Source organism: Haemorhous mexicanus, chromosome 32 (genome assembly GCF_027477595.1).
Source record: "Haemorhous mexicanus isolate bHaeMex1 chromosome 32, bHaeMex1.pri, whole genome shotgun sequence".
Classification (NCBI taxonomy): domain Eukaryota; kingdom Metazoa; phylum Chordata; class Aves; order Passeriformes; family Fringillidae; genus Haemorhous; species Haemorhous mexicanus.
The window spans coordinates 492,377-561,922 of NC_082372.1; the positions used below are offsets into that span (position 1 = coordinate 492,377).

Sequence of the window (69,546 nt, forward strand, 5' to 3'; positions counted from 1 at the left end):
CTTGAAGCAGCAGCAGAGAAGAGCAGGGCTGAGTGGGAAATTGCTGCCTTGGGTTGCTCATCTGAGATGGCCAGTCCCTGGGTCAGGCTGCGCAAAGGGGGCGGGCCCTAGCAGAGGACTGGGGGGCTCCTGGTCCCAGGTGCTGGTGTGGTACACACTGGCTTTGTGCTCCCAAGCAGCAGAGAACCAGAGAAGGAAGCCAGTAAGAGCAGCCACAGTGCCAAAGCAAAAGAAACAAAAAGAAACAGGCAAAATCCACAAGGCAACAGTATCTCTGTCAGAGGCATGACGCAACAGGGCCATTGCACAGATTGGCCACTCTCACAGGAAATCCTGGGCTGGCTCTCACCCATCCCGATACTCCCAGAGCCGGGGGAGGTGAGTGGGGGACCAACAACCACTACAGAAACAAAAAACTCCAAAAATGGTATGGGATAAAAAAACATCCCCAAGACAAAGCCAGAGAGAATTAAAATTGTGGAAGCATTTAGGTTAGAAAAAATGTCAAACACAAATCAGTATTCCCTGATACCACCTGAAGAAATAATTGAAAACCAAAGGTGAGATTTTGTGGGGCTGAAAGTCAAACAGTCTGCTCTTCCCAATGAGTTGCTGAAGTCAATCAGCATCCCGATGGATGTTCCTCTCCATGTTCATCCAGGTACCTGTGAGGAGCCAAGAAGATGTGGAACCCACCAGCCAGGTGTCTCTCCAACATTGCTTACCAGGACCATAAATCACCAAGGCTCTGCCCATCAGGATCACTGAGGATTATCCAACGTGGATCCTCCCATGGGGGATAGAGCTGGAGCAGCGCACGAAGCTCTTCCCACACTCAGGGCACTCACAGGGCTTCCCCCACTGGTGGCTCTGTTGGTGTTGGGTCAAGTGAGAGCTCCTGGAGAAGCTCTTCCCACACTCGGGACACTTGTAGGGCCTCTCCCCAGTGTGGATGCGCCGGTGGGTGACAAGATGGGAGTTTTGCTTGAAGCCCTTCCTGCAGTCAGGGCAGCAGAAGGGCCTTTCCCCTGTGTGTATTGGCTGATGTAGAAGGAGATGGGAGCTGGTATAAAACCTCTTCCCACACTCCCCACACTTGTAGGGCCTCTCCTCGGTGTGGATGCGCCGGTGGATGATGAGGTATGAGTTTTGCTTGAAGCGCTTCCCACAGTTGGGGCAGCAGAAATGCCGCTCCCCTGTGTGTACTGGCTGATGTAGGAAGAGCTGCAAGCTGGTCCAAAACCTCTTCCCACACTCGTGACACTCATAGGGCCTCTACCCAGTGTGGATGCGCTGGTGGATGATGAGCTGAGAGCTCCAGGAGAAGTTCTTCCCACATTCCAAGCACTCATAAGGCTGTTCCCGTTCCCTGGTGTGAATCTTACAGTGCTTGATGAGGGTGGAGCTCCAGATGAAACTCTTCCCACATTCCAAGCACTTGTAGTGCGATTCCCCAGTGTAGAACTTTTGGTGCTTGATGAGATCAGAGTTCCGGATAAAGCTTTTCCCACATTCCAAGCACTTGGAGGGCAATTCGGCAGTGTGGATCTTCTGGTGCTTGATGAGGTTGGAGTTCCGGATGAAGCTCTTCCCACATTCAAAGCACGTGTAGGGCGATTTCCTAGTGTGGATCTGGTGGTGCTTAGTGAGATTGGAGCTCCGGCTGAAGCTCTTCCCACATTCCAAGCATTTGTAGGGCCGTTCTCCAGAGTGGATCTTCTGGCGGCTGTGCAGGTGGGAGCTCCGGCTAAAGCTTTTCCTACATTGCCCACACTCATAGGGCCGTTCCCCAGTGTGGATCCTCTGGTGCTGGGACAGGTCAGAGCTCCGGCTGAAGCTCTTCTAACATTCCCCATATTTATATGGATGTTCCCCAGTGTGGATCATCTGGTGATAGATTAGGTAGGAGCTCCGGCTTAAGCTCTTCCCACATTCCCCACACTCATATGGAAGTTCCCCGGTGTGGAACATCTGGTGCTGGATCAGGGTTGAGCTCCGGCTGAAGCCCTTCCCACATTCCAAGCATTTGTGGAGCTTCTCCCAAGCTTCAGGCTTCTCCACCAGCTCCGAACTGTGTCTGGATTTCTGGCCTTCCCAGTACAGGGGAGTCTTTCTTCCTTGCAGCTCTCTGGGCTGGATTTGCAGCCTCTCCCTGTGGGGAATCTCTGGCGCTTTTCCTCTTCCTCCATCTGGCCAAAGGTTGAGAATGACAAATCCTGGTTTGGGACAAAAAACAAGGGGGTGAGCACCTTGGGATGGGGTTCCTCCTGAACAAGTCCATCTCAGGAAGTCACCAGATGTTTTGTGCCCATAAAAATCTCCAAAGCACCAAGACTCAGCCCCCAAAACCCCTCACAGGACATCTGCCTCTCTCGTCTCTCCATTTTCTGTAGGTTCTGTGGTTTCCCTTCACTGGGCTAATGGGGGGCCCGTGACTTCTGGCATGGCTCATTCTAGAGTCTTGCTTATAGATGATCCAGGGAGTTTTGATGGTCCAGTGATCCCTTTTCCCCTGACTCTCTGCTCCAGGGTTCCACAGATCCCAGGTGTCCCCCCACTCCAGGCCGCCAGGGGTCCTCTGGCTCTGGGTGAGCTATCCTCTCTTCCCACTCCAAGAGTCTTAGGCTTCCCCTCCACTGCTCTCCTGGGGCATCACAAAGACCCATGTCCTCTCCCCACCAGTACCTGGTGATTGTCACATGGACCCCAAATATCCCCCAAAGGGGGAACTGCAACTCAGCATTGGGATCCTTCAAGATACAAACTTTCCCCCAAAAAACCAAGCCCTTGCAGTGACACACAAAGTTATTTGGGTCTCAACTCTTCAATCTGTAAACTCCAAACAGTCCCCACAAAAAAAACTCTCTTGAGATCTCTCTGATATATCTAGGGCAACCTACTCCTCCCTGGCCACCTGCTGGATGGAACCTCATACTTTTCCTGTCTCCCTTCTCTTGCTCCCACGCCTCCTCCTTTCCAGCCCTGGACCTCTCTTTCGTACTCCCCTCTGCCCCACATCTGCTGCAGCACTGGCTGCTGGATGGGGAGAATGACCCCCAAAAATCCCCCAGGAATGGACAAGAGGGTTGGGGATCCCCCAGAGCAGCTCCATCCCCTCCCAGAGCCCTGGAGAATCACTCCAGGGATGATGTGATGGGGACACAAAGAGATCCCCTACATTATCTCCTTTCCTGCTGTGCCCCCTCCCCTAATCTCCCTCTCCCACCACTTTGCATCACCTGCCCTAATCCCAGCTCTGCCCAGCTCAGTTTGGGGGTGACCCACCCCCTTCTTTCATTCAGTCTAGGTGTCCTAAATGTCCTTTTATGACTTCTCTCCCTCTTTCCCATTGTGTTGAAGGGAATAAATGAATGTGTCATTACAAACAGATGGTGTGAATCTGCTTGGAGATAGGGTCAGGAACTTGTAGATGAGGAACTGACAGGAGAAAATCATCAGTTTCAGAAAAAGGTTTTCATTCACACAGACTGCTCTCAGCCAAACTCCTGCTAAATTCCTGAACTGCAACAAGAATAAAAATTTAATAGAGCCATGAAAATCATGTGTAATACAAAAGGAGAGAATGTTCAGGAAGTTTGCACATTCTCCCACAGCTAATTAAGGATGTGGATACCCTGGGGGAGACACATTGCCAGAACAGGGACCTGCTCTGGGATACGGGCTGGGGAGGGGACCCTGAGCACAGGGAGGAGGAGCAAGGAACATCTGGGAAAGGCAGATTATAAGGGAAAAGTGTCAGAATTTTCTTTTATGGATTTTATTTTGGTGACTGCAAAACTAACTGGTTTTGCAGAAAGCTCAGTAGCTGTCAGAGGATGAGCACCCACAGGCACTGAGGGGAGCTGCAGGAGTGGCACAAGAAGGCCTTGCAGCACTTGGGCACAAAGGCACAGCAGGGGAATGCAAGAAGGGAGCAGAAAAAGGCCAAGCTTAGGGCAATGGCCAGGGCAGAGTTCCTACAGCCCCTGAGGGATCAACCCCAGGGCCCAAGAGGGCCCCAGCACCCAGGGGACGAACTCGGCCACAAGCACCTGGCAGAGGCATTGCCCTCCTCAGCAGGGGAGAGCCCACCCAAACTGCCCCTGGCAAGGAATCAGGGCTCCAGCTTCAGGGCACAAGGACACTGCAAGCAGAGACAGCAGCACCCTCAGGATGAGCAAGTCCACCCCTTGATGGACATGGACTGGCAGGGGTGTCACAGCTCCCATCACACCAGGGACCCACCACACTGGAGCCCTTGAGCACATTCAGGGTGGGTCTGCATTGAGAGGAGGCCTTTCCTGATGGACACAGGGGCCTCACAACCCACTCTGAATCTCAGATGTAAGGGGGGGAAATTGAAAGGAAGTTATTTGATCATTCAGGGGGTAAGTGGGAAAAAGGAGCAGGTGTGTTTTCTTCAACCACTATCCGTAGATGTGGCAGACAGATTTGAAATGCATGGGTTTCTACTTCCTCCTAATTGTGATGATCATTTACTGGGAAGGGATTCAATGGCTAATGTGGAAATGCAGATTTGTATTCTAAAAGGCTAATGCTGTACCTTTGTGTCAGATGAGAGGCAAAACCTGTGCTAAAGTGAACCCAGAAGCATGGGCAACCCCAGGAAAATACAGACAATTCAATATGGAGCCTCTCCAAAGTACTTTAAAGCCACCAGGACAAGTGGTGTCTAAAAGCAACACCCTGTTCCAAGAGAGGGAAGGAAGGGCTCACAGCCTGGTATTGAGTCCTTGTTAAAGGCAGGGCTTTTGGAGCCAGGGATCTCTCCCTACAACACTCCTATCCTGCCAGTCAACAAACTGGATGGATGGACACAAGGAGGAAACACAGAATTTTCAAGTGTTAAAAAGCAGATTTAACTGAGGCTGCTGGCCTGGGCCTTCCAGACAGGGAAAAAGAATTTGAATTGTGTGTGGATATTAAACAGGGCCATGCCAAAGGAATTGTTGTGCTAAAATGTTGAACCCAGTGGCTAGAGTGACCTCAATGTCTGCAGAACTGGGCAGCCACAGCCCCAGTGAGAACTAAGGCCTGAAAACCAATGACAGCAGGAGCATCTCCTATAGTTCAAGTCTGGCATCAAGTTAAAGCTCTGACAACCAAAAAAGCCTCTAAATGGATGAGTTATTACAGTATGGAACTTGTTCAATGGCACAGGAGGATTTAGAACTGAGGACAGGGCAAGGGTCTAACCCAACCTCCTGTTTGAACAGCCTGGACAGTGGCTGGGAAGAAACCCAGGACAGCATTCAAGGGACAGAGCTCCAGACCCAGGCTGGGAGAGATTGAGGAGACACACCCACCTTGGGACTTTGCTGTTCCCAACACCCACCCAGGACATCGGCTCCTGCCTAAGGAGTGCAAAGCAGCACCACTGGTGGCCAAGTGCTGTGGCCCATGCCAAGTGGCCCTGAGGCCAGAAACAGCCACCAGCACAGCTGAACACGGGGGACCCCTCAGCCTCGGCTCCAGGGCTCTGAAGCCCCGGAGATTTGCACTTCCCACCTGCAGCAGGAGGATGGGAGGCCCCACTGTGCCTGCCCTGAAGGCAACGCAGCAGCAGCCAGGGCTCCACAGCGGGCCCAGCCCCTGGGCCTGCCCACAGATCCTCTGCTGAAATCCTCTGCCTGCCCACCCTCCTCTGGCATCTCCAGCCACGGGGGCCAAGCTTTGCTGGCACTGCTGCAACTTCAGTGCTCTCTGGGCCTGCACTCGCCACAGCTGCTGGGGAACACAAGGGCACAATTCCATTCTGGGGCTCAGGTACACTCACACACTGGGCTGCCTGGAATAAGATTTCACCAAGAGAATGTTTGTTCTTAATGAAATGAACAGGGCAGGAGATTTTCCTCCTTTTAATGCCTTCATTAAAGTGATCAGCTCAAAGTGGGGTTTTGGCAGTTCTGGGGATTTCTGCTGCCACCCCCAGCAGCAACTCAAAGGAGAAGGATTTACAACTCTGTCCCTTAGGAGCCAGAGCCCGGAGTTCCGTGCTTGCAAGGGCAGTGGGGGTATACCCAGGTTTCTCAGTTTGGTTATCAGTCCAGGGGATCCTGGGTCCGACTGGCATCGTTTATAGTTGGGGCGAGGAGTGACTGAGGTTTTCAAGCATCTCTGCCGGCTCCGGACCACGGCCTTGATGTCCAGACACCACCCTGACTTCTCGATTCTGCTTTGGCTCGTCTTTTTTGGGGTATTTTCCAGGATTTGGTGAAGGTCCCGTCCCAGTACAGTTTGGGTTTCAGATAAATTTGCATGTCTCCTGAAATGCAAATTTCTCCCTCTCCCCACCGTCCGAGGGGAGGTTGTCATCCTCCTGGCAACAGGCTAGGGTGGTTCTGAAAAACAAGAATTCTCCACAATAGAGTTAAACGGCGGTACTTAAGGATACTCAAGGGGTGATTCCAGCATTTCACTAACAAAACTCTTGGCCAGCGATCAATTCCTAGCTCAACTGAAAACTCCTCTGCAGCCCCTTCTCTTAAAAAAAACCGGTAACTTTTTTGTTCATAACACTTAATAATGCTGCTTTTATATTGTCATTTCTGTTTGGGCCATGTAGTATATGATAGAGATAAATCATGCCTTGTAACTGTATAAAAATTATAAAGATTCAGCCATATCTCTGACCCCCATGGCCAGAAGCAGGGCCTTCCTTTCTTTTCAAAAGATTTCCTGGACTCGCCCAGATAAAATCATGACTATTAACAAATGAATGAATCCTTCCTGGGCAATCATCGGCCATCTCCCAGGAATGTCCAGAACATTCGCAGAACCACAGAACGCACCTGGAAGAGATTACATCTTACATCAAGGAACCGACCTCTTGGCTACAACTAAAAAGACTATCTCGAGGAGCCCAGACAGCCATCCAAACCTATGGACTGACTTTTTTATGGGACTGAATCTGTATCGTTCCCGTTATACATACGTAGGAACTTACAGAAATCTTAGGTCATTTCTGCTCCAGGCAGAATAAACTGTATATAAGCTGGCTACCTGGAGCAGTTGGTGTGACACTGGGGAGAGGCTGACACTACCTCAGTTTGACCCAAGTTCACACAGCGTTAAAGACCGGGGTAGATGCTGTCTTGGCTGTGGCAGTTTTTTAATATTCTCTTTTTTTTTGGTTGCCGATCTAAAATTATTTTTTTTTTTTAATTTGGCTGCTAATTTGATCATTTACAACAGGCCAGCAGTGTGAGAATCAATTTTTGTTCTTAGCTGAAGAAGTAGAAAAAAATCCTTATGGCTTTGGATTCTTTTTATGCGTGTGTTTGTGTGGCTGTTAGTGATGGAAAAATTTTGTTGTGGGTTTTGCTGTGTTTAGCTATAGGTTGCAATTGCAAAACTAGAAGGGATTTAAGGGGGTCCTTTAGTGCATAAAAAGTTAATAGAATACTAATAAAATAAAAATCTAGTCTTTTCTGCGGGCCCCGTGTGAGTCATGGAATGGCTTCCCTGGAAGAGAAGCTTCCTTCCAGGCAGCCTGGAGAGGAGCTTTAGAAATGCAAATTAACACTGCAGGGCAAGTGTGGACAATGTACCTGGGTCTTCTTGCCTGGGGCAGGAATTGGGCTGATTCCCTCTGCCCCTCACCCCAAGCTCTGCCTGCTTGCACAGATGGGATGGAATTTCCACAGCTCAAGTCAGAGCCCGTGGTGAGGATATCTGACTCTGAAACAGAAATGGGTTCAGCTGCAAAGGGAAACAGCAAATCGAGAATGTTGTGAAAACTTCACTAAAATGAGCGGGCAGGAATCATCCTTCTGTCCACTCCAACATGAGCTGTCACTCTCTATTCTATATAGGGTGTATTAGGGCACTGGGATGTTTGTGCTACTACAACTTCAGAGAAATCAGTTGGGAATCCAAGTATGTGATGACTTAATTAGAGAAAAGCAGTCAATTGATGCAGCCCTGTCCAGAAGGAGCACCCAAAACCAGGGAAAAGATGAATGCCCAGCAGAACAAATCCTACAACACCACAGACCAGCCCCTGGGAACCCGAACCAATTCATATCAGGAGCCACAGAACCCGTTTATCGTTTCAATGGCATCCTTAGATTACAAGCTGTCCTCAAAATAATAACCAACCAGACAGCTCGAGCTCCTGACCAATCCACCAAAATGAGGAACACAACATTTCACCAGGGGATGGGATCACATCATCTGTTAGCAGAAAGAGGAGGAGTTTCTGGAAAATTAAATGACTCAAACTGCTGTTGGCAGATACATGACAACCGAAAAGTGATGAAACAGATAACAAAGGAAATAAGAAAGCAGCTCTTGTACCGATCCAAACGTGGAACGGATGAAAATGGGACAGGGTTTGGTGGCTCACTGGCAGACCATGGGTTAAACGTATGCTATTTCTCCTCTCACCTACTACAGCAATTCTCATCTTTTTACCATGCTCAACACCTTGAGAGTGCAGCTCATTCAGCAGGTGAGTGAGGGGATGCAGGTGGCAGCCAGGCCTCCTGATCCAGAAACGGCTACAAAAGGACAGGGAATGAGGGCACTGAGAATGATCTTTAAAGCAAAGAAGAATCGGTAAGAAAAAACAGAGTCAATGAGTGAATCTTCTTGGAGACAGGGTCAGGGACTTGTACATAAGGAAGTAACTGGAGAAATCATCAGCTTCAGAAAATGTTACTAATTAACACAGACTAATGCTCACACTAAGTCCCGCTAAATTCCTGAGCCTCGAGAAGAAAAAAGACTTTACAGAGCCATGAATATCGGATATTATACAGGGGGGCGGAGGGCTTTAATCTTTAAGGAGACCTGCAGCAGGCAGATCAGGAAGTCTGAACCTTCCAAGTACCTCAGCCAGTGGGCAAAGGGAGAGGGAGGTACTGCTGGAAAAATATAAAGGAGGCTGCATTTAAGAGACCGCACAGCAAATGCCCCACGGCATCTCCCTCTGCTCAGCAATAAAGTCACTTTTACAGGACTCTTCTGCCTCCTCCGGGCACAGAAACCTCCGCCGACGTGAATTTTCCCGCACAGCCCCGGCGACGGGGCAGCCCCCTCTGTCCTAGCCACAGGAACGGGCCCAGGCCCGAGGGGGATGGAGCTGAAAACACAAACTTCTCCGCAGTTCCCACCACGGCTTTCCCGGCACTGCGGCGTCGGTGGCTCCGGCTCAGCAGAGAGCCCTGGAGCCTCACTTCTCCTACCCCTAATTAGGCGTATCAGGGCATCTGATCAGCATCTTCATCGGTGCAGAACCAACCAACAGAACTGATGTGGGGCCCCCAGCAGCGCCTCTCTGCCATCCCAGATGAAGCCCTCGCTGGCTGCTCCAGGCTCAAGGGCAGACCAGCAGTTCTGGGAAGGGGCCCTGGCTCGGGGCACAGCCCCCAGGGCAGCCCCACGGCCCCCACGGCAGCTCCAAGGCTCCTCCAGCCGGGATGGAACGTGGCAGTGGCAGGGGAGCAGAGGAAGGGACGGGGCTGCCGGCGCCAGGGGAACACGAGGGACACAGGGGGCGCTTCACAAGCATTTAATGCAAAAGATAAAATCATAAGAAAGGCAAAAACAACAGCAGCAGTGTCACCATAGCACAGGGCCACGAGGACATGTCCCATTGGAGTGCTGTGATGCTGTCCCAATGCCAGGCACCCACCAAAGCCGCTCTCTCACTGCCCTCCACAGCCGGACAGAGGAGACAAAATTTAACCAGGGGTTCAGGAGTTAAGGATCGGGAGAGTTCTCTCATCAAACACCATCATGAGCAAAACAGGAGATATTAATTGAATTTATTGCTAACAAGCTCAGAGAAGTAGAATAAGAAGACCCTTAAAAGCACCTTCCTCCCACCCTTCCATCCTTCCAGCTGCACCTCCTACCCCAGCAGTGCCAGAGACAGGGAATGGAGCCATGCTCAGTTTATCCCCCCGGGGCTTCTCCCTCTGCTCAGGGACAGGAGTTGTTCTCCTGCTTCACTCTGAGGTGCCTCCCATAGGAATGCTCCCCAGGAACTTCTCCAACCTGAGTCCACTCCATGGGGCACAGCCCCCCTCCAACTGCTGCAGCGTTAGTCACTCTGCCCCAGGGTCAGTCCTTCCAGGACAGGCTGCTCCAGCAGGGCCCCTCTGGCCATGGGTCTCCCACAGGGTTACAGCCTCCTCTCAGACATCCCCGTGCTCAGGCACAGGCTCCTGCAGGGGATGCAGGTGGATCTCAGCATCCCTCTGAATCTCCAAGGGCCATCAGTCTACAATTCCCATTGTTGGTCTGTGTCCCTATGGATGTTCCTGCCCCTACATTCATCAAGGTGTTCACAGGGAGCCAGGAAGATGTGGAGCCCCCAAGCCAGCTGTCTTCCCAACACGGATCTCCAGGGATCTGCCCAACGGGGGTCACTGGGGATCATCCAATGCAGATCCTCCCATGTGGGATGGAGCTGGAGCAGGGCACGAAGTTATTCCCACACTTGGGGCACTCACAGGGCTTCCTTCTACAGGTACCTCCGCGGGTGTCAAGTCAAGGTTGAGCTCATGGAGATGCTCTTCCCACACACAGGACACTCGTAGGGCCTCTCCCTGGTATGCATGCCCTGGTGTGCCCTCAGGTGGGAGCTCTGGCCACAGCCCTTTGCACACTCCCCACAATGATAGGGGGCATCCTATGTGGATGTTCTGGTGCTGGATCAGGTGGGAGTTGCAACTGAAGCTTTTCCCACATTCCAAGCACTCACAGGGCTTTGACCCTGTGTGGATCCCTGGTGGTCAATCAGGACAGAGAGCTTCCTGAACCTCTTCCCACACTCGCCACACTCATAGGGCTTCCACCCAGAGTGGCTCTTGCAGCGATTGATGAGGTCTGGGCTCCATCCAAAACTCTTTCCACATTCCCCACACTCGTCAGGCTTCTCCTCGATGTGAATCCTCTGGTGTTCCCTCAGGTGGAAGCTCCAGCTGAAACGCTTCTCACATTCCAAGCACTTGTGTGGCTTCTCCCCACCACGAGGCTTCTCCACCAGCTCTGAGCTCTGGCTGGATCTCCAGCTGCCTTACAAGCACAGGAGGGCTCTTTTCTCCCCTCAGCTCCCTGGGCTGGGTTTGCAGCCCCTCCTTGTGCAGGATCTCGTGTTCTTTCCCTCCTCGCTATTGGATTCCTGCACCCTGGAGATGCTCAAAAAGGCCTCTTCTACAAGGTTCTTCCTCTTCCTGGAAGCCTCCTCCTCCATCTAGCCAAGGCTTGGGATTGACAAATCCTGGTTTGTGGAGAAAACAAGGGGTGAGCATGTTGGGCTGGGAGTTCCTTCTGCCCAACTCCATCTCCAGAAGTCATCAGGTATCTTGTGTCCATGCAAACCTCCAAGATGTTAAGATCCAGGCAAAAAATACCCCTCAAATACCAAGACACAGCCCTAAAAGACCCAAAATTTCGATACTCAGGCAAAGACTCCACCAAAATATTAAGATTTGGCTCCCTGCAAAAACCAACCACAAACATTGAGTTCAATAAACTTCAGAAAAAACAAAATTCACTTCTTCCCCTGCAAAAAAAATAAAGATTCAGCCCAAGAGATCCACATTCAAGACAAAAGCTTCAAGATTCAGAAAAAAAAACACCCTTCCAGGAGTTCCTCCTCTCTGTTTTATCCACTTTGAGCTCCATGTCGTTCCTTGTCTCTGGGCTTCTTGGAGTCCTGCGTGTTTTGGGGTCCCCCTATCAAGGGTTCCCACATTCTCTGGGCTGTTGGGTGTCCAGGAAATCCCGGGGGTCCTCCCTTTCTGGGCTCCCCATTTCAGTGTCCGAGGGGTCCATGGTTCCCCCACTCTCCATCTCCCACTCTCTTCAGGCTGCTGGGGGTTCCCCAGCTCCGGGATCACTCCTTTCCCCTCTTCTCACTCCGTGGCTCCCACACTTCCCCCATACCTGGCTCTCCCAGGGGTTCCACAAAACCGGTGTCCCCCTCAGACCCTGCTGGCTCCGGGCGATCGCCGCATGGATCCCAAGCCTGACCCAGGGAGACCAACCCACAGGCCGGGGCATCCCCCTGCCCACAGCCAGCGCTCTGCCACAAGCTGCCAGCGGGACCCCCAAAAAACCCTCACAGGGACCACCCAGGATATTTGGGGCGAGCTCCCCTTCCCCAGTCACCTGCAGCATGTGAGGTGGGGGCAGTGCTCCCGGGGTGGGGGCTGCAGATACAAAGAGCAATGGATGCATGTGGTGCCTCCTCTTCTTCCTCCTCGCCCTGCTCCGGCTGCTCCTCTATCCCTGCTCTTCCTCCCGCACCTCCACTTCCTCGTACTCCTACTTCCATCCGCTCTTCCTTTATCCTTCTTCCTCCATCCCAGGTCCCCCCTCCACACAAACCCATCTCATCCCGTGGGGGAAACAGGGATAGGGCTGGGGCCGGTCAGGCTGGGGCAGCGCTGGGCTCTTGCCTGCTCCCACCCGCTGTGGACAAAGCAGGAAGGGGAAAGGAGGGAAAAGTTATGGGTGGAGATAAAAATTTGGGGGTTGTGGCCACCCTGGGTGGGAGCTTCCAATCCTTTGGTCTGGACATCTTGAAAGGGGGGAATGCAGAGATGGATGGGGGATCCCCAGGGATTTTGGGGGCAGGATGAGGGGTTGTGTGAGTCCCTTGCTGGGGGGAAGAGGGTCTGGCTGGAGCCCCCTGGTGCTTCTGAGGCCCTTGGCTGAAGAGTTGGCACACGCTCAAAATGGCTTGATCCCACTTCAAAATCCTCAATCCCACCCCAAAATACACAATCCCACAGAATCCCCAAAATCCACAGAAGGAGTGGGATGGAGGTTGGGACTGGCGGGATGAGGGAGAGATTCTGCTTCCTAGAACAGAGGAGGATATAGAGCGATAGGCAGAACTGGGGGGGTTTCTCCCCGGCATTCTCCAGCCCTTGGCATTCCCAGTTGCCAGGTCCCTTGAGGGAATCCAACCCCTCCTCACCATCCCCCTGTGTTTAGCCCTTTCCTTCCCACAACCTCCACTGGCTTCTTCTCAGGAGAAAACTTGGATCCACTGACTCCTTGTTCTCCCCTCTGTACATGCAGACACTTCTCCATCAATTAAATACTGTCCTCATGTACTCTGTGAGCCTGTAAATAATGGACAAGGCTTGGCAACCTCAGGACTGGATTTTTTGGGTGTGTGTTGTTGGGATTTTTTAAATATCAATGTCTCTTCTCCATTTCCTTTCCAGGTTGGGAGGATGTAAACACAGCTCCAGTCTTTCAATGTCTGGGGTGTGAGCATTTAGCAACAGAGACTGTGCCAGGCACGGAGCCACAGGGACACTGGAGGGACATTTCCCTGCCCACCACAGCCTCAGCTGAGCAACTACAGCCTGTGCTGAAAACAGCCACTGGCAGAGATGATTTCTGATGAATCTTGTCTGCCTCCCAGGAACCAGTTTGAAAAGAAAAACCTCTCAATTTGCTGAGGCAAAGAAAAAGAAAGGTAGTATTGAATAAAATAAAAGCGAGGCCTCTTGGGACAATGGTTGTCTTTAAAGAGCCAGAGCCAACAATATTCTGTATTGATTGAAAATCTAGCTTTTGATTTCTCTGTTTTTCATATCTGTTGTCTTGTGGAAAGTTGTGGTAGTGGAGTTTGGTTTTTTTGTTTGTTTGTTTGTTTGTTTTTTAAGCAGAGATGCTGAAATACTTCTAGGTAAAGAAAATTAATACGAAATTTTCCCCTTCTCCTAATCAAATTGTGTGGTTTGTCACAGAAGGATTGAGACTGTAGGTCCAGCAAGGCTGTGCCATTCCAAAGTGCTTTCCTTTGAAAGGACAGCTGTCTTTTCCTTTGTGGATAGGAACAAATCAAAGCTATCTTGGAAACAGAAAATGTCCCTCCTTTTTTCCCTTCTTACAGGAATACAAACGTGTTTCGTTCTGGTGAATGCTTTCCACATTGAGCCCATCTCCAGCCCAAATTCCTCTCTTGCAGGAAAGTCTCTCCCACAGACACAGAGCTTGAGCTGACAGAGAAAAATAGGACCTCACAAGAGAAGCAAAGTCTTCTAAGGAGAACAGAATTGTTCAGGTTGGAAAAGAGCTCTGAGCTCATCCAGTCCAACCATCAACCCAGCACTGCCAATGGCCACCACAACCATGTCCCCAGATGCCACATCTACAGGTGCTTGGAATGCCTTCATGGATGTGACTCACCCTCTGCCCTGCCAGCCTGTTCCAGTGCTTGACCACGCTTTCAGGGGAAAAATTGTTCCTCTGTCCAATCTAAACCTTTTCTGGCCCAACTTGTGGCCATTTCCTCTCGTCCCATCACTTTTCTGTGGGGGAAGAGACCGATTCCCCGCTTGCTCCAGGCCCCTTTCAGGGAGCTGTGCCCTGCTGGCTCCTGCTCAGCTACTCTCGCCCAACACCCCAGGGCCCTTTCCAGCCCCTGTGCCCCAGGCCCTGCAGGGGCTCTTGTGACCCCAGTGCAGGATCCGACACTGGGCCCTGGGCAACCTCCGACACTCAGCCTCAGCCCATCTCTCCAAGCTGCTCAAATCCTCCTGCAGAGCCTTCCTGCCCTCCAGCACAGCAACACCACGCACTGAAGCCAAGACTTCAATTGCACCATACATTTTTTTTCCATTGAATTCCTTGATTAGAGCAACAATCACCCACAAACCTCCCTGACTGCTCAGGGCCTGGCTGTGCTGTCCTGACCCAACCTTCAGAGAAAGAAAGGATCGTTTTCCAGCCCTGTTCTCAGCACTGTTTTACTCCTGGTGAGGTGACAGCAGAAGGGTTTTGTTGTCTTTGCCTTGGGAATTGTAGATCACGGCTGCTGTTGCCCCTCTTCTGGCTAACACCTGAATTTTATCAGTTCAACTGCAATTGCCTCTTTCAATCAGTGCTACCCACGGTATTTTCATGATGGGGAACTCAGTATTTTTGTCACAGGACTCATGCTTAGCAGATTATTGAATACCCACAACTGCCTGAGCACTATGCTGAGGACAATTAAAGCCACACAGGCCACATTCACAGTGCTCACATTCACAGCCCTGTTGCTGGTGCTGGTGAAATAGAATCAATTTACAGAGCCCATCACAGAAATTTCCTCTGCAGTGTCAAAAAAAAAAAGAAAAAAATCCATCAGGAGAAGGAAAAAAACAAAACTTACTGACCAACTTCATTGCTTCTTCTGAGCAGCAGAAAATAGAGATGAGACCAAGCTGGGTGTGAGTGTGGATCTGTTGGAGGGTAGGAGGCTCTGCAGAGGAACCTGGACAGGCTGGATCTCAGGGATGAATCCAGCGATGTGAGGTTTAACAAGCCCAAGTGCCAGGTCCTGCACTTTGGCCACAACAACCCCTGCAGTGCTACAGGCTGGGGACAGAGTGGCTGGACAGCAGCCAGGCAGAAAGGGACCTGCAGGGACTGATGGACAGCAGGCTGGACATGAAGCAGCAGTGTGCCCAGGTGGCCAAGGCCAATGGCTCCAGGCCTGGATCAGGAATGGTGTGGCCAGCAGGAGCAGGGCAGTGATTCTTCCCCTGTGCTCGGCACTGGTGAGGCCACACCTCGAGTGCTGTGTCCAGTCCTGGGCCCCCAATTTAGGAAGGATCTTGAGATGCTGGAGCATGCCTAGAGAAGGGCAGCAAGGCTGGTGAAGGATCTGGAACACAAGAGCTGTGAAGAGCAGCTGAGACAGCTGGGAGTGTTTATCCTGGAGAAGAGGAGGCTCAGGGGAGACCTCATCATTGCCTGCAGGTCTCTGACAGGAGAGGGCAGCCAGGTGGTGTTGGGCTCTGCTCCCAGGGAACAGTGGCAAAACAGGAAGACACTGACTGGAGTTGCATCGGGGAGGTTTAGGCTGGACATTAGGAAGTTCTGTATAGAAAGTGTGATTGGGAATTGGGATGGGCTGCCCAGGGAGGTGGTAGACTCACTGTCCCTGGAGCTGTTTCAAACTGGATGTGGCACCTAGTGTCATGGCCAGGGTGACAGGGTGGTGTTGGGTCATAGGCTGGACTTGATCTCAAAGGTCTTTTCCAAGCTGGTTAATTCTGTGATTCTGTGATCCCAGCCTGCATGGCCCCAGTTTTAGGGGAAACCCCCCTCCAATTCCTATAAATACCCCCAAATCCTCCCAAGCCCTAAATTTTCCCCCCAAATGAAAGTAAAATCATTGGGTTTAGAGGTCTTTGTTCAATTTCTTTATTTTTATGCCAATTTCATGTTTTTGTAGGGAATAAAAATGGATGAAATAAAATCAAGCTCAAAAAAAGGAGTTATGTGTCAGCATCATGAGAGTATCTGTAGGGCTGGGTTCAGTGCAGGGAAGAGCATTTGTTGGAGGGGCTTCCACCCCAAATCTCGGTCTTTGCCCAAATCCATCACCATTTGGCTGTGGAAGACACCTGTGGGCCATAGAGAATCAGAATAATGGAACCGCTGAGGCTGGAAAAGAACTCAAAACCATCCAACATTGCTTGACGCCACAGGAGAAAAGGATTGGATGGAAGAGCTGAGACCTTAAGGGTTGAAAGTCAACAAATCCACTCTTCCCAATGAATTCCTGATGTCATTCTGAGTCCCGATAGATGTTCCTGCCCCTGCCTTCACCCAGGTGCCTACAGGGAATCTGGAGGATGTGGAGACCACCAACTCTTCTCAAAAGAGTTCACCCAGAATAGTGGTCACCAGGGCTCCACCCAACAGGGGTCACTGGGGATCATCCAACATGGATCCTCCCATGGGGGATGGAGTTGGAGCAGTGCACAAAGCTCTTCCTGCACTTGGGGCACTTGCAGGGCTTCCCTTACAGGTAGGTCCATTTGTGTGAAGTCAAGGCTGAGCTCTGATAGAAGCTCTTCCCACACTCCCCACACTCGTAGGGTGTCTCCCCGGTGTGGATGCGCCGGTGCAGGGTGAGTTCAGAGTTGTACTTGAAGCCCTTCCTGCACTCAGGGCAGCAGAAGGGCCTCTCCTCCGTGTGTGTTTGCTGATGCATGAGGAGATTTGACCTGGTCTGAAAGCCCTTCCCCACACTTGGGACACTCATAGGGCTGTTCCTCATTGTGGGTCTTCTTGTGGCCAGTCAGGCTGGATCTATGGCAGAAGCTCTTCCCACACCTGGAGCATTTGTAGGGTCATTCTCCCGAGTGGATCTTCTGGTGCTGGACCAGGACTGAGCTCAGGCTGAAGCTCTTCCCACATTTCCCACACTTGTAGGGCCGTTCCCCTGTGTGCTGGTGCATGTGGGGGATGAGCTGGGAGCTGCAGTTGAAGCTCTTCCCACATTCAAAGCACTTGTAGGGCCATTCCCCTGCGTGTACTTGGTGGTGGATGAAGAGGTGGGAGGTGTGGCTGAAGCTCTTCCCACATTCCAAGCACATGTAGGGCTTTTCCCTGGCATCAAGCTGCTCATGGACCACCAGAGTGGATTTCTGGAAGAAGCAATGGAGAGGTCTTTGCTCCTCAGAGCACCCTGGGCTGGGTTTGGAGCCCTTCCTTGTGGGGGATTCCATTGGCTTTTCCTCCCTGTTGGATTCCTGCCCCTTGGAGCCACTCCAAATGGCCTCTTCCACGAGGTTCTGCTGTGAGGATTTGTCCACCCCTGCCTGGCTGTTCTGGAGCATCTTCTTCATTGCCTCCTCCTCCTCCTCCTCCTCCATTTGGCTAAGCCTTGGGAATAAGAAGTCAGGTTTTGAGGGAAAAACAAGGAGTGAGCACATTGGCCTGAGGGTTCCTCCTGCCTGAGTCCATCTCTAGAAGTCACCAAGTATCTAGAGTCCATGAAAACCAAGACTCAGAGGAAGAAATCCCTCTCTGGGGTTTCCCCTTGTGGATGCTGCGGGTCCTGCATATATTGGAGGTCCCTCCTCTGCAGGGTCTCCCTCTGCTCCAGGTTTCCCAGGAATCCCAGGGATTCCCCCCACGTTGGGGTTCTGTGAGTGCCCCTTCTCTGGGCAGTGAGGGTCCCATGGGTCCCCCTCTCTGGGGTTGCACTAAAGGATGCCGAGAGTTTTGGGGTCTCAGGGGTCCCTCCTCCCCTGACTCTCTGCTCCGGGGTGCCGGGGGTCTCGGGGGTCCCCTCCCTCTGGGGTCCTCCCTCTGGGATCCCACGGTGTCCCCCATTCCAGGCTTATCCCTTCTCTGCTGTCCCTTCTCCAGCCTCCCCTCACTCCCGGCTGTCGGGGTCGCCCCTCTCCAGGCCCCCATTTCAGGGTCAGGGACTCCCGGGGCTCCCCTTTTTCGCCTTCCCCTTCTCAAAGCTGCTCCCCTCCTCTCGCCGGTACCGGGCGAGCGCCACGTGTCTCCGGGGACCTCCATCCCCACCCACCCGGCAGCCGCACCGGGAAACTCCAAAAAAAAACTTCCCAGGACCCCCGCAGGAAACACCCAAAAGGGATTTCCGGTCAGCTCTGGACTTCTGCAAGATCCAAACATCGCTCCGCCCGCCCCGTCCCGAAAAAAGAAACAGAAACCGCCAAAGATACTTCGGGTGAGCTCCAAATATCCCTCCCTCCTTCAAAAAAATCCTGCCGGGACCGCCCAAGATATTCGGGGCGAGGTCTCCCTCCCCGTTCACCTGCGGGATGCAGCGGGGCGATGCTCCCGGCGCGAAAGGGCTACAGAGCCCGAGAGCGATGGACGCACGTCGTGCCTCCTCCGGCCGCTGCTATTCCTGCTCCTCCTCTACCCCTCCTCTTCCTCCCGCTCCTCCTCCTCCTCCCATCACTCGTCTGCAGGAGAGGAACTCTCGGGTGAGCGGAGCGGGGACGGGACGCGGTGAAAAGGCGTGGGAGAGCGGGATAGCGGGAGGTGGGACGGGAGGAAAAGGGTTCTCGATGAGGGGCTCACAGTTAACCCCAGGACCCCCAAATCCCCTCCCTGTCCTCCCAGCCCCTCCCGGCGCTATGGGGGCCGGGCCGTGCCCCAGTGCCGGCTCAGGGGGTGCTCCAGGCTGACGTGCCCCACCTGGCAGCTGCAGGTGACTCCGCACTGGGGGCAGTTTCCAGCAACACCAGGAGCTGGTGGGTCCGGTTCCCGTTGGGGACCACGTCGGTGGCCACAACAGAGAGCTCCTGCTGGCCCTGGAACCACCTCACCTGAGTGTGGCCAGGGTAGAAATCCATGACGGAGCGGAGCAGGCGGCCAGAGCCGGGCTGGGAGCTCAAGGGCTCCAGCGAGATGGACACGGTGGGATGAGCAGAGGGTTTGGGGACCCCCCCAGTGCGAATCTGCCTCCTTCCCCCACACCCCAAGCCGTAAGGAATCGCTCCAGGGAACGAGTGCTGCAGGACAGAGACCCATTCTTTCCCTCCCCTCTCGCCCCCTTTCTCATTCCCCAGATCTAAACACCCCTTCCAACACAATTTGGATATCCCAGTCCCGTGCCCCAGTCTTTGGGGATCCCAGCCCCTTCTTTTCCCCCATTCTTTTGCCCTTTCTGTACCATCCCACCAATCCCAAATCCCCTCCCCCATGCTTGGGTTTGGGGGATCCAGGCTTCTCCCGCTCAGTCTGTGGGTCACATTTCCCCTTGCCCTCAATTCAGGCAGGTCCTAGCAGCTTCTTCCTGGGAGGAATCCCTGAGTTTTGGGACTTTTGGAGTGCAGTTTTGGAGTGTGACAGCTCTCTCTGGCTTTCCCCTCCCTCTTGTGGCCCCTCAGCTGCCCCTGACACCCTGGGGGTGCTGGGATTTCCCTCCTGGGGACAAGGACGTTCATCCCCTTCCAGGAGCCCAATGCCCGGCTGGGGCTCCAGGTCAGGGGGTCCTTGAGCAACTGCCCCAGAACCTCCCCCAGGGTCTCCCAGCGCAGCCGGAGCCTCTCGGCCTGGGGCCCCCAAAGGCCTCAGCAAGCCCCAAGTGCCTCCCAGGAACCCTCAACTCCCTCAAACCCAGCATCCCCCACATTCCCTGCAAGTTCTCCCCATGGTACCAGCCATGGCCATGTCCCCACCATGTTTCCATCCCTGTCATTGACCCCACATCTTCATCCATGCCTGTGTTCCCCCATGTCCCATGGTAAAAAGATGAGAGTTGCTGTAGCACATAAGAGGAGAAATAGCATACGTTTAACCCATGGTCTGCCAAGGAGCCACCAAACCGTGTCCCATTCCCATCCTTTTCCTTTCCACGTTTGGATTGGTGCATGAGCTGCTTTCTTATTTCCTTTGTTATCCAATTTACCACTTTTCGGTTGTCGTGTATTTGCCAACAGCATTTTGAGTTATTTAATTTTCCAGAAACTCCTCCTCTTTCTGCTAACAGATGATGTGATCCCATCCCCTGGTGAAATGTTGTGTTCCTCATTTTGGTGGATTGGTCAGCAGGAAGGTCAGGAGCTCGAGCTGTCTGGTTGGTTATTATTTCGAGGACAGCTTGTAATCTAATGATGCCATTGAAACGATAAACGGGTTCTGTGGCTCCTGATATGAATTGGTTCGGGTTCCCAGGGGCTGGTCTGTGGTGTTGTAGGATTTGTTCTGCTGGGCATTCATCTTTTCCCTGGTTTTGGGTGCTCCTTCCGGACAGGGCTGCATCAATTGACTGCTTTTCTCTAATTAAGTCATCACATACTTGGATTCCCAACTGATTTCTCTGAAGTTGTAGTAGCACAAACACCCCAGTGCCCTAATACACCCTATATAGAATAGAGAGTGACAGCTCATGTTGGAGTGGACAGAAGGATGATTCCTGCCTGCTCATTTTAGTGAAGTTTTCACAACATTCTCGATTTGCTGTTTCCCTTTGCAGCTGAACCCATTTCTGTTTCAGAGTCAGATATCCTCACCACGGGCTCTGACTTGAGCTGTGGAAATTCCATCTGTGCAAGCAGGCAGAGCTTGGGGTGAGGGGCAGAGGGAATCAGCCCAATTCCTTCTCCAGGCAAGAGTCCCAGGTATGCTGCCCAGTCTTTGCCCTGCAGTGTTAATTTGCATTTCCAAAGCTCCTTTCCCGTTTGCCTAGAATGAGACTTCTCTTCCAGGGAAGCCATTCTGTGAGTCACAAGTGCCTCCCCTAAAAGCTTTTTTTTTTGTAGCAATACAATATTACTTTTTATCAGTTTAAGGGTTACCTTTAAAGCTCTTCTAGTTTTTAAAAATGAAGCCGAAAGTTGAATATCGAAGAACCCATACCAAAATTTTGCCATCACAACAGCCATACACACACATACACAAAAAAATCCAAAGCAATAAAGATTTTTTTTTTTTTTCTTCTTCTCCTACGACTAAAAACTGGCTCTCACACCCCCGGCCCAACACTCCTAATCTAACTGGCAATTTAAAAAAATTATAATCGTGTAATCTTGTCATTGGAGCTGCAAGAAGAACCAAAATTCTTCAACAATATTTTTAGTTTTAGAGAATCAAGGCATTAATTGACTCTTACCAGAATCTGCAACAGAAATAATTTCATCCACACATAGCCCAGGTGTGCAGAGAAAATCATTCCACAACAGGTGAGTTTTACTGAATTTATCCTTTTTACCATCCAAAACCCATTCAAATTGTTAATTGTTCATTGCTTCACATTTGCCGAGTTCTTATTCAGCATTTCATTTCCTATTGGACCTGGATGTCTTCCCCTCTGGTGTTAATTAGGTGCACACTCCCGGATTTCCTTCTCAGCCTTTTCCAGACCAGGTGTCTCCAGCTCTGCCGGGGGCAGTGTCTGGGGTAGCTGTTGGTGGCGGTTTGCTGCTGGGCATTGATGTTTTCTGCTGGTTATTACTCTGTGGGTATCTTTGGGGCTATTCCCAGTCTGTTGAGATGTTAAACTTATTCAGGTTGAGTGGTGTAACATCCCTTAAAAGTAAAAAATCGTAATTCCTTTCCCCAAGGCAAAGACAAACCAGGCTTAAGAAGAGTAATAATATTTTTAAAAAATTTAAAGAATACTTTAAAAAAATTTAAAGAATACTATATGGTAAATTTTGCAACAATCCAGTCCCAGGCAGCCCAGTGTGTGAGTGTACCTGAGCCCCAGAATGGAATTGTGCCCTTGTGTTCCCCAGCAGCTGTGGCGAGTGCAGGCCCAGAGAGCACTGAAGCTGCAGCAGTGCCAGCAAGGCTTGGCCCCAGTGGCTGGAGATGCCAGAGGAGGGTGGGCAGGCAGAGGATTTCAGCAGAGGATCTGTGGGCAGGCCCAGGGGCTGGGCCCGCTGTGGAGCCCTGGCTGCTGCTGCATTGCCTTCAGGGCAGGCTCAGTGGGGCCTCCCATGCTCCTGCTGCAGGCAGGAAGTGCAAATCTCCGGGGCTTCAGAGCCCTGGAGCCGAGGCTGAGGGGTCCCCTGTGTTCAGCTGTGCTGGTGGCTGTTTCTGGCCTCAGGGCCACTTGGCATGGGCCACAGCACTTGGCCACCAGTGGTGCTGCTTTGCACTCCTTAGGCAGGAGCCGATGTCCTGGGTGGGTGTTGGGAACAGCAAAGTCCCAAGGTGGGTGTGTCTCCTCAATCTCTCCCAGCCTGGGTCTGGAGCTCTGTCCCTTGAATGCTGTCCTGGGTTCCTCACCAGCTGCTGTCCAGGCTGTTCAAACAGGAGGCTGGGTTAAACTCTTGCCCTGTCCTCAGTTCTAAATCCTCCTGTGCCATTGAACAAGTTTCTTACTGTAATATCTGAGCCCGGCTCATCCATTTAGAGGCTCTTTTGGTTGTCAGAGCTTTAACTTGATGCCAGACTTGAACTATAGGAGACCCTCCTGTTGTCATCAGTTTTCAGGCCTCAGTTCCCATGAAAGCTGTGTCTGCACAATTCTGCAGACATTGAGGTCACTCTAGCCACTGGGTTAAACATTTTAGCAGAAGAATTCCTTTGGCATGGCCCTGTTTAGCATTCACTTACATTTTATTTTCGCTGTCCAGTTGGGCCACGGAAGGAACCTCAGTTTACCTGTTTTTTAGCACTTGAAAATTCTTCTTTTCTTCTGCTGTCCATCCTTCAGGTTTCTTGACTGGCAGGATAGGAGTGTTGTAGGGAGAGATCCCTGACTCCAAAAGCCCTGCCTTTAGCAGGCCTCAATACCAGGCTGTGAGCCCTTCCTTCCCTCCCTTGGAAAAGGGAATTGTTAAAGTAATTCAATACGTTTTCCAAGATTAATTTGCATTCACACATTTGCCATAAAATACCCTCTGAGAAATTATAATCACAATTAGGAGCAAGCAAAAATTGATGCTTTTTTAACCCGTACACCACATGTACTAAGAGTGGTTGAAGAAAACACACCTGCTCCTTTTTCCCACTTACCCCCTGAACAATCAAATAACTTCCTTTCAATTTCCCCCCCTTACATCTGAGATTCAGAGTTGGTTGAGAGGCCCCTGTGTCCATCAGGAAAGGCCTCCTCTCAATGCAGACCCACCCTGAATGTGCTCAAGGGCTCCAGCGTGGTGGGGCCTTGGTGTGATGGGAGCTGTGACAGCCCTGCCAGTCCACGTCCCTATCAAGGGTTGGACTTGCTCGTCCTGAGGGTGCTGCTGTCTCTGCTTGCAGTGTCCTTGTGCCCTGCAGCTGGAGCCCTGATTCCTTGCCAGGGGCAGTTTGGGTGGGCTCTCCCCTGTCGAGGAGGGCAATGCCTCTGCCAGGTGCTTGTGGCCAAGTTCGTCCCCTGGGTGCTGGGGCCCCCTTGGGCCCAGGGGTTGGTCCCTCAGGGGCTGTAGGAGCTCTGCCCTGGCCTTTGCCTTCAGCTTGGCCTTTTTCTGCTCCCTTCTTGCATTCCCCTGCTGTGCCTTTGTGCCCAAGTGCTGCAGGGCCTTCTTGTGCCACTCCTGCAGCCCCCCTCAGTGCCTGTGGGTGCTCATCCTCTGACAGCTGCTGAGATTTCTGAAAAATCATTTCTTCTCCAGCGACCCAAACAATATCTCAATCCTTCCCTTATAATCTGCCTTTCCCAGATGTTCCTTTGTCCTCCTCCCTGTGCTCAGGGTCCCCTCCCCAGCCCGTATCCCAGAGCCGGTCCCTGTCCTGCCGCAGTGTCCAAAGGTGCCCCCCCGGCGGGCAGGGCCGGCAGCTCCACGGGGCCGGGCACGGCCGGGGCGTCCCGCAGCCTCCTGGGGGCCGGGGGCCACTGCCGGCCCTGCCCGGGGCTGGTGGGGTCAGGCAGTGCCCGGTGCTGAGCCCCGGCTGCCCCACAGCCCCGGCCCAGCCCCGCAGCTCCCCACAGGCCCCCAGCCTGTGCTCCCAGTCCCGCATCTCTGCACCCAGTGCTGCCTCTGCCCACCACAGAGAAACCCCCTGAAATCCTGACCTCCTTGTTTTCCTGCCCTGGTAACCGGGCATAGAATGGATCTGGAGCAGGTGGCAAGTTTTGAGGATAAGACCCCTGAGAAACATCCCAGTCCTCAGTATTTTTCTCTTCCTCTTTTCCATCATCCTTTTTCATTGATTCCTCCTGCTGCTTCTTGCCTTAACCATATTACTGCACATTCCCCTTCACCCAATTCCTTCCCAGCACTCCAACACCATCCATTCCCTGTTGTCCAATTCCCTTATTGCCCCCCTGTATGTCCATGTCCTTAATTACCCCTGGGAGAAAGTGCAAACTTCCTCAACATTATCCCCGTTTGTATAAAATAGGATATTCATGGTTCTTTTAAATCTTTGTTCTTCTTCACAAAGTTCAGGAATTTAGCAGGACCTTGGCTGAGCAGGAGTCCATGTCAAATAATTATATTTTCTGAAACTGATGGTTTCTCCTGTCACTTCCTTATCTACAAGTCCCTTCCTCTATCTCAAAGGAGATTCACACTATTCTTTTGTAGACACGTTCATCTCATTCTTTTCAACACAATGGGAAAAGGGGGAGAAGCCACAAAAGGGTGTTTAGGACACTAAAAGTGCAAGGGACAGGGGTGGGTCAGCCCTAAACTGAGCCGGAGGGAAGCTGGGATTTAGAGGGGATGATAGACAAAGGATTGGAGAGGTGGATAACGGGAGGGGGGACAGCAGGAAAGGGGTTCCCGTGGTGGTCCCTTTTTGTCCCCATCACTCGATCCCTGGAGCAATTCCCCAGGGCTGTGGGTGGGGATGGATCCACACTGGGGGGTTCCCCAAACCCCTTGTCCATCCTTGGGGAGCTCCTTGGGCTGGTTCCCCCCACCCAGCAGCCGGTGATGCTTTATTAGCTGTGGGACAGAGGGAGGTGGGAAAGGGGGATCTGGGTTGGTCACGGAGGAGGAGGGCAGGGGGAGACGAGGAAGAGGAGCAGAAGGAGAAGCACAAGTTTCCATTGTGCTGGTGACTAGGGAGGGGGAGCTCACCCCACATGTATCAGGGAGTCCTCCAGAGGGATTCTTCTAAGGGAAGTGTTTGGAGTTGGCGGATTCCAGAATCTTTGTGGTCCCTGGGAGGGTTTGGTTTATTGGAGGGATATTTGGATCTTGCAGGACCCCAAAGCTGATCTCCCTTTTGGGGCTATTTATGGGTCCTCATGGCAATCACCAGATACTCGTGGGGGGAGGACATCAGTCTTGGGGAATCCCCCAGAAAAGCAGTGGAGGGGAACCTCAAGACCCCTGCAGTAGGAAAAGGTGAGAGGGGTGGTTCCAGAGTTGGGTGAGACCCAGCAGTTTGAGGGGGGGAGGGAAGGGCCTGGAGTTTTGGGACCTCTTGGATCTGTGGAATCCTGGAGCAGAGAATCAGGGGAGAACAGACCCCTGGGACCCTCAAAATTCCCTGTGTCATCTGCTAGCAAGACCCCAGAGAGGGACTCCCGTCAGCTCAAGGAAGAGAAACCACCAAACCCCAGACTGGAGAGACAAAAGGGGCTGATCTCCTATTAGGGTTATTTTGTGAGCTGATTCTTGGTGCTTCGCAGATTTTTTTAAACTCAAAACCCCTGGAGACTTCCAGTGATGGTTCTCTGCAGGAGGAACCCTCATCCCAAGGCTCTCACTGCTTGTTTTTTCCCCAAACCAGGATTTGTCATTCCCAAGCCTTTGGTGGATGGAAAAGGAAAAGCCTCAGAGATCCCACACAAGCAGTGGCTGCAAACCCAGACCAGGGAGCTGCAGGGAGGAAAGAGCCCCCCTGAGCCAGGAAGGCAGCTGGAAATCCAGCCGGAGCTCAGAGCCGGTGGAGAAGAAGCCTCATGGCGGGGAGAAGCCACACAAGTGCTTGGAATGTGGGAAGGGTTTCAAGTACAGCTCCCATCTGAGGGAGCACCAGAAGATCCACACTGGGGAAAAGCCCTACAAGTGTGGGGAGTGTGGGAAGGGCTTCAGCAAGAGCTGCAACCTCATCAGCCACAGCAAGATCCACACTGGGGAACGGCCCCACACCTGCCTGGAATGTGGGAAGAGCTTCAGGCGGAGCTCCAGCCTGAGGGAACACCAGATGTTGCACACTGGGGAGAAGCCCTTCGAGTGTCCTGAGTGTGGGAAGAGGTTTCTGAGGCCATCCCGTCTCCTTCTGCATCAGCGCATTCACACAGAGGAGAGGCCCTTCCACTGCCCCGACTGCGGGAAGGGCTTCAAGCACAACTCCACCCTCCTGAACTGGCGCCTCCACACAGGGGAGAGGCCCTACGAGTGTGGGGAGTGCGGGAAGAGCTTTGTGCGCTGCTCCAGCTCCATCCCCCATGGAGCATCCACATTGGATGATCCCCAGTGAGCCCTGCTGGGCAGAGCCTTGGTGATTCATGGTCCTCATGATCCCTCTTGGGTATGGGAAAGGTGCTGGAGAGATTTCTTTCCCACCTCCTTGTCCTGGTGTGATTTGGCTGATAATAAATTCACTCCCTGTGCCCAGACTGGGTCTGTTGTGCCCGTGCTGGTGTTCAGGGTGGAATCTCTCCCGTTCCTTCTCAGTTCCTGGGCCTTTGCTTGTATTTCCTCTCCATGTGCAGCTGCAGAGGGCAGGGATGGAACAGTTTTGGTGTCCACTCACATCGAGGCAGAACCAGCTCAGCCCTGGGAGTTCTAAAGGGCTTGTGGGGCTCCCCCCCGCTGGAGGAGGGTGTCCCCCCTTCTGCAGCCCCAGCCCTCAGGCAGCGCTCAGCCAAGCAGAGAACACCCTCACCTGGGGCCTCATTTTTGGACACACCTGAGCCTCTGGACATCTTCATCCCCATTCTGGGGTGCATCTGAGTTCTTGGATATCGGGGACCCCATTTTTTGGGATGTATTGGGTTTGTATGGACTGGTTGTGGTAGTGGGGTGGGCTCTGAGAGAAGCTGCTGGAACTGTCCTCAGTGTCCAGCAGAGCCAAACCCTGGTGGTTCCAAAGACGGAGGTGCTGGAGGTAGAGATCCCCCCACAGCCCCTGGAGCAGCCCCTGGTGCAGGGGGATGCCTGAGAGGAGGCTGTGACCCCATGGGAGCCCTGTGGCCAGAGTGGCTCCCGCTGGAGCTGCCTGTCCTGGCAGGACTGACCCTGTGGTAGAGTGACCCCCGGGGTTGCAGCAGGGTGAGGGGGCTGCTGCCCATGGGATGGATTCACATCAGAGCCGGGCACTGCTGGGGGTTTGGGTTTCTCTGGGAGTTTTTGTCCTATTTGTCACCCAGAAAGACGCTGGGAGCAGCAGGGGGTGACAGCCACGGGTGACTGAGATGACAAAGGGCTGGCTGCTGGCTCTGGCACAGCCCTGAAATCGTTTGGGGGAGGGCAGGGGTGCAGGGCTCGGGTAATTTGGGGTGCCGGCCGTTTTGCTTCTGGATTTTCCTGCTCCTGCCCGCTGCTCCTGGGGCACAGAGAGGAGCCTGAGCATGTCCCCTCAAAACCTCCCTGGGATTCACCCCAGAGCCCTCAGCCCTCCTTGTGCCCGTCCCCGCGGCCTCTTGTCCGTCCCAGTGGCTCCCGTGGCTCTCCCAGTCCATTCCCAGTCAATTCCCAGTCTCTCCCAGTGCCCTCCGCGTGTCCGTCTCAGCCGTGCTTGGTGTTGCCGCCCCTCAGCCAATCATAGCGCGGCTCTCTGATGACTCATCAATTGCCAGGCAGACTTAGAGCCTCCAGTGCCCCGCTCTGGACTCGCCCTCCCAGAGGCGCACGCCATTCCCTGTTCCACCATTCCCAGTTACTCCCAGTGCCGCCCCGGGTCCTCCCAGTGTCCACAAACTCCCTCCCAGTCCCTCTCATCTCATTCCCAGTACAATACCAGTCCATTCCCAGACCTTCTCATTTCATTCCGACACCTTCACCCTCGCTCTCTGCTCCGCAGGTCTCGCAGTGCTCCGCTGTTCTCACAGTGTTCTCCCAGTCCCTCTCAGTGTCACCCCAGCCCTCCCCTCTCTCTCCCAGTTCCCCCCAGCTGATCCCAGTGTGATCCCTCTCTCTCCCAGGGCCCCCCACCGTGTCCATCTCGCTGGTGCCCTCGAGCTCCTAGCCCGGCCCCGGCCACCTGCTCTACTCTGTGATGGATTTCTACCCTGCCCACATCCAGCTGAGGTGGTTCCAGGGCCAGCAGGAGCTCTCTGTGGCGGCCACCGACGTGGTCCCCAATGGGGACTGGACCTACCAGCTCCTGGTGCTGCTGGAAACCCCCCCCCCAGTGCAGGGTCACCTGCAGCTGCCAGGTGGAGCACCTCAGCCTGGAGCACCCCCTGAGCCGGCACTGGGGCATGGCCCAGCCCCCACGTCAGTGGGGGAGGCACTGGGGGGACTGGGAGGGGCATTGGGGTGTGCTGGGAGTAACTGGGAGGGAGTTGGAGAGAGCCTGGTTTACATTGGGAGAGGGCTCAGAGGTGTGGAAGGGCTGAGAGGGGGTTTGGAGGATGCCGGGAAGGGTGAGATGGGGCTGGGGGGGTCCTGGTGGACACTGGGAGGTGGTTTGGGGTGCTAGGTGTGTCCTCAGTGTCCAGCAGAGGACTGGGAGGGATGTGAGTGAGCTTGGAGGGGCTGGAAGGAGATTGGGGATGGAAAAGCAGAGGTTGGGATGAGGTTGTTTATGCTGGGAAGAGACTGGGAAGGGTCTTGGTGGGGCTGGGAAGGGACTGGGAGAGGATTCAGGGATCCTGGGACATAAGGGAACAATTGTGAGTGTGCTTGAAGGGGCTTGGGGTGTCAGCGAGAGGTTGTGGGGGTCCTGACCCCTGCAGACCCCCCAGAGATGCTGCCAGACGCCCCCCACAGCAAGATCCTGATGGGGATCGGGGGCTCTGTGTTGGGCATTGTCTTCCTGCTGCTGGGGCTCAGCTTCTACCTGTGCAAGAAGGTGAGAGGGGGTCCCGAGGGTCATGTTCCCCCTCCCCACAGGGAGGGGCTGCGGCCACCGGCAGCTCAGGAGCTTGTGGGCAGAGAAAAGGGGGTGACACCAGGCTCGGGGGCCCCAGGGGGAGCACACACGCTCTGGGGGAGGGGGGACACAACCCTCAGGATCCCCCATGACCTTCCTGTGCAGGTAGAAGCCGAGCCCCAACAGCAGGAAAACGAAGCCCAACACGGAGCTCCCGATCCCCATCAGCATCTTGGGGGAGCTTTCGGTGGCTGCTCATGGGCTGGATCCCGGGAACGGTGGCAGCCCTGAAGGCTCCAGGACAGAATGTGACAGGCTGGGATGGACTGGGGCAGACTGGGACACCAGGATATACCAGGGCCAGGACACCGTGGGACCAGATTTGGGGCACCAGGGATCATAGTGGGATATATTGGGACCACACTGCGGACATGCTACTGCGGACATGCTGAGGGCAGCTGGGTGCTGTTGGGATATAGTGGGCGTGATCGAGATCATACTGGGACTGGAATCATACTGGGGATGACTGGAACCATAGTAGTGGTGAAAAGGCACAATTAGAAAAATGCAGGAGGCAGTTGGGGTCCTATTGGGAGCAGCTGGCCCATGCTGGAGTCATACTGGGATCATACTGGGACCGACAGGGTCATACTTGGAGTGACTGACATTGTACTGGGAGTGTCTGGAACCATAGTAGTGGTGAAAAAGCACAATTGGAAAAATGCAGGAGGCAACTGGGATCACACTGGGGGTAACTTGTTGCAGTGAGGGAAGCACAGTGACACCTCAATGTGAGAATCAGCAAGCTTCGTTTATTGATTAGAGCATCAGACATTTAAGCACAACATGTAATAAGCTCATGCATATTCTGTAAGCTAAGCAGTCTATTGGTTATTCTTACTTCTTCATTCTTTACAACTTACATCTCCCTTTTCTCATGTTCTGCTTTTGGCTACATCATCTTGTTATCAGACTACAGCTATACCCAAGGCCACTGGGGCCTTGCAGGTGCAGGGCTTCAGATTAGCTGGGCCAGTACTTTTCCAATTCTCAGCTATCCAGAGCATGTCTATGTGACCTTTGTCATGTAACCAATTCCCAACAGTAACTGGCCTATGCTGGGGTAATAGCAGGACTGACAGGGTCATACTTGGAGTGACCGAAAAATACTGGGAGTATCTGAGTGTGACTGGGATCATACTGGGGCTGACTGGACTCATACTGGGATCATGATTGGAGTAACTGGGACCATGATGTGGGCAAATGACATTCTAGGAGTGACTGGGACTGACTGGGTTCATACTGGAAGTGACTGGGGCCGTACTGGACTCCTACTGGGACATACTGAGATTGGAAGGAACCACACAGGGCCTGACTGGGAGAAACTGGGATCATGTTGGGGGCAACTGGGATCTTACTGGGAGTGACTGGGAACATTAAAGCTTGAATGAAGTTTCTATCCTGTGACATTCCTGGGGAGCAGCAGCAGCTCCACGCCCCCAGCCTGGGGGTTCGGAGTGGGGGGAACTGCTGGCAGCACCTTCGGGACACAGCTGAGGGCTGGGGGGCTCCTCCCCCGACTTCATTTTCTCTCCCCAGTTCAAATCATCCCCTCCTATTCAAATCCCCTCAATTTACATTTTCTCCCCACAACAAAAGTTTCCTCTCCCCAGTTCAACTTTTCTCCCTAATTTTTCTCCCCTCCCCAGCCCTGGCTCCTCTCAGCAGGACCCGGCTTGGACCTTCTGGAAACAGGAGCGGAAAGAGTTAAAAATTCATCATTATTTTCTTGGTTTCTGGAGGATTTTCCTGTGGCTTTCCTGCAGAAAGCCCTTCCTTTCCGGGTGATGGCTGAGGGATCCCCTCAGGCCCCACCCCCTTTCTAGTCCCTTTTCCAGCTCTTTTCCTCAGCTGACCTAAACCTGCAGATTTTGGGGGTGGGAGGGGTCGCTCTGCTCGGGAGTCTCGGAGGTGCCCCCAGGGAGGCCCCGAGGCCCCAGCGCAGTTCCCTCCAGCCCCCTAGAGCATTTGGAATCTCCAACTCTCAGCCAGCGCTGTCCATGGGATTCAGCCCCCCCTGCAGGGTTTTCCCCCAGGCCGGCTTTATTTCCAGAGGGTTCTGTGGTTTCCCTTCGAGCCAGGGCCTGACGGCACTGGAGCAGCCACGGGTGCTTGGGCAGGAAGGGCTGTGGGACAGCACCTCCCCACAAACCTCCGGGGGGGGACAAGGGTTGGGGGTGGAAATAAAGAATAAACACAGCATTACAGAAGAAGAAAAAAAGTTAAACTTATCTGATATTAAAAAAAAAAAAATTGTGAAAAATAAAAAGTAACGGCAGAGCTTTTTGTGCTGGGACTTTGGGTTTCTTGTCCAAGTTTCAAGCCGGTTCTGACCAGAAACCTGTGGCTGAGTGAGACATTGCTGCTGAAGGGCCTCATATTGCCAAAACTAAAGTGTCGAGTATCAAGTAACACCTTGAGATTACGGAAGTCCCAGCGCCCGCTTTGGATTCCCTCATTTCAAGGTGGCAGCTCAGCTCCATATGGGGTCGGTCCCTGCCCTGTCCAGCGGGGTCCCTCCCCACCCGTGCGGTCCCTCCCGGGCTCGGCCCTGAGGCGCGGGGCAGCCGCGCTCCAGCCCCGGTTCGTGCTGGGCAGGAGCGGCACAAAGAGCGGGGCAGGGGCTCAAGACCGTCCGGAGGAAGTGGAGGAAGAAGAAGGGGCGGGGGCCGCCTGCGGTGTCCGATCCCCGGGGACCGGCGGCGGGCGGGGCCCTTCGATGCCAATTTCCTGTCACAGCCCCGCTCTGGGTCTTGTGATTGATGCCTTGGGGCGGATTCCAGTGAAAGGGCTCAAAAGGACTGGTTTGTATAAAACCAGAAATGTTTATAAAAGGCACGAGCCTTGCCGAGCTTTGCAGCCCAGGAAATCTCATTTGCGGGAGTTTTGCTCTCTCTTCATGATGTGGTTTGAACACAGCAGAGAGCAGAGCCAGGAAACCTCATCGCCCATTTGTGCAGGCGGTTGTTGAGCAGCGACAGCAGCTCCCGCACCCCCACAGGCTCCCGCATCCCCCACCAGGCTCCAGCATCCCCCACAGGTTCCCGCATCCCCCACCTGGCTCCCACATCCCCACCTGAGCATCTCTCCCGGCCCCCAGGTCGGAGTTTGGTGGCTTCTTTCTGACAGATCCGCCGCGAAGCCGAGCCGCAGTCCTGAGGAAGTCCGGAGGAGTCCTGTTGCCGCTGATCGCCCCATAATTTCCAGGTCGCTCCCTGGGGTCCACCTGAAACCTGCAGGTGCAGGAGGGAGCCCGGGTCACCCCTGTCCCTCGGGGACAGTGGGGTGCCCTCCTTGGTCCCCAGCGCTGCCCCCGGTGCTCACCGGTGCCGGTCCAGGCGGGAGCCGTTGAGCCACGCCCAGCCCGTCCCAGCCGCGGGCACTGAGCCCGACCCAGAGGCAGCGCAGGGTTTCTGCAGAGTTTCATTCAGGAGTTCCGGCAGGAGAGGAAGAAGGGGTGACACTGGCGGGCCATGGATGGTCACCCCAAAATGGCCGGCAAGGTCACCGCTTCTCCATCCCCTGTCCCAGGAGCTCCCAAATGTAGCCCTGGAGAAATCCGGGCTCAGCCTCTCGATCAGGCTCTGGGAGCCCGTGGCCGGGACGGGCTGGACGGCTCCCGCCTGGACCGGCACCGGTGAGCACTGGGGGCAGCGCGGGGGGCCGGGAGTGGTCGACAGACCCCGGGCGCGATCCGGGCTCCCTCCTGGAGCCGCAGGTCCCAGATGGACCTCAGGGAGAGACCTGGCAATTGTGGGATTATCAAGAGCAGCAGAATCATCCCTCAGGACTGCAGCTTGGAATTGCAGTCGATCTGCTAGAGACAAGCCACCAAACTCTGACCTGGGCGCCGGGAGAGATGCCCAGGCGGGATGCGGGAGCCTGTGGGGGATGCGGGAGTCATCGGGGGGCGGATGACAGGGAGGCGGCCCCGCGACGCTGCCGGGCTTGATCCGGTCCGGCCCCTGGAGCTCCCGCCGCACCCCTTTATAAATCCCACTTCCCCCCGCACTTTTCCCGCACTGCCGCGATGGGCTTCCCCTGCCCCAAAACAGCCCAGAGGCACCTGACCCCGGGGCGTCCCTGCAACTGGGTCCCTCCTATCTTGAAAAAAACAGAACAAAGTTTTAAAAACCCTACAAATGGCCCCAAAAAGCAAAGCAGCCCCCGGGAAGATGCTCATGGGGGTTTCAACGGACGGGCTGCAGCCAGGGGAGAGGCAGAGCACACACTTCACAGGTGGGCATCTGTCATGCTCGGAGGCTGTTGGCCTTTGTAGTTCAGGCAGGTAAATTGAATCCAAATTGTCAGCGGTTTCCACCACCTGCTCTTTCTCCTCTTTATTTCTTGACGGATTTTACACCGTTCCCTTTCACTCCACAGAGCGAAAAAGGAAAATCCCTGGCTGCCCCATTGCCTTCCCCATCTGCCTTCCACATGTCCAGCCCTATGCTTTCTCCTCTCCCCTTGACATTGCACCGGATTCTCCCTCCTCCTCCCCGTAACAGTTCAGGGGGAGGAGATTTCTCCCTCTGGCTCCACGCCTCTCCTTGTGTCCCATTTTTCCCAGCTGCCTGCCCGTGCAGCTGGACCCGCGTGGGGCTGGTTAATGTTGGAGCGAATTATTGCAGCGATTATTGGGATGGGCTGGGTGTGGCCGGATGTCCGGTGCCACAAAAATCGCTCTGTCACTGCCCTCCTGAGGCTGGGCAGGGAACAGAACACAAGGAGAGGCTCCAGGGTCAGGGTAAGGACAGGGAGAGGTCACTCATGGGCACAACACATCTGACTTGGGGAAATTAATTGAATTTATTATTGTTGGGGATAAGGTGTTTTTGTTGTTTGTATGTTTGGGTTTTTCCGGCCAGGCAATTTCTTATCCCATCTTCTACTTGAAAGATCAAACAGTGAGGTGGGAGAGACAATAGGGGCAAAAAAACCACGAAATGGTCCCGCACTCTCACATACCACGGGAATGGCTCAGCCAGAGAATGGAGAGTTTGGAAGTCTTGGCTGGGTAGTGACTTTTCTGTCTGGGGGGAAATTTTTCTCAGGGATTACACAGAAATACCTCGAGAGGTATCGCGGCGCACTCCGAGACTGGGGGATGGGAGCTGATCTCCGGCGCTTTCGGCGCGGCCGGGGATTGCAGAGAGAGCGAGCGGTCACGCCTGGTGCGGAGAGCAGGCGCCCGTTTCCCGGGGCGGGGCTCCGCTGTCGCCTTGCTGCCCTCTTGTCGCCGTCCCTGCGGCTGTCGGGGCTGGTACCGAGATCCCGCGCTGCCCGATGGGACCCGCCTGACTTGGCTGCCCGCCGCCCGCTGCCGGGGTGGGTCGGTGCTCCCCGAAGGAGCGGTGTCCTCGTCCGGTCACGATTGTAACTTCACCAAAGGGGAAATCTTGGCTCGATGGGGGGAAAGGGCTGGGATTAGGAATTGTTGGTCTGGGGTGCTGTTGCTGGTCTTGTTTGTCCGTGTTGTTATTTATATATATATATATATATATATATATATATATATATATGTATGTATGTATGTATGTATGTATATTCTAGTAAAGAACTATTATTTCTTTTCCCATATCTGTGCCTGAAAGCCCCATAATTTCAAAGGTATAATATTTTGGAGGGAGGGGATCATTTTTCCATTCCAGGAAGGTTGCTGCCTTCCTTGGCAGACACCTCTCTTTAAAACCAGGACAATTGCCAAGCAAATCACAGCAGAAGGAAAAGTAAAACAAACCCACCTTCCCCTCACCTCTGCCTGCTTCCCGGGCTTTGCTTTCTCCCAGATTCCCTTCATTCTCCCCACCCAGAGGCGCAGGGGCTGGGGGTCCCAGCCTGATCATGTCACAGCCTCCCCTCAGGGACAGGAATCCTCATCCTGCTCCAGCCTGGGGTCCCTCTCACAGGACACAGTTCCTCGGGAACGGGCTGCTCCAGTGGGGATCCCCCACGGGCTCACAGGTCCCCCAGGAGCCACTTCCATGGCTCTGCAGGGGTTTCCCAGGGGCTCAGGGGAAGATCTGAGAGAGGCCAAAGAGAGAGGCTCAGGGTCACTCTCAGTCATCCCCTGCTCTGGGCTGGGCTCCTGCGGGGCTGCAGGTGGTCCCTGCTCCATCCCAGCCTCAGCTTCCAGCGCCTCCAGCTCCTGGTGGTCCAGGGCAGCAGCGGTTCCTCGGCCTCCTGCCCGGGCCAGGACATTCTGGGGTGTGCAAATCTCAGCATTTCTTGGAAGAGCAGCACACTGCAAGGGCCAGGGCACTTTATCCCATGTACCCAATCTGCACCTCACCCAGCTGATTCTCCCATCACTCCTCGTCCTTGAGCGCAGCCTAGTGAGAATGGAGGGGAGGAACAATCCTGGGCTGTCCCTCACCTTCTCCCTCGGGGCTGCCCCAGGGCTCAGCCCCACATCGCTTTGATTTCCCCCAAAAAGGGAAAACCGCCCCAGACCCCTTCAGCTGAGCAGAGGATGGGACAGGGTTTAGCAGAAAACGACAAAAACTGTTTTTCCCGAGTCTGAGAAGAAACAACCAAACAGAACTGATGTGGGGCCCCCAGCAGCGCCTCTCTGCCATCCCAGATGAAGCCCTCGCTGGCTGCTCCAGGCTCAAGGGCAGACCAGGAGCTGTGGGAAGAGGCCCCGGCTCGGGGCGCAGCCCCTGGGGCAGCCCCACGGCCCCCACGGCAGCTCCAAGGCTCCTTCAGCCGTGATGGAACGTGGCAGGGGAAGGGACGGGGCTGCCGGAGTCATGGGAACACGAGAGACACCGGGGCGCTTCTCAAGCATTTAATGCAAAAGATAAAATCATAAGAGAGGCAAAAACAACAGCAACAGCGTCACCATAGCACATGGCCACGAGAACATGTCCCATTGGAGTGCTGTGATGCTGTCCCAATGCCAGGCACCCACCAAAGCCGTTCTCTCACTGCCCTCCACAGCCGGACAGAGGAGACAAAATTTAACCAGAGGTTCAGGGGTTGAGCTAAGGACCAGGAGAGATCCTTTATCAAACACCATCACGGGCAAAACAGGCTCAAAACTGGAGATATGAATTAAATTTATTGCTAACAAACTCAGAGAAGGACTGTGAAAAGTAAAGGAAAACCCTTAAATCCAGCTTCCCCCACGCCTCCCTCCTTCCAGCTGCACCTCCTACTCTGACAGTCCAGGGAGACAGGGAATGGGGCCATGCTCAGTTCATCCCCTGAGGCTTCTCCCTCTGCTCAGGGACAGGAATCATTTTGCTGCTCAGTACTGGAGTCTCTCCCATGGGAAAGTTCTCCAGGAACTTCTCCAGCCTGAGTCCACCTCCAGCTGCTGCAGTGTGGGTCACTGTGCCCCAGGGTCAGTCCTTCCAGGACAGGCTGCTCCAGCGGGGCCCCTCTGGCCACGGGGTCGCAGCCTCCTCTCAGGCATCCCTGTGTTCAAGCGCGGCTCCTCCAGGGGCTACAGCGGGATCTCTGCATCCCCATGGATCTGCAGGGGCCATCAGTCTGCAATTCCCACTATCAGTCTGCATCCCAATGGATGTTTCTGCCCGTACATTCATCCAGGTGCCCATGAGGAGACAGGAAAATGTGGAGCACCCCCAGCCAGGACCACGGATCACTAAGGCTCTGCCCAACAGGGGCCACTGGGGATCTCCAAAGTGGATCCTCCCTTGGGGGATGGAGCTGGAGCAGCACACAAAGTTCTTTCTGAAATTGGGGCACTCACAGGGCTTCCCTTAGTGACGCCTCTGTTGGTGTTGCGTCAAGTGAGAGCTCTGTGAGAAGCTCTTCCCACACTCCCCACACTTGTAGGGCCTCTTCCCAGAGTGGATGCACCGGTGGATGGTGAGGGTGGAGTTTTGCTTGAAGCCCTTCCCACAGTCAGGGCAGCGGAAGGGCCTCTCCGCTGTGTGAATCCGCTGATGTTGGAGGAGGTGGACACGGAGCCGAAACCTCTTTCCACACTCGGGACACTCATAGGGTCTCTCCCCGCTGTGGATGCGCTGGTGGCGGCTGAGGTAGGATGTGAGCTTGAACCTCTTCCCACAGTCGTCACACTTGTAGGGCCGTTCCCCAGAGTGCAGGCACTGGTGGCTGATGAGGTTGGAGTAATCACTGAAGCTCTTCAAACATTTTCTACACGTGTAGGGCCGTTCCCCTGTGTGAATGATCTGGTGGCGAATCAGACAAGAGCTATTGCTGAAGCTCTTCTCACATTCCAAGCATTTATAGGACCTTTCTCCAGCATGGAGCTTCTGGTGTCTCTGCAGGCTGGAGGTGTGGCTGAAGCCCTTCCCACATTCCAAACACTCATAAGGTCGTTCTCCAGTGTGAATGCTCTGGTGGTGCATCAGGGAGCACCTCTCACTGAAGCTTTTCCCACACTCCAAGCACTCATAGGGGTATTCCCCAGTGTGGATCCTCTGGTGTTTGGTCAGACTGGAGCTCCAGCTGAAGCCCTGCCCACACTCCAAGCACTCACAGGGCTTTTCCCCACTGTGGATCACCTGGTGCCGATTCAGGTGGGAGGTCCAACTGAAGCTCTTCCCACACTCCTCACACTTGTAGGGCCATTTCCCCGTGTGGATCACCTGGTGTTCCTTCAGATAGGAATTGTAGCTGAAACCCTTCCCACATTCCAAGCACTTGTGCGGCTTCTCCCTGCCATGAGGCTTCTCCACCAGCTCTGAGCTCTGGCTGGATCTCCAGACACCTTCCTGGCTCAGGGCGGCTCTTTCCTCCTCACAGCTCCCTGGGCTGGGTTTGCGGCCCCTCCTTGTGCGGGATCTCTGGGGCTTTTCCTCCTCCTCCATCCAGCCACACCCTGGGAATGACAAATCCTGGTTTGGGGGAAAAAACAAGGGGTGAGTGCCTTAGGATGGGGGTTCCTCCTGACCAAGTCCATCTCAGGAAGTCACTGGGTGCTTTGTGTTCAAGAAGAAGTCTTCAAACTATCAAGACTCAGCCCAAAAATCCCTCCCAGGAGTTCTCCCTCTGTGATCTTCACACTTTGGTGTTTCGTGGGTCCCCCTTCCTGGGCTGATGGGGGTCCCGCGGCTCCTGCTGTCCACCCTCTCCAGGATCTCGCTTAGGGATGATCTGACCATCCCACAGCCCCCTGCCCACCACCGGCAGCAACCACCTGCGCCCCTTTCCTCCCAAAAACCCCCAGCCGGTCGTGGACCCCCATGATCCACCCGACGGGCATTTGCGGTTTACCTTTGGAGTCCTCCTCTAAATATCCGTCCCCCAAAAAAGCCCGCCATAAACCCCCCGATACATCTGGGGCGAGCTCCCCCTCCCAGCTCACCTGCGGGATGGGGAGGGAGAGGGAGAGGGAGAGGGAGAGGGAGAGGGAGAGGGAGAGGGAGAGGGAGAGGGAGAGGGAGAGGGAGAGGGAGAGGAAGCGCTCCCGGGGCCTGGAGGGCTGCAGACTCAGCGGGGAGCATGCCTCGAACTTCTTTTTCCTCCTCTTCCTGCTCCTCCTCTCCCTCTCTCTCTCCTCTTCCTCCGTCTCTCCTCCCGCTCGTCCTCCTTTTGCTAATCACGCCTCCTTCTCCTCTTCCTCTAATCCCGGCCCTTCTCCCACTCCTTTCTCTTCCCACCTCCTTTTCCTCCATCTCTTCTCGTGCTCCCCCAGGGCCCAGCGCCCGCGCTTTGTCCTCCTGTCTGCTTCCACCTGCAAGAAGGTGAGGGGGGGTCCCGGGGGTCGTGTCCCCCATTCCCCAGAGCGTGTGCGCTCCCTCCAGGGCCCCCCAGCCCGGTGTCACCCCCTTTTTTCTGCCCACAGATCTCCTGAGCCGCCGGCGGCCGCAGCCCCTCCCCGTGGCCTCGGGCCCAGCCGGGACCCTCCACTCCGTCCCCGTTCCGATTTTGGGGGGTTCGTGTGTCCCCCCAGCCCCGCTGTCACTCTGTCCCCACCCGGCTGCTCCCAGTGTTCCCAATAAATCTTCCCAGTTAAACCCAGTCCAGTTTATGGGGGGCACTGGGGAGGGACTTGGGGGTCCTCGCGGGGGGCTCGAGATTGGGGGGGGGAGCAGAACGGACCCCGGGATGGATCCGGAATGGGGACCCCCGTGTGTCCTCCCGCTCTGGGGGGCCTTGATAGGAACCCCAGCGGGGCACCCAGCGAACCCCAAAAGGTGCCAGGACCCTCCTAAGTCGCCCCACAGGCCCCAAGGACCCCCAAGCCCCACAGAAAAATTCCACCGAAAAAAGATCTGCGGAAAGCAGCCAGTCAGAGAAGGCACTGAACACTTTTTATTAAAGCACAGCGCTGGGCGCTGATGACTTCCCAGCTGCCAGGCCGGGCCCTGAGCCCAGCGCTGCCCCAGCCCCACCTGCCCCGGCTCCATCCCGGCTGCTCCCGCGGGAAGCGACGGCGTTGGGATAAGGAGGGGCCAAGGGGACGCACCAGGCCCGGGGGGAGCAGGGGAAGGGAAGGGGGAGAGGGAGGGGATAGGGAGAGGGAGAGGGGGAGAGGGAGAGGGAGAGGGAGAGGGAGAGGGAGAGGGAGAGGGAGAGGAGGAGGAGGAGGAGGAGGAGGAGGAGGAGGAGGAGGAGTGCAGAGGAAGGAGCGGGAGAAGGGCCGGAGACAAGAGAAAGAAGCAGGGTTAGAAAGGAGGGGAAGAGGGAGGAGACGGCGGAGGAGGGGTCGAGAGAGGAGCGGGAGGAAGAAGAGGAGCAGGAAACGGAAGAAGAAGATTCTCGATTGCAGCGCCCGCTGCATCTCTGGAGCCATGAGAGCATCTCCCCCACTCTGCGGAGAGCTCCATCTCTGGCCCCTGCGGCATCTCCCCCACTCCCCCCCGCACGGCGCAGGTGAGCAGGGAGGGGAAGCTCACCCCAGATATAGCGGGGGGTTCCTGGCGGGTTTTCTGGGGATTGTGGCTATGTGGACCTTGGAGGAGCCCCAGGCTAAACCGCAAATGCCGCTTGGTGGATAATGGGGGTCCAGGACGGCATTGGGTTTTTTCCTGGGGGATGGGGAGGGGCGCAGGTGGTTGCTGCCGGTGGTGGGCAGGGGGCTGTGGGATGGCCGGATCATCCCTAAGCGAGATCCTGGAGAAGGGGGACAGCAGGAGCCGCGGGACCCCCATCAGCCCAGGAAGGGGGACCCACGAAACACCAGAGTGTGAAGATCACAGAGGGAGAACTCCTGGGAGGGATTTTTTAGCTGAATGAATCTTGGTAGTTTGAAGAGTTTTAGGGAGACAACATGCCCGGTGACTTCCTGAGATGGACTGGGGCAGTGGAAGCCCCATCCCAAGGTGCTAACCCCTTGTTTTTCCTCTCAAAACAGGATTTGTCTTTCCCAAGCCATGGCTGGATGGAGGAGGAGGAGGAGGAAAAGCCCCAGAGATCCCGCACAAGGAGGGGCTGCAAACCCAGCCCAGGGAGCTGTGAGGAGGAAAGAGCCACCCTGAGCCAGGAAGGTGTCTGGAGATCCAGCCAGAGCTCAGAGCTGGTGGAGAAGCCTCATGGCAGGGAGAAGCTGCACAAGTGCTTGGAATGTGGGAACAGCTTCAGCTGGAAGTCAGATCTGATCCAGCACCAGGTGATCCACACTGGGGAACAGCCCCACACCTGCTGGGAATGTGGGAAGACCTTCAGTTGGAGCTCCCACCTGAATCGGCACCAGGTGATCCACAGTGGGGAAAAGCCCTATGAGTGCATGGAATGTGGGAACTCTGACCTCAACAAGCACCACAAGATCCACACTGGGGAATGGCTCTATGAGTGCTTGGAATGTGGGAAGAGCTTCAGCCAGAGCTCCAACCTCATCCGCCACCAAACAACCCACACCAGGGAATGGGCCTACAGGTGCTTGGAATGTGGGAAAGGCTTTAACTGCAACTTCCACCTCATGAGGCACCAGCAAATCCACACCAGGGAGAGGCCCTGAGTGTGGGAAGAGCTTCTCCGGGAGCTCTCACTTGACCCAACACCAACAGAGGCAGCTGTAAGGGAAGCCCTGCAAGTGCCCCGAGTGTTGGAAGAGCTTCGTGCGCTGCTCTAGCTCCATCCCCCATGCAAGGATCCACGTTGGATGATCCCCAGTGGCCCCTGTTGGGCAAAGCTCTGGTTATACATGGTCCTCACGAATCTGTTGTGTGGAGGCAAGGTGTTGGAGAGATTTCTTTCCCCTCTCCTTGTGCTGCTGTGATTTGGTTGGTAATAAATTCCCTCCCTGTGCCCGGGCTGGGTCTGTGATGCCCATTTTGGTGTTTGATGAGGGATCTCTCCCAGTTCTTTCCCAACCCAGGAACTCTTGGTTAAATTTTCTCTGCCATGTGCAGCTGCAGGGGGCAGGGACAGAATGGCTTTGGTGGGTTCCTGACATCAGGCCAGTGTCACCCAGGCCATGGCACCCCTGAGATCCCAGTCTGGTGGTGCATTGCCCCCTCCTCCTTTCCAGGCTGCAGTGTGATCTGAGAAATCCTTGTTCGGGCTTGTCCTTGGAAACGGCACCTGGGCTCAGCTCATTCCAAGCTTATCAGAAATACTGTCTGCTCCCAGGAACTGCAAAAAGGCTCCTGTTTTCCATATGGCCAGCCTTGGAAAATATTCCTCTTGTCTGAATGGCACAACATTCCTTTCTCCCTCTTTTAGAGGAAGTACTGTGGCCAGGATGAAACATCCTTGTGACTGACGCCCACTCTCTTGTGGCCCTATCAATAGTGGTCCAAAAGGAGACCCTTTGAGCTCTCCTGGGCCACCGTGGGCTGTGACCCTCAATCTCCCTCTGAGGGAGCCTCTCAGACCCAGCAAACCCTCGGGTTTGGTACGTCTGGAGGATCACTAAACCATGATGTGTCCTGGGCTGGTACCCTCACTCCTCAAGGCCCCATCCTTCACCCAGTGGGAGATGCAAAAGCAACTGAAAGAGGGATTTGAGTGACCTCCGAGGGGAATTTTTCACAGGTACCTTGCTTGCACTGTTTCTGTCTGTGTGCGTGCTCCTGCACTTATGCCATAGGAAGTTTGGGAGAAATAATGCTTTCTTAGATATGTAAGTACCTTGGATATCTAAGTTAGGCCTGTAAGCAAGGTTCACTTATAGTTATAAACTTATTTAAATGCTGCTAAGTGTTGTTCTTTTGCTAAATTGTTAATTGTAAGTTATAAGTTTAGTGTTGTTTTACTGTTAAGTTTCTAAATAGAATGTGGAAGTTATAGCTGTAAGTTAGGTTAAAGGCTAAGTGTTATTCCTCTGTTGAATTGCTAGCCCTAAGGTATAAGTTACGTTTTAAATTAAGGTAGAAATTGAAGTGTTGCTCAGTGTTGTTAATTTTTAGGCCTTGTTCCTTTTAATCTCTGCCTGCAGTGTCTTTTGTCCCATGCACTTAAACACAACACACACCCACTTGCACTCTCTTAGAGAGTTCTCAGTGCGTTTCTGTTTTGGTTGACTGGATTTTGTTTGGTTTTGTTGTTGCTTGTTTTCCCTTGTTGTGCCTCAGCTCTCCTGTAGGCAGTAGAGTGAATCTTGCCATTGATGCTTTGTTGCTAAACAATAAATCTGACTTTGCTCATGCCCTTGCCACTGATTTTTGACAAACACTGTTGTTCATGACTGCCCCGCAATGTCCCACATCTCCGAGGGCCCTGACACGGGCCCGTGTCACAAAGGGCCACGCCTGGCACCCAACAGCAGAGGGACAGACTGGAACGGGCACTGAGCAGCCCCGGCCTTGTGGCCTTGTAGCCCCTGCGGTGCCCAGAGCTCCGGGAGGCTTTGGCCACGGTGCCAGGCGACAGCCCCAGCCCCGCCCTGCAGAGCCCTGGGGCTGCTCGGGCAGGAGGAACTGGCCGGCCGGACGTGCCAAGGCCCTGTGGGCAGTGGCTCTGTGTCCCGCGGGAGGCCGGGCCGAGGGGTGTCCCTCGGGGCTCTGCCTGGGCACTGGGGCTCGTCACTGCCTCGCTCAGGGACACCCGGGGGCACCGAGCGCAGCCCCGGCGCCTTTGCCGGGCACGGGGAGCTAAACGGGGCAGAGACAGCGCGGAAACACCGAGTGCCTGCCCGGGGCACAGCCGGGGGAGAGCCGGGCTGGAAAGCCGGGAGAGGCTGCTCAGAGCTGGCCCAGGGACTTGGGCAGCTGGAGACAGAGCCCGGCTCTGAGCTGACTCTGAGCCAAACACCTGAGAAATGACAGCACGTTTTTCTAGACACACTTCTGTATTCTGCATTTTCTCAATGTGAGTTTCTGTTGTGTTTTGTTAAGTTGTTCCCCCTCAGTTATGAGTTGGACTGTTCTGTTTTCCCCCGTATCTGGTATGGTTCAGCCTTGGCTCACTCCACCCTCCTCCTCACTGCCCATCAACACCGCTCCTCCCATCCCTCAATGTATCCTTCCCGGACTCCTCCCTGGTGCCCTGCCTGTCACTTGGCGCCCCCTCCCTTCCCTCTAGAAAGTTCCAGCTGGGGCGTCGGGTGATTGGCTCAGGGGCCAGGTTTCCGCCCCTCATGTTCCCTTATTGGATGTTCCTCATTGTCACTCCCTCAGAGGCCAAACCCCTCTGCTTCCCATTGGCCCAAGGACTGTCTCCACCCTCATTTCTGGTGCCCCTCAAAAGCTGGTGTAAGTCGGGTTTGTGCTTTGTCTCCAGCTGTGGGTTCATCTTCTGGTTTGGGGTTTCCCAGTCAATAAAGGCTGCTTCAACCCTCAGCTGGAGTCCCTTTCTTTCCTGGCTGGATTGCTGCCGCGAGTCTCCCGTCCTACGTAGGGAGCTGTCTCCACCACAGAGTGGAGCAGTCGTCCCTAGGCGCTCTCTGGGTAACCCAAGCCTAAGGGAGTGCCCCCTACTGCAAGCAGCGTGCTGGGTGCTTGCCGGGCGGCTGTGGGGGTCGAGCCCTCTTCTGAGATCACTCGCTGCTTCAAGTTTCTACGAGGGAACATTTTTAATGTTTGTTTTACATTTTTTTACTTTTTAAAAGGTAATTTTTTTTTTAATGTGGGTGGAGGGATGGGCTGGGAAACATTGTGGGCATTTTCTATTCAATATATTTTCAAAACTGAGACGTGACAAGTTCACACTTTGACTCCAACAGCAGTGTCTGGTTCTGACTGCTCTGCTTTTCACGGTGAGATCTCAGTTCTTTCAAATCCAGCAGTCGAAGCCCTTGAAACTAGGAAAAGCTGGGAATCAGGTTAAAGCCCTTGGAGGGTTTGCTCTGTCCGTACATTCCTCATCACCCCTGGTGTCCGTTCAGCCTCTCCACTCCTGTCCCGGTGCACATTGCTGTGTTCAGAGTTCAGTACATGATTTTATAGATACATAGAGACCTATGATTATTGTATATGCAATTGTCCCGGAGTGAGTTGCTGTGATGGCACATTCCATGATCCTCTGCTTTGTGCCCCAAGAATGGTTATAGTGTCTTTAACCCCGTGAAGCCGGGACCGGCCGTGTGTTTGGCCAGGGCAGGAGAGGCTCCTTGTTCGCTGCGCAGGCGTTTTGCAGCCTCGCTGCTCGGGTTTTCCGCGGCTCTGTCTGCGCACCGTGCTTTTCTGTCCGGCTGAAAAGCTTTTCGGGCCAGGCAAACAAAGGATTTCCCCTTTCCTTGGTGGGGAGAGGCTGCTGCGGCGAGCCTCGGAGCTCCTAGAGGCGAACCGAGCAGCGGCTCTGTCGGAGCCCGGGGGCTCCGCGCGGGCAGGAGCGGAGCGGCGCCGCTGCAGCCCAAAGCCGCTGCGAGCCGGGCCGGGCCGGGAGAGAAAACAGCCCGAGGCTTCAGCGCCGCTGCTTCACCTGCCGGGACCGTGTCCGCGGAGCCCGGCTGGGGAGGACCTCAACGCCGGGCGAGCCCCGGGCTTTCATCTCCTCCGGGACAGCCCCTGGTTGGCTTTTCCTCTGGGGGAGAAGCCGGTGCCACCTGTACCCCGAGTCGTGAGCGGGGATTTCTCTGGCATTTTGGGTCTTTCTTCCCACGGTGTGTGTGGGAGGTAAGGGCTGACAACTCAGTGTCTGTTAATGTTGGTTTTTAATGGGGCTTTTTTTCATGCCTTGTGGGCATTCTATTTTTTAATAAACTGTTGGAGTTTTTTTCACTTTCATCTATTAACATTCATTTCCTGTTTATGGAAAGGGATTATTGGAACCCTGTAGAGGGGACAACACTTACTCCACAGTGTCCTCTATTAAATAGTCTCTCAAGCTGAGACACCCTACAAGTGCTTGGAATGTGGAATGAGCTCCAGCCAGAGCTCCCACCTGATCCGGCACCAGGAGATGCAAACCAAGGAACATCCCTGCTGGGGCTTGGAATGGGGGAAGGGCTTCATATGGAAGTCTGACCTGGCTACCAATCCATAGGATCCACCTCAGGGAATGGCCCTACAAGTTCTTGGAATTCGGGCAGAGCTTCCAGAAAGAACTCCCACCTCATCAAGATCAACAAGATCCACACTGGGGAATAGCGCTGTGAGTGTGGGGAGTGTGGAAAGGGCTTCAGCCTGAGCTCCGAGCTCATCACCTGCCAGCACATCCACTCTGGGAAGAGGCCCTACGAGTGTCCCGAGTGTGGGAAGAGCTTTGTGCGCTGCTCCAGCTCCATCCCCCATGGGAAGATCCACACTAGATGATCCCCAGTGGCCCCTGTTGGGCAGAGCCCTGATGATCCCTGATCTGTGTGATCCCTGTTGAGTGCAGGGAAGGTGTTGGAGAGATTTCTTTCCTTTCTCCTTGCTGCTGTGATTTGGTTGGTAATAAATTCACTCCCTGTGCCCAGGCTGGGTCTGTTTTGCCTGTGCCTTGCTCAGGATAGGACTGTTCCCGTTCTTTGTTCTTTCTCTCAGCTCCTGGGCCTCTCCTTCGTGTTTCCTCTCCCTGTACAGTTGCGGAGGGCAGGGACGGAGCAGTTTTGGTGGCTCCCAGCTTCCAGGCAGGGTCAGCCGAGCCGTGGATGTTCAAAGGGGTTCGTGGATGTTCCCTGTTTGGGGGACATCCTCACTGGAGCAGGGTGTCCCCCCTTGCTGCAGCCCCAGCCCTCAGGCAGTGCTCAGCCAGGCAGAGAACACCCTCAGATGTGGCCTCATTTTTGAGCACACCTGAGCCCCTCAAAATCTCCATCCCCATTTTGGGTTAACCTGAGCTCCTGGATATCTTGGACCCCATTTTTGGAGCTGTTTTGGGTACGCAGGTCCTGGTTTTGTTAGCAGGGAGGGTTCAGGGCTGGGTTTTGAGAGAAGCTGGTGGAAGTTTCCTTCATGTCCCACAGAGTCCATCCCTGTTGCCTGCCCGTTGCAGGCACCAGGGATGGACTCTGTGGGACATGAAGGAAGCTGGAGATGCCACATGCAGATATTCATGGGGATGCAATGATTCACCTGCAGCCACTGGAGAAGCCATGCTGGTACATGACTGTGTCTACAGTTGAAAGGTGTAGCTGGGTGTGTATATATTAATGGTATAAGGAAGGGTAAGACCAACTGCTGTCACATTTCTCTTCACAGAGAAGAGCAAGGTACAGTTCTTCCCAAGATTATTTCTGGGTTTCACATTCTCTGAACATCAGAGAAAGAAAACACAATTCTTATTTGCTGTGCCTGTGTTGTGCACAAGTAGATTGTAATATGGAGACTGTTTATCCAAAGTGATGGTGTTTTGTTTCCTTGACCTATCAGGGCCAAGTGTGTGTATGAGTTGGGACTGTTGGCTGACAGTCCCGAGAGTAATGAGATGAGTGCAATGGAGTGCAGTTGTGTGCAGAGTGAGTGCTTGGCAGATTCTGTTTAGATATAATATATATAGTATAGAATAATATAGTATAACAAAGTAATTAATTAGCCTTCTGATATCCATGGAGTCAGATTCATAATTCCTCTCCTTCGTCAGGGGCTCGTTTTACTCGGTAAGTGGTGACCGCAGACGTCTGCTGTAGCCTGCACTGCAGAACCAAGACCCTGAATTTGGGCGGAGTTCGCGGCCAGGCTGAGTACAGAAGAATCTGCCGAATCTTCCCAGAAGCGTGTCCGGATCCTTCGCGGGACAGACGGGAGAAGCCGCGGACAGCCTTTAGGACCCTGCGGACCCCGAGCAGTCCCTTAAATTGGACACTGCCGCCTGCTTTCCCCAGAGAGGTATTAACCCTTTCCTACGTCTCCCTAGGAAGAGACACAGTCTTTTCCGGCCGAGTTTGGCCCCCTAGCCTTAAAGGCGGGGCTGGGGAAGTTCTGGCAGGCACTGCCCGATTGGGTGGGCTTTGACTTTGGGAAGAAATGTCTGTAGACTTCAGCACTAGGTTTGTGGGGAGAGAGAGTCACTTTTAAGATATGGAGGAACCTGGTTTGTGACCATGGAGTCCTCAGAGAGGACTCAGAACTTTACGAGTTTTTTGACTGGGCCAGACGCCATGGCTTTCCGATGGGCATGAGCTCCTGCCTGAATTTTGTAGCCTGGTGGCCTTTGGACCGGTACTTTTGGGACTGGTAGCATCGGAGGGCGGGGGTGCATCGGCACTTTCATGTGTAAGCTGCGCTTTCCTCCATTCCGGAGAACAAAATCGCTGGGAGGAAGCACCCCGCCCTGCTTGGGAGGTGTTCAGCCGTCACGCCACTGCCTGGCCGGGGCCAGCCCTGCGGGCGCTGCCGCCTCCGCTGGCCCCGCCCGCGGCCGCCCCTCCGGCACAGCCCGCGATGGTTCCGGCCGTGGCGGCCCCGCCTGCAGCGCGGTGCGTCACCGCTCCGACCGCAGCGGCACCGCCTCCTGCGGCGGGGAATGTTGAAGCTGGGGACGATCCCCAGCACGCCCCACGCCTCCTGCCGGCCCGGCTCCCGTTCAGCATACCTGCTGTGAAGCTGGGGACGATCCCCAACCACCCCCGCCGCCTGCCGCCGGCCCAGTTCCCGCTAAGGATGACGCTGAGAACGGCTACCGGCTCACAGAACCGCCCCGAGAGCCGCCCGCGGCCCCCCTCCGGCGGCGGCTGCGACCAGCCCGGTTCTCCCCGAGGTGTTCGGGCTGTCCCGCGGCTGCCCCTGCGGGAGGAGCTGGGACAGCGGAAGGGGGCGTCGGCCTGTGCTCCAGGGGAAGCGCCGCTCGACAGCTGATTGCGGGAGCCTCTTGGCTGAACGCTTTGAAACTCGGTGTTTCTCTGGGGCGCGTTGTTTTTCGCGGGCCGACTCTGATTTGCTCGGGGGGGGATTCTCGCTGGGGTTTGGGGTGCATGGCTCTCCCCGTGCGCGCCAGCGGCGTGGGGAAAGTCATTTCCGGAGGTGCTGCCTCCGGTCCCGAGCCCCGAGGGAATGGGGATGGTGCCGCTGATCAAAGGGCTGGGCAACACTCTTTTGAATCGCGGGGGAGAACGGCGCAGCAGGGAGCGGAAGGCACTTGTTTGTGCTGGGCAAGTGAGGACCCTAAATCCATAATGGGGATTCACATTCCTGTAAAACTTCCTCATTCCCAGCCGCCGACACGGGCCGCTGGTTCCGGGGTGAGGGGGAAGAAGCGTTTGGCCACTCCTGTTGCCGAGACACTCGTAGCACGGTGGGGGCGGGTTGTGGGAACAAAGACCCCGCCCTATGGGCCGGGTCTGGGCCGCCAGGCCCGTCCCCCTACCTTTGACCCCCCCACCCGGCCCCGGGCCACCACTCCATGGGACGGGTCTGGTTTCCTTGACCCGCCCAACAAGGAGTATCTCAGGGACATAGGAACAGACATAGGAACAGAAATAGGAACAGGGGAAGAGGCCAATGGGGTCTAACAGCTTTTTGAGTGAAGCATCTTGTGTCTCCTAAAAACCAGGGATGCCCCCCCAGGGTGTCCACACTGGCACGTGGAGGTGACCCCACGCCAGGGGAGGTTTCCAGCAGCACCAGGAGCTGGTGAGTCCAGTCCCCACTGGGGACCACATTAGGGTCCCAAGAGCTCCTGCTGGCTCCTGCTGGCCCTGGAACCACCTCAGCTGCACCTATGCAAGGTGAAAATCCATCACAGAGCAGAATATGCAGCTGGGGCTGGCCTGGGAGCTTCAGGGCCCCAGTGAGGTGGACACGCTGGGGGACACTGGGAGAGAACAGGGAGACGCGGGGGGGTATGGGGAGAAAGAGGGTGTAGGGCTGTTGTGGCACTAAGAGTGAGTGGAGCAGGCTGGGGAGCACTGAGAGGGCATGGGCAGAACTAAGTGAACTGAGAAAGAATGAGAAAACTGGAAAGGGACTGGAAATTGATTGGGAGGGATAGAGGGAATCCTAGGGACTAGGCTTGAACAGGAAGGGAATGGGACTGAACTGAGCAGAACAGATTGGGACTTGGATGGCCTGGATGAGAACTGGAAGGGACTGGATGGGGGACAGATGGAGGGCACTGGGAAGGGCAGGGAATGAAGTGAGAGGCACTGGGAGTTTGAGAATCTCTGCATCCCTGTGGATCTCTGTGTAGGGTCAAAAATGGGACATCATGCCATGATCAATGTGATCAACTGAAGCCAATTTATTGTTCAAATAGGTTACATTTATATCATGTTCTACTGTTCATGCGCCCTAAGCTAATACATGATTGGTTAAGTCTCTGCACGTCTCAAGCTGTCAGCTAATTGCTTAGTTTTCTTTCTTCATGCGCTCTGCTGTGGCTTTTAGTTCTGTCTTCATATCCTGGCTTCCATCCTGGACTTGTTTACTTCTGAGTAGGCTCTTCCTCTTTTGTGTCCTTAAGGCTGCTGCAACCTCCTACTCAGTCTCAATGAAGGCTGGGTTGTGCACATGTCCACAGTTCTGCAAGAAACCCTCAACAGATCTCCAGGGGCTGTGGGGGGATCTCTGCATCCAGCACCTCTATCTTTGGAACCACCAGGGAATTGCTCTGCTGGACATGGAGGAAGCTTCCAATAGCTTCTCTCAGAACCCACCCCTGGAGCACCCCCACTACAAAAAACAGGCTGTGAAACCCAAAACAGCTCTAAAAATGGGGTTCCAGGTATTCAGGAACTCAGGTGAACTCCAAGATGGGTATTGAGCTGTCCAGTGGCTCAGGTGAGTCCAGAAATGAGGCCCCAGGTGAGGGCATTCTCTGCTTGGCTGAGCGCTGCCTGAGGGCTGGGGCTGCAGAAGGGGGGACACCCTCCTCCAGCGGACATGTCCCACAAATGGGGCAACCCCCAAAAAGTCCCTTGGAACTCCTGGGGCTGGGCTGGTCCTGCCAGAATGCTGGGAGCCACAAAAATTGCTCTGCCCTTGCCCTCTGCAATGGCACAAGGAGAGGAAATACAAGGAAAGGGCCAGGAGGACAGAGAAACACCGGGAGAGATCCCACCCTGAGCACTAGCACGGGCAAAACAGACCCAGCCTGGGCACAGGGAGTGAATTTATTACCAACCAAATGAGAGCAGGACAAGGAGAAGGGAAAGAAATCTCTCCAACACCTTCCCCCTACAAAACAGACCTCATGCAGAACACTGGTCACCAGAGCTCTTCCCAACGGGGGTCACGGGGGATCATCCACTGCAGATCCTCCCATGGGAGACTGAAGCGGCATGCTTTGACGAGTCCCAGAGAGCAACCTGTGCTTTCAAGGCCAAGAGCATGCTTGCTAAAGGAGCCGGGAAAGGAGGGGAGGGACAGGTCTTTCTTTAGAGATCCAAAAGCCCTTTATTGCCAGGAAGAGGGTCCAGGGACAAAGACCCAGCAAGGTCAAGGACACAGGGTTAAATATGGAAAAAGGGGTTTGTATTTGAAGGCCAAGAAGTAATGGAAACAGGGAAAAGTGGTGCAGAGGAAGGGTGGCAAACTAGGGGAACCAATGGGATAACAGGAACAGAACACTGCAGCAAACTGGGGCCAATGGGGATCAGGTGAGGGAAGAACATTCTAAGGGGATACAAATATAGTAAAAAGGGGCTGAACGGGGGTAATGTCAACTGGATAAACCAATGAAATTTAACACATTACATGTGAACACATTACATGTGTCTACAGAGGCCTATAGGAGGGAGGCTCTTGTAACCCTAACCTCAGAGGGGTGTTTCTCCTTGCTTATTTCTGCCCCTCCAGAGCTGAGGCATTACAGCCCCACTGGCAGGCCCCTGAGTCTCCACAGGGGATGGAGTTGAAGCAGTGCACGAAGCTCTTCCAGCACTTGGAACACTCATAGGGCTTCCCTTACTGGTGTGTCCGTTGGTGTTGGGTCAAGCCAGAGCTGCTGGAGAAGCTCTTCCCACACTCCCCACACTCATAGGGCCTCTCTCCAGTGTGGATGCGCCGGTGCAGGGTGAGATGGGAGTTGCGGTTGAAGCCCTTCCCACAGTCGGGACAGCGGAAGGGCCTCTCGTCAGTATGAGTCCGTTGATGCAAGAGGACATGGGACTTGCTCCGAAACCTCTTCCCACACTCGGAACACTCATAGGGCCTCTCGCCAGTGTGGGTCCTCCGGTGCCGGATCAGGTCGGAGTGCCAGCCAAAGCTCTTCCCACATTCCAAGCACTCGTAGGGCTTTTCCCCAGTGTGGATCCTCTGGTGTTCCATCAGGCTGCAGCTCTGTCTGAAGCTCTTCTTACACAAAAAACACTCATAGGGCCGTTCCCCAGTGTGGATCCTCAGGTGCCGGATCAGGTTGGAGCTGTCTCTGAAGCTTTTCTCACATTCCCCACACTTGTAGGGTTGTTCCACCTGTTCCCCAGTGTGGATCATCTGGTGCCGGACCAGGTGGGAGTTCCGGCTGAAGCTCCTACCACATTCCAAGCACTTGTGGGGCTTCTCTGCCAGCTCAGAGCTCTGGCTGGACCTCGCACCACCTTTCTGGCACAGAGGGGGTCTTTCCTTCTTGCAGCTCCCTGGGCTGGGTTTGCAGGCCCTCCTCGTGCAGGATCTCTGGGGCTCTCCCTTCTCCTCCATTGGCCCAAGGCTTGGGAATGCAAATCTTGGTCTGGGGGGAGGAACAATAATGAACACCTTAGGCTGGGGTTCCTCCTGCCTAAGTTCCTCTCAAGAAGTGACCAGATATTGTGTGTCCATAAAAATCTCCAAACGCAAAGGTTAAGCCCCCAAAAAAATCCTCACAGGAGATTCACCTCTCTTGTTTTTCCACTCTGGGTTTTGGGATTTCCCTTCCCATGGCTGATGGGGTTCCTGAGGCTCCTATATTCTGAGGTCTTGCTTACAGATGACCCAGGGAATTTTAGGGTCCCAGTGATCCCTTCAGCCCTGACTCCCTGTAAGAGGGTTCCATGGGTCCCAGGGGTCCCCCAACTCCAGAATCTTCTCCTCCACCCTTCCAGACGCCGTGGGTCCAACAACTATGGGATTGCCCCTCTCCACTCTCACCACTCCAGGGGTCCTGCAGTTCCCCTCCACCACTCTCCTGGGGGGGCCCCAAGACTGATATGCTCCTCCTGGCAATACCTGGTAATGATCTTGTGGATCCCCAAATATCCCCCCAAAGCAGAATTTGTGATTCAGCTTTCAGGTCCTGCAAGACCCAAACTTTCCCCCCACCAGAATCACAAGGCCTCCCAGGGGCCACAAAGATATTTGGGTCTTGATTCTGGAATCTGCCAACTCCAAACACTTCCCTTAGAAGCATCCCTCTGGAGGACTCCCTGATACATGTGGGGTGAGCTCCCCCTCCCTAGTCACCAGCACAATGGAAACTTGTGCTTCTCCTTCTGCTCCTCTTCCTCGTCTCCCCCTGCCCTCCTCCTCCGTGACCAACCCAGATCCCCCTTTCCCACCTCCCTCTGTCCCACAGCTAATAAAGCATCACCGGCTGCTGGGTGGGGGGAACCAGCCCAAGGAGCTCCCCAAGGATGGACAAGGGGTTTGGGGAACCCCCCAGTGTGGATCCATCCCCACCCACAGCCCTGGGGAATTGCTCCAGGGATCGAGTGATGGGGACAAAAAGGGACCACCACGGGAACCCCTTTCCTGCTGTCCCCCCTCCCGTTATCCACCTCTCCAATCCTTTGTCTATCATCCCCTCTAAATCCCAGCTTCCCTCCGGCTTAGTTTAGGGCTGACCCACCCCTGTCCCTCGCACTTTTAGTGTCCTAAACACTCTTTTGTGGCTTCTCCCCCTTTTCCCATTGTGTTGAAAAGAATGAGATGAACGTGTCTACAAAAGAATGGTGTGAATCTCCTTTGAGATAGAGGAAGGGACTTGTAGATAAGGAAGTGACAGGAGAAACCATCAGTTTCAGAAAATATAATTATTTGACATGGACTCCTGCTCAGCCAAGGTCCTGCTAAATTCCTGACCCTCCAGAAAAATAACAAAGATTTAACAGAGACATTATTATCATATGTGAAAAAAAGGGGATAATGTGGAGGTAGTTTCCACATTCTCCCAGAGGTAATTAAGGATATGGGCACCCAGGAGGGCAATAAGGGAAGTGAAGAAGGGATTTCCACAACAGGGGATGGATGGTGTTGGAGTGCTGGGAAGGGATTGGGTGAAGGGGAGTGTGCAGGAATATGGTTAAGGCAAGAAGCAGCAGGAGGAATCTATGTGGTATGAAAAAGGAAGATGGAAAAGAGAAGGAAAAGAATGAACTGTGAGGATTGGGAATGTTCAGCACCATCTTATCCTCGAAATTTGCCAGGTAATCCAGGACCAATTACAGATCCATTCTATGCCCCGTTTCCAGGACAGGAAAACAAGGAGGTCAGGATTTCAGGGGGTTTCTCTGTGGTGGGCAGCGGCAGCACCGGGCGCAGAGGTGCGGGACCGGGAGCACGGGCTGGGGGCCTGTGGGGAGCTGCGGGGCCAGGCCGGGGCTGTGGGGCAGCCGGGGCTCAGCGCCAGGCACTGCCTGACCCCACCAGCCCCAGGCAGGGCCGGCAGTGGCCCCCGGCCCCCAGGAGGCTGCGGGACGCCCCGGCCGCTGCCCGGCCCCGTGGAGCTGCCGGCACTGCCCGCCGGGGGGGCACCTTTGGACACTGCGGCAGGACAGGGACCGGCTCTGGGATACGTGCTTGGGAGGGGACCCTGAGCACAAGGAGGAGGACAAAGGAACATCTGGGAAGTGTGGATTATAAGAAAAGGATTGAGATATTGTTTGGGTCGCTGGAGAAACAAATGATTTTGCAGAAAGCTCAGCAACTGTCAGAGGATGAGCACCCACAGGCACTGAGGGGAGCTGCAGGAGTGGCACAAGAAGGCCCTGCAGCACTTGGGCACAAAGGCACAGCAGGGGAATGCAAGAAGGGAGCAGAAAAAGGCCAAGCTGAAGGCAATGGCCAGGGCAGAGTCTCTACAGCCCCTGAGGGATCAACCCCAGGGCCCAAGGGGGCCCCAGCACCCAGGGGACGCACTCGGCCACAAGCACCTGGCAGAGGCATTGCCCTCCTCGACAGGGGAGAGCCCACCCAAACTGCCCCTGGCAAGGAATCAGGGCTCCAGCTGCAGGGCACAAGGACACTGCAAGCAGAGACAGCAGCACCCTCAGGACGAGCAAGGCCACCCCTTGATAGGGACGTGGACTGGCAGGGGTGTCACAGCTCCCATCACACCAGGGCCCCACCACGCTGGAGCTCTTGAGCACATTCAGGGTGGGTCTGCATTGAGAGGAGGCCTTTCCTGATGGACACAGGGGCCTCTCAATCCACTAAAGTGTAAGTCAATGTTAAACAAGGCCATGCCAAAGGAATTCTTGCACTAAAATGTTTAACCCAGTGGCCAGAGTGGCCTCATTGTCTGCAGAATTGTGCAGCCACAGCTCTAATGGGAAATGAGGCCTGAAAACTGACAACAGGAGGATCTCCTATTGCTCAAGTCTGGCAAGTCTCAAAATGGATGAGCAGCGCTCGGTTATTACAGTATGGAACTTGTTCAATGGCACAGGAGGATTTAGAACTGAGGACAGGGCAAGAGTTTAACCCAGCCCCCTGTCTGAACAGCCTGGACAGCAGCTGGCAAGGAACCCAGGACTGCATTCAAGGGACAGAGCTCAAGACCCAGGCTAGGAGAGACTGAGGAGACATTCCCTGGCCTGAGGGAGAAAATGTGTTTATGGATGGCTCTGCAAGTGCAGCAGATGGGAAAAGAGCTTCAAGACACGCTATTGTTAAGGAAGGGGAATCAGACAAAGTGCAGGTCACTGCCCCATGCTCAGCTCAACCGGCAGAGCTGTGGGTGCTTGTGAGAGCTTGGAACTGAAATGTCCTGAGCAGGAAGGCTTCAATATCTTCTGCTGACACCATGTCACCTAACAGGGGGCAAAAGCAATTCTCACTGCTTCAGCAACCACTGCATCACTTATTAAGGTATTTTTAAAAATAATAATTTAAAATTTTATTTATAAAAAATTTTTATTTCTCTGCTTGCACTTCATTTGCCTTGGCTTTGGGGAAAGGAGTTTTAAATTCTTTTTTTATAGGATGTTAGACCACTCAACAGAGTTGAGCTTAACATGTTAATAGACTGGGAATAGCCCAAAAGATACCCACAGAGATAAGGACCAGCAACAAAACATCAATGCCCAGCAGCAAACAGCAACCAACAGCTACCCCAGACACTGCCCCCGGCAGAGCTGGAGACACCTGGTCTGGAAAAGGCTGAGAAGGAAATCCAGGAGTGTGCACCTAATTAACATCGAGGGGAAGAAATGCGGGTCCAGCATCAAAGGGGAAGAAATTCGGGTCCAACCAAATACCAAGAATTACCCAACTTTGAAACAATGAACATTAAACAATGAACATTAAACGAATGGATTTATATTGGGTCAGACTGTAGAAAGTTTAGGGAAATCAAGTAAAACTCACATGTCATGGAATGATTTTCTCTGCACACCCGGGCTACGAGTGGATGAAATGATTTCTGTTGCACATCCTTGCCAGAATCAAGTAATGCCTTGATTTTCTAACGCTAAAAATATTGTTGGAGAGTTTTTGTTCTTCCTCCAGATTTGGTGCTAAGATTACAACATGAGAATGTCTTTTTCTTAACAATCCTACTTTTATATTGTCAGTTAGGCTTGGGACAGGGGTGTGAGAACCAATTTTTATTCTTAAGGGATGTAGCAGAAATTTTTATTCCTTTGGGGGTTTTTTGTGTATATGTATGAGTAGCCCATAGTGACGGCAAAATTTTGGTATGGGTTCTTCGATATTCACTTTAGGCTGCATTTTAAAAACCTAGAAGAGCTTTAAAGGTGACCCTTTAACTTGTAAACAGTTGACAGAATATTGTTTAAAAAAAGCAGAAATATAAAAGCAGTAGAGGGGAGGGAACACATGAGATAGCAGATTGCTGCACTGGAACACAGGGTTCAGTTTCAGGCAGGTGGGAGAGGAGCTTTAGAAATGCAAATTAACACTGCTGGGCAAAGTGTGCACTATGTACCTGGGTCTCTTGGGGAGGAGTGGGGGGAGGAATTGGGCTGACTGGACTCTGTCCCTTACCCCAAGCTCTCGCACAGCTCAAGGCAGAGCCCATTCTGAGGATATCTGACTCTGCAACAGAAATGAGTGTAGCTGCAGAGAGAAACAGCAAATGGAGAATGTTGGGAAAACTTCACTAAAATAAGTGGGCAGGAATCATCCTTCTGTCCACTCCAACATGAGCTGTCACTGTCTATTCTATATAGGGTGTATTAGGGCACTGGGGATTTTTGCTACCAAAAATTCAGGGAAATCAGTTGGGAATCCAAGTATTTGATGATTTAATTAGATAAAAGCAATCAGTTGATGCAGCCCTGACTCCTGAGGGAGCACCCAAAAATGGGGAAAAGATGAATGGCCAGCAGAACAAATCCTACAACACCACAGACCAGCCCCTGGGAACCCGAACCAATTCATATCAGGAGCCACAGAACCCATTTCTCATTTCAATGGCATCCTTAGATTACAAGCTGTCCTCAAAATAATAACCAACCAGACAGCTCCAGGTCCTGACTTTCCTGCTGACCAATCCACTGAAATGAGGAACACAACATTTCACCAGGGGATGGGATCACATCATCTGTTAGCAGAAAAAGGAGGAGTTTGTGGAAAATTAAATTACTCAAACTGCTGTTGCAAGGAGATGACAACAGAAAAGTAGAGAAACAGATAACAAAGGAAATAAGAAAGCAGATCATATACAGATCCAAGCGTAGAAAGGATGGGAATGGGACATGGTTTCGTGGCTCCCTGGCAGACCATGGGTTAAACGTATGCTATTTCTCCTCTTATGTGCTACAGCAACTCTCACCTTTTCACCATGCTTGACACCTTGAGAATGCAGCACATTCAGAAGGTGAGCAAGGGGATTGTTATAGATGAGTAATATAACGATTGGCTCTCAGAATTAAGAGATGAAAATTTCGTGTATGTTAAGAGAAGTTTTGTTGATGTATGTTTATGTTATTGTAGTTTGCTATTTGGACAACCTCTGTTCTCCTCGTTGTCCCCTATCCCCTCCTATACTGTTGCCACTGGAGAGCCTCGGTTGTCAGGGCTGTCAGGGTCACATGGAGGGAGGGTGGGCACATGTGCCGCTTGCATGGGGCAGGTAGAAATGGGGAACACCTCACCTCCAATCGAGTAGCATGAAGTTCTCCACCAATGACGGCCAGGAAGAGTTGACTGGCATCTGGGAGGTGCCAGGATTGGCTAAAGAGACACCAGCATAGGAAAGGGGGAGCAGGCATTTAGTGGATGAGCATCTGGCAGACAGCCATGCTGGCAGCACTCTCCCTTTTACCTTACTCAGTCCTTTGTTGTGTTTGTTTTAGTTTAATAAACCTTTAAAATATAAAAGGTAGCGGTCATTTCTCACACGTATGCAGGGGGCAGCCAGGCCTCCTGATCCAGAAACGGCTACAAAAGGACAGGGAATGAGGTAATTGAAAATAATCCCAAAATCAAAGAAGACCCAGGAAGAAAAAATAGTCAATGTGAGAATCTACCTGGAGATAGGGCCAGGGACTTGTAGAAACAGGAGAAACCATCCGTTTCAGAAAACGTTACTAATTAACACAGACTGCTGCTCACACTAAGTCCCGCTAAATTCCTGAGCCTCGATAAGAAAAAGAAAAAACACTTAACAGAGCCACGAATATCGGATCTTATCGGGGGGGGGGGGGGGGGGGGGGGGGGGGAAGGTTTCATCTTTAAAGAGACATGCAGTTGGCGGGTCGGGAAGTCTGAACCTTCCAAGTACCTCAGCCAGTGGGCAAAGGGAGAGGGAGGTACTGCTGGAAAAATATAAAGGAGGCTGCATTTAAGAGACCGCACGGCAAATGCCCCACGGCCTCTCCCTCTGCTCAGCAATAAAGTCACTTTTACAGGACTCCTCTGCCTCCTCCGGGCACAGAAACCTCCGCCGACGTGAATTTTCCCGCACAGCCCCGGCGACGAGGCAGCCCCCTCTGTCCCAGCCACAGGAACCGGGCCGAGCCGGCGCCGCTCCGGCAGCGGCTCCTGCCGAGGCAGCGGCGGGAAGGAGACCGCGGGCAGCCGCTCCCGCAGCGCCCTCAGCCCAGGGGCCACACGGGCCGGACACGGCACAACCAACCCGCCTGAGCCCCCTGCCGCCCCCGAGGCCCGCAGCGAGCCCCGAGCCCCCGCACAACCCAGCGCGGCTCCCACCTGCGCCGCGGTCGCCTCCGAGCTCCGCCGCCGCCTCCCCGGACTCCGGCCGCTGCTGCCGCCGCTCCCGGGCCCGCACAGACGCGCCGCCAACGGCGCCCCTGCGCAGCCACCGCCGCCCTCAGCCCGGCACCGGGGCCCTGCTCCGCCCCGCTCTCACCAATCAGCGCGCCAGAACCGCGACTGACGGTACAACCGGCCAATCGCAGCCAGGGGCGGGCTCTGCACACGGCACAGCCTCGCCTCAAGGCGCGAAAGAGAGCAGAAGGAAAAAGGCAGGAGAGGAAAGAACAAGAAGGAACAAGGGCGGAATGAGAAGGGAAAGGAACGTTAATGGATGGACAGAACAAGGAGAGGAAGGAAGGTGGACACGGAGAGGATGGGATTTACCTCCGTGCCAGAGGGAAGGGGAAGGAGATTCCCCCCGCAGTCCTTCCCTGGAAGGACAGCATCGGTAGCGAGGTTGTCCTGCAGCCAGAGACCATCCTGGGCTGCGAGATGGGGCAGGAGGGAGGGGGACATGGGCAGTGACTTCCTCCTCACCTTCTTCAGTGTCCCAGGTCATCTTCCTTCTTCTTACAGCCTCCTCCATCTCCATTCAGACAAAGTTTGGGATTGACAAATCCTGACTTGGGGGAAAAACAACGTGTTAGCACCTCGGGTTTGACGGTCCTGCTGCCCAAGTCCAGCTCTAGAAGTCATCACCGCATTCACCATTGGTTGGGCCCAGACACTGCTCATCTTCAGCCTCCCCCACCCCTCTAGGCTGTCGGGGGACTGCCAGCTCCAGGACTGCCCCTTGCAACTCTCCCCACTCCCAGTGAGCCCCAAAACCGATGTCACCACCGCCCCCCCCCCCCCCCCCCGTACTGGGCGATCACACCGTGGATCCTTTAAGAACACCCCCAATGGGCATTTGCGGCTCAGCTGACGGGTTCTGTGAAATCCAAACATCCCCTCCCTCACAAAATGCCCTCCTGGACACTCCCTGAGATGTAGGACGAGCTCCCTCTTCCCGCTCACCTGCAGGATGTGGAGGGGGATCGATGCCGCCTGCCGGGATCAGCGGGAGCTGCGATCACAGTGGGTGGGCGGGGGAACCGCGTGGTTCCCCAGCTGCTCCTCCTCTTCCTGGTACTGTTGTTGCTCCTCCTTTTCCTCCTCCTGGTACTTTCTCCCTCTTCTAAATCCCCCTCCTTCTCCCTGTCCACCCCAGACACCCCTTTCCCACCCTCCTTTGCCCCACAGCCACCACAGGACTGGCTCTTGGGTGGGGAGAACCCCCCATGAGCCCCGTTGGGATGGGCAGGGGGCTTTGTGTGGAACCCCTCCATGGCCCACGGGAGCCCCAGAGAATCACTCCAGGGATCAAGTGATGGGGACTCAAAGGGATCCCCAAAAAATTGCCATTTTTCTGTTGCCTCAACTTTCCCTTCCATCTCACATCATTCCCCACACCCACAGACCCCTCAAACTCAATGTGGGGGTCCCATGCCTCTCTCACTCTCTTGGGACTCCAAGACCCCTTCTTTCTTCTACTCCTTTACCGCTTCCCCATCATTTCCCCAACCCCACCCCCATCCCCCATGCTTGGTTTTGTGGGATCCCATTCCAACTTTCCATCAATTATGGCAGGTCCCCCTGGCAGCTTTTTCCTGGGAGGAATCCCTGAGTTTTAGGATTTTTGGAGTGCAGTTTTGGAGTGTGACAACTCTCTCTGGCTTTCCCCTCCCTCTTGTGGCCTCTCAGCGGCCCATGACAGCCTGGGGGTGCTGGGATTTCCCTCCTGGGAACAAGGATGTTCATCCCTTTTCAGGAGCCCAGTGCCCGGCTGAGGCTCCAGGTCAGGGAGTCCTTGAGCAGCTGCCCCAGAACCTCCCCCAGGTTCTCCCAGCACAGCCGGAGCCTCTCGGCCTGGGGTCCCCAAAGGCCTCAGCAAGCCCCAAGTGCCTCCCAGGAACCCTCAACTCCCTCAAACCCAGCATCCCCCACATTGCCTGCAAGCTCCCCCCCATGGCACCAGCCATGGCCATGTCCCCATGTGTCACTGCCCATGTCCCACCATGTCCTCATCCATGGCTGTCTCCCCACCATGTTTCCATCCCTGTCATTGCCCCCCACACCTCCATTTGTGCCTGTGTCCCCCCATGTCCTTACGAATGGCCCTGTCCCCCTCCATGTCCATGTGTCCTCAATATGTACATCCCCCCATGTCTCCAACCACGTCTCAGATAAATGTCTTTATTTTTATCCCAGTATTGGATATTTTAAAGAGATAAAGAGAAATGAAAACCAAATCAAGGCCAACAGAAAAGGATTTCTGTGTCCGTGCCAGCTGAGGATCCACAGGCTTGGGTGGGAGGGAAGAATGTTTTTTGGTGGTTTCCATCCCACTGTCTCCAAAATCTTGGTCATTCCCACAGTTAATTACCATTTGGCTGTGGAAGTTGTCCTTGGGACATAGAAAATCAAAATCTTGGAATGCCTGAGGTTGCAAAATCAAAATCTTGGAATGCCTCAAAGAACATTCAGCATTCCTTGACCCTACCACAAAATAGGATTGAACGCCAAAGATTTTCTGGGGCTCAAATTCAACAAATCTATTTTTCCCACAAAATTCCCATTGTTGGTCTGCATCCCAATGGATCTTCATGCTCCTGTATTCATCCAAGTGCCCAGAGGGAGCCAGGAAGATGTGGAGCTGCCCAGCCAGGTGTCATCCCAATAGGGATCACCTGGACCATGGATCACCAGGGCTCTGCCCAATGGGGGACACTGGGGATCACCCAATGTAGATCCTCCCATGGGGGATGGAGCTGGAGCAGCGCACAAAGCTCTTCCAACACTTGGGGGCTTCCCTTAGTGGTGCCTCTATTGGTGTTGGGTCAAGTTAGAACTGCTGGAGAAGCTCTTCCCACCCTCCCCACACTCGTAGGGCCTCTCCCCGGTGTGGATGCGCCGGTGGATGGTGAGGGTGGAGTTGTGCTTGAAGCCCTTCCCACAGTCGGGGCAGCAGAAGGGCCTCTCCTCGGTGTAAATCCGCTCATGTCTGAGGAGATCGGAGCTGATGTGAAACCTCTTTCCACACTCAGGACACTTGTAGGGCCTCTCGCCAGTGTGGATGCGCTGGTGGTGGCTTCTCAGGGCAGAGCTCCACCCAAAGAACTTCCCACATTCCAAGCAGGTGTACAGCCATTCCCCAGTGTGGATCACCTGGTGCTGGATCAGACCAGAGATCCATCGAAAGTTCTTCCCACAGTTCCCACATTGGTAGGGTTTTTCCCCAGTGTGAATCCTCTGGTGATCCCTTAGGCTACAGCTCTGGCTGAAGCTTTTCCCACATTCCCCACACTCATAAGGCTTTTCCCCAGTGTGGATCCTCTGGTGTCCCCTGAGCTGGGAGCTCTGGCTGAAGCTCTTCCCACATTTCTCACATTCATAGGGCTTTTCCCCACTGTGGATCATCTGGTGGTCCCTAAGGTTGGAGCTGTGGCTGAAACCCTTCCCACACTCCCAACACTCAAAAGGCTTTTCCCCACTGTGGATCATCTGGTGCCAAATCAGGTTGGAGCTCTGGCTGAAGCTCTTCCCACACTCCCCACACTTGTAGGGCCGATCCCCCATGTGGATCCTCTGGTGCCGGATCAGACTGGAGGTGTGGCTGAAACCTTTCCCACATTCCAAGCACTTGTGTGGCTTCTCCCTGCCAAGAGGCTTCTCTACCAGCTCTGAGCTCCAGCTGGATCTCCGGACACCTTCCTGGCTCAGGGGGGCTCTTTCCTCCCTGCAGTTCCCTGGGCTGGGTTTGCAGCCCATCCTCGTTCAGGATGTCCAGGGATTTTCCGCCTCCTCCATCTGGCTATGCCTTGGGAATGAAAAATACTGGCTTGCAGGGGGAAACATCAAGATGAGAGTACCTTGGGCTGGGGGTTCCTCCTCACCCAAGATCATATCAGGAAGTCACTGGGCATCTTGTGTCTGTAAGAACCTCCAAAACATCAAGATTCAGCACAAAAATCCTACAAGCACCAAGGCACAGATCAATAGCTCTCTCTCTCTCTCCAAACATCAAGATTCAGCCAAAATCTCCTTCAAAATATAAAGCTTCAGCATGTGCAAAAAAACAAAGCACAAACACTTAGCTCAATGAAGCTCAGAAACACAAGATTCAGCCCAGGGAAATTCATAGATTGCCCCTCCCTGGTCACCTGCTGTATGTGGGAAGGCAACGCTCCTGGGGCTGGGGGGAGGCTGCAGATACAGGGAGAGGTGGAACCTTGTGGTGCTTCGAGTTTCTCCTCCTCTTCCTCATCCTCCTGTGTCCCTGCTCTTCCCCACTGTCTTGGTTTGAGAGGAAGTCAGTTTTTTGGGATGGAGAGGTCAAACCAATAGGTGCTCAGATTTTAATATTGGCACCTGGTGTGGCCACTGAGGACATGGATACACCTCTGAGAACACAGGAGGGTTAAAAGCTGAGAACTTCCAGGAGGAAGGTCTCTTTGTCTTTGTCCGTCAAAGAGAACAGACCTGCCCTGCCCGGCTCCCATGCAGCCTGAGTGAGGTAGGCCGGGCCTGGGACAGAGAAGGGAGGTGAAGACCCCTGCAGGATGGAAGGGTGAAGGAACCCTGACAGGCTTCGGGCAGCCCACCCCATCCCCCGAGGGAGAGAGAGCTGGAGTCTATGCCTGTGCCACCTTGAAATTTGATAGCACAGCCAGCGTAAAAGAGAAGGAGGGGGGGGGGGTTTGTGCAGCTTGGGGCAGGGCAGCCAGGGCAGGACAGCCATGGGAGTTCCTGGACAGGCAGGGCCTGAGACTTTTAACCCTTTTCTTGGATGATGGAAACCTTACAAATGCTGATTCCTCCTGGAGTTGAATGAGAACAGAGACAGAGATGAGATAAGAGGAAATGGGCCATGAGAGAAGTTCAGAAGAATCCTAGGTGAGAGGAGGTGATAGAGTGGCCTTTGGCTGGACTTTTCTTGTATAGCCATTGATAGAACCATCTATTCCTGTGACACAGAGACTGCATTTAGGGGAGAGGCAATGGCTAGTAGCCAAGAGAGTGCAATGATGAGATGTGAAGGAGTGGCGTGAACAGGGACGACAGGTGAGGAGGATTGTGGTGCCCTCGATCTTCAGTGAAGAAGAAGAAGGTCTCTGTTCTTGAGAGCCCTCGGCCTCAGGGGGTGAAATTTGGGGGGGGGAACTGGTGTCCCGAAAGTGAGACTGTGCTCTTTTCGGAAGTGGGCAAAGCACCCTGAAAAGGGGAACCCCAGAAGCAGCTCTGGTCCATGCGCAGTGGTGAGCACTGGACATGAAAGGAAGATGTCAGGATGGCAAAATGATCTCCGGGCGGTGCCACGTGTGACATGGAAACACAAGAGGTTTCAACTGTGTTTCCAAGTGAAGCCTATGGTACAAGAGGGACTCCTCTCTCCTTGATGAAATGAGAATTGATTATCTAAAGCGTGGTGATGGACTGAGAGTTGATAATCTGAGGGGTTGATAATCTGAGGGGGATTGGAAATTTGGTAGGGGGAGGAGGAGTGGTTTTAGAGGGTTTTCATCCTGAGTTCTGTCTGTGTTTCTCTTTATATATAGTTGTAGGATAATAAAGGGGTTTTTTTCTTTTCATTCCTAAGCTGGAGCCTGCTTTGCTCTATTTCTTATCACATCTCCAAGTAGACACTAGAGAGAAAGTATTTTCATGGGGGCACTGGCATTGCGCCAGTGTCAAACCACGACAGCCGCACTCCTCTTCCTCCTGCTATTCCTCCTTCTCCTGCACAATCCCACCTTCTCCTCCCACGTGCAGCGTTTGACCATTTTGTTCCTCAACCCTGCTTCTCCTTCCCTTCTCCTCCTGCTCCAGGCCCAGCACCCACTGCCGGCTCCCTCCTCCCCCCAAACCCACAGCATCCCACCGCAGGGGCAGGGATGGAGCTGGGGCAGGTCGGGCTGGGGCAGCGCTGGGCTCTCGGCACATTCCGCCCGCACTCGGTCCCCACTGCAGCCGCTCCCGCCAGGACAGCGCGGGGAGGCCCGGCCTTGGCGCTCCCCCACTCCCACCTCCCCAAATTCCCCTCGCGGGAGGCGCTGGGGCCGAGAGGGGAACGCCGGTACGGAACACTGGGAGCTGCGGATCTGCCTGGCAACTGCTGAGTCATCATCAGTGCATGCTCTGATTGGCTGAGCACTGCCTGAGGGGTGGGGCTGCAGCAAGGGGAGGACACCCTGCTCCAGGGGGGATGTCCCACAAATGGGGGACCCCCATGAAAGGAAGGAGAGGAAAGTGTCTTTACAAACAGATGCTGTGAATCTGCTTAGAGATATGTCCAGAGACGTGTACAAAAGGAAGTGACAAGAGAAGCCATCAGTTTCAGAAAATGTTATTAATTGACGACACTGACTGCTGCTCAGCCAAGGTCCTGCCAAATTTATGAACTTCTAGAAGAACAAGAAAGACATCAAAGAGCCATGAATATCATTTGCTACACAAAAGTGAGGAGCATATGAATGAGGTATGTAGTAGCTGGATTGGGATAGTCTGTAGCTCTCAAGTACTTCAGCCAATGGGGAAGGGGAGATGTGCCCAGGGAAATTCGGATGAAAAGGAAGCAGTGTCCTCCAACAACTGGAGAGACCTCATGATGAATGTCCCATGTTTATGGATGGCTCTTCAAGGGCAGCAGAAGGGAAAAGAGCTACAAGACACGCTATTATTAAGGAAGGGGAATCAGACAAAGCGCAGGTCACCGCCCCATGCTCAGCTCAACCGGCAGAGCTGTGGGTGCTTGTGAGAGCCTGGCACTGAAATGCCCTGAGCAGGGAGGCTTCAATATCTTCTGCTGACACCATGTCACCTAACAGGGGGGCAAAGGCAATTCTCACTGCTTCAGCAATGACTGCATCACTTATTAAGGTATTTCTAAATAAACAATTCCAAGACAATGGATTGTGGAAGCAATAGACTCAGATAGGGGAACTCATTTTACAGGAAAGATCCTTCAGGGGGTTATGGCAGCTTTAGGAATACAATGGGACCTCCATAACCCCTGGCACCCCCACAGCTCAGGTCAGGTAGAAAGAATGAATGGGGAAAAAAAGAAACACCTTTGGAAGCTGGTGACAGAAACCAAGATGCCATGGGTAGGGCTTTTGCCATTGGCTTTGGCAAGAAGAGACAGACCCAGGGCAGATATTCAATTATCTCCTTTGCAATTCATGCCTGGAATTCCTTACCCTGGTAATTCTCCACCTAGTGCAGGGTGGAGATAAGGGATGTATATTTAAGGCAGGCTGTGGCCAGAATCCTATCTCCTGTGAAATCTCTCCCACAGGAAGCTGGGCTGGCACTGACCCTGCCTTGGGACTTTGCTGCTCCCAACACCCACCCAGGACGTCGGCTCCTGCCTAAGGAGTGCAAAGCAGCACCACTGGTGGCCAAGTGCCGTGGCCCATGCCAAGTGGCCCTGAGGCCAGAAACAGCCACCAGCACAGCTGAACACGGGGGAATCCCTCAGCCTCGGCTCCAGGGCTCTGAAGCCCCGGAGATTTGCACTTCCTGCCTACAGCAGGAGCATGGGAGGCCCCACTGAGCCTGCCCTGAAGGCAACCCAGCAGGAGTAAGGGCTCCACAGCGGGCCCAGCCCCTGGGCCTGCCCACAGATCCTCTGCTGAAATCCTCTGCCTGCCCACCCTCCTCTGGCATCTCCAGCCACTGGGGCCAAGCTTTGCTGGCACTGCTGCAGCTTCAGTGCTCTCTGGGCCTGCACTCGCCACAGCTGCTGGGGAGCACAAGGGCACAATTCCATTCTGGGGCTCAGGTACACTCACACACTGGGCTGTCTGGAATAAGATTACTACCATGAGAATGCTTATTCTTAATAATGCTACTTTTATATTGTCAGTTCAGTTTGGGCTAGCAGTGTGAGAATCAATTTTTATTCTTAGTTGAAGAAGTAGAAAACATCTTTATGGCTTTGGATTCTTTTTGTGCGTGTGTTTGTGTGGCTGTTAGTGATGGAAAAATTTTGTTGTGGGTTTTGTTGTGTTTACCTATAGGTTGCAATTGCAAAACTAGAAGAGATTTAAAGGTGATCCTTTAGTGCATAAACAGTTAATAGAATACTATTAAATAAAAATCTGCACTTTCCTGGGGGCCGAGTGTGAGTCACAGAATGGCTTCCCTGGAAGAGAAGCTTCATTCCAGGCAGCCGGGAGAGGAGCTTTAGAAATGCAAATTAACACTGGGGGTGCAAGTGTGGACAATGTACCTGGGTCTTCTTGCCTGGGGCAGGAATTGGGCTGATTCCCTCTGCCCCTCACCCCAAGCTCTGCCTGCTTGCACAGATGGAATTTCCACAGCTCAAGTCAGAGCCCGTGGTGAGGATATCTGACTCTGAAACAGAAATGGGTTCAGCTGCAAAGGGAAACAGCAAAAGCAGAATGTTGTGAAAACTTCACTAAAATGAGCAGGCAGGAATCATCCTTCTGTCCACTCCAACATGAGCTGTTACTCTCTATTCTATATAGGGTGCATTAGGGCACTGGGGTGTTTGTGCTACTACAACTTCAGAGAAATCAGTTGGGAATCCAAGTATGTGATGACTTAATTAGAGAAAAGCAGTCAATTGATGCAGCCCTGTCCGGAAGGAGCACCCAAAACCAGGGAAAAGATGAATGGCCAGCAGAACAAATCCTACAACACCACAGACCAGCCCCTGGGAACCCGAACCAATTCATATCAGGAGCCACAGAACCCGTTTATCGTTTCAATGGCATCCTTAGATTACAAGCTGTCCTCGAAATAATAACCAACCAGACAGCTCGAGCTCCTGACCTTCCTGCTGACCAATCCACCAAAATGAGGAACACAACATTTCACCAGGGGATGGGATCACATCATCTGCTAGCAGAAAAAGGAGGAGTTTCTGGAAAATTAAATGACTCAAACTGCTGTTGGCAAATACATGACAACCGAAAAGTGGTAAATTGGATAACAAAGGAAATAAGTAAGTAGCTCATATTCCAGTCCAAACATGGAAAGGATGGGAATGGGACACGGTTTCGTGGCTCCCTGGCAGACCATGGGTTAAACGAATGCTGTTTTTCCTCTAATGTGCTACAGCAACTCTCATCTTTTTACCATGCTGAATACATTTGTGCAGCTCATTCAAGTGAGGGGATGCAGGTGGCAGCCAGGCCTCCTGATCCAGAAACTGCTACAAAAGGACAGGGAATGAGGGCACTGAGAATAATCTTTAAAGCAAAGAAGACCCAGTAAGAAAAAAAAGAGTCAATGAGCGAATCTGCCTAGAGATAGGGCCAGGGACTTGTACATAAGGAAGTAACGGGAGAAACCATCAGTTTCAGAATATGTTGCTAATTGACACGGACAGCTGCTCAAAGTCCTGCTAAATTCCTGAACTTGGCCAAGTAAAGCAAGGACTTAACAGAGCCATGAATATCGGATATTATACAAAAGTGGGGGTGCACATTAACGAGGACATGCAGTTGGCGGGTCGGGAAGTCTGAACCTTCCAAGTACCTCAGCCAGTGGGCAAAGGGAGAGGGAGAAGCGGAAGCGGCCGGGAAAACGAGGATAAAAAGGAGGCTGCGAACTACAACAATAGCAGAGACCGCACGGCAAATGCCCCACGGCCTCTCCCTCTGCTCAGCAATAAAGTCACTTTTACAGGACTCCTCTGCCTCCTCCGGGCACAGAAACCTCCGCCGACGTGAATTTTCCCGCACAGCCCCGGCGACGAGGCAGCCCCCTCTGTCCCAGCCACAGGAACCGGGCCGAGCCGGCGCCGCTCCGGCAGCGGCTCCTGCCGAGGCAGCGGCGGGAAGGAGACCGCGGGCAGCCGCTCCCGCAGCGCCCTCAGCCCAGGGGCCACACGGGCCGGACACGGCACAACCAACCCGCCTGAGCCCCCTGCCGCCCCCGAGGCCCGCAGCGAGCCCCGAGCCCCCGCACAACCCAGCGCGGCTCCCACCTGCGCCGCGGTCGCCTCCGAGCTCCGCCGCCGCCTCCCCGGACTCCGGCCGCTGCTGCCGCCGATCCCGGGCCCGCACAGACGCGCCGCCAACGGCACCCCTGCGCAGCCACGGCCGCCCTCAGCCCGGCACCGGGGCCCTGCTCCGCCCCGCTCCCACCAATCAGCGCGCCAGAACCGCGACTGACGGCATGACCCAACAATCGCAGCCAGGGGCGGGCTCTGCACACGGCACAGCCCCGCCCCGCGCTCTCAGGGCCCCCCGGGCTGCGTGAGGGCAAAGCCGGAGCTGAGGAACAGCCCTGGAACGGGCCCGGGCCCGAGGGGGATGGAGCTGAAAACACAGGAAGGGGCCCCGCCTCCGGTGTCACTCTGTTACCGGTCCTTCCAGTGCTCGGAAAGGCTGCAGAGTGGGCCACGGCAAGCTGCAAAGTGTGAGCTCTCGGTGCCCCCGGGTCCCAGTCCAGAGCAGGTTCCAACGGTTCCAAAAAAAAAAGGGAAAGAAAACCAGTCCAGGGAAACTTCTCTTCCTCAGCTACCTTAACTAAAAAGCAAAGGAGTGTGGTTTTCTGCCCCATCCGTGCCCAGACATCACAGTGGTGTTCTGTGTTCCGGCAGAATGTGGAGGAGTGAGAGCAGGCTGATCACAAACTCTGTGCTTCTTCTTCTCCCCGCATTAGCTCTCAGATGTCACGGATAGATTTTATGAAAAATCCTTTTGCTAGGATTTTTTCTCCTGAGAAGCTGAGACACCTCAGAAACTAAATGTAAACAATAACTATCTGCTGCTGTGGAATGCAACAGGTGCATCTTTGATTGGTCTCATGTGGTTGTTTTTAATTG

General features: G+C 54.1%; 2 protein-coding genes, 2 long non-coding RNA genes and 3 pseudogenes across 4 annotated transcripts; 3 read left to right on the plus strand and 4 right to left on the minus strand.

The window, feature by feature from the left end:
* Positions 1–771: 771 nt before the first annotated feature.
* LOC132340442 (zinc finger protein 883-like) lies at positions 772–12,310 on the minus strand (annotated as a pseudogene).
* A 3,862-nt stretch (positions 12,311–16,172) lies between these two features.
* Positions 16,173–52,028, minus strand: LOC132340443 (zinc finger protein 850-like; annotated as a pseudogene).
* Positions 18,378–26,778, plus strand: LOC132340594 (gastrula zinc finger protein XlCGF49.1-like). The gene is made up of 4 exons (XM_059871669.1): positions 18,378–18,478; positions 20,759–20,882; positions 21,341–21,443; positions 25,897–26,778. The coding sequence occupies exon 4, from the start codon at positions 25,924–25,926 to the stop codon at positions 26,587–26,589; it is 666 nt and encodes a 221-aa protein (XP_059727652.1). The 5' UTR covers positions 18,378–18,478; positions 20,759–20,882; positions 21,341–21,443; positions 25,897–25,923; the 3' UTR covers positions 26,590–26,778.
* Positions 32,879–34,788, plus strand: LOC132340642 (uncharacterized). The gene is made up of 2 exons (XR_009489959.1): positions 32,879–33,955; positions 34,263–34,788. It is a non-coding gene; the product is annotated as an uncharacterized LOC132340642 (long non-coding RNA).
* LOC132340595 (zinc finger protein with KRAB and SCAN domains 1-like) lies at positions 39,840–42,737 on the plus strand (annotated as a pseudogene).
* LOC132340641 (uncharacterized) lies at positions 44,086–48,125 on the minus strand. Its single transcript, XR_009489958.1, has 2 exons — positions 47,989–48,125; positions 44,086–47,225 (listed from the first exon to the last, which is right to left on the minus strand). It is a non-coding gene; the product is annotated as an uncharacterized LOC132340641 (long non-coding RNA).
* An 8,899-nt stretch (positions 52,029–60,927) lies between the features above and the next one.
* On the minus strand, positions 60,928–68,621 carry LOC132340569 (zinc finger protein 239-like). Its single transcript, XM_059871640.1, has one exon. The coding sequence runs from the start codon at positions 62,514–62,516 to the stop codon at positions 61,572–61,574; it is 945 nt and encodes a 314-aa protein (XP_059727623.1). The 5' UTR covers positions 62,517–68,621; the 3' UTR covers positions 60,928–61,571.
* Between the last annotated feature and the right edge of the window lie 925 nt (positions 68,622–69,546).

Bases quoted from the DNA above. Each gene is read 5' to 3' on its own strand.
- LOC132340594 (XM_059871669.1), top strand. From the start codon at position 25,924: ATGGAAAAGGAAAAGCCTCAGAGATCCCACACAAGCAGTGGCTGCAAA.
- LOC132340569 (XM_059871640.1), bottom strand. From the start codon at position 62,516: ATGGGCTGCAAACCCAGCCCAGGGAACTGCAGGGAGGAAAGAGCCCCC.